This window comes from Oncorhynchus nerka, linkage group LG26, assembly GCF_034236695.1.
Source record: "Oncorhynchus nerka isolate Pitt River linkage group LG26, Oner_Uvic_2.0, whole genome shotgun sequence".
In the NCBI taxonomy this organism is placed as follows: domain Eukaryota; kingdom Metazoa; phylum Chordata; class Actinopteri; order Salmoniformes; family Salmonidae; genus Oncorhynchus; species Oncorhynchus nerka.
The window spans coordinates 30,672,134-30,743,131 of record NC_088421.1 but is presented as its reverse complement, the minus strand read 5'-3'; the positions used below and the strand labels follow the sequence as shown (position 1 = coordinate 30,743,131).

General features: G+C 45.3%; 3 protein-coding genes across 5 annotated transcripts; 1 reads left to right on the top strand and 2 right to left on the bottom strand.

The window, feature by feature from the left end:
* Nucleotides 1–26,549: 26,549 nt before the first annotated feature.
* Nucleotides 26,550–31,068, bottom strand: wfikkn2a (info WAP, follistatin/kazal, immunoglobulin, kunitz and netrin domain containing 2a). Its single transcript, XM_065010392.1, has 3 exons — nt 30,492–31,068; nt 29,222–29,538; nt 26,550–28,827 (listed from the first exon to the last, which is right to left on the bottom strand). The coding sequence occupies exons 1-3, from the start codon at nt 30,708–30,710 to the stop codon at nt 27,618–27,620; spliced, it is 1,746 nt and encodes a 581-aa protein (XP_064866464.1). The 5' UTR covers nt 30,711–31,068; the 3' UTR covers nt 26,550–27,617.
* A 7,882-nt stretch (nt 31,069–38,950) lies between these two features.
* ankrd40 (ankyrin repeat domain 40) lies at nt 38,951–46,464 on the bottom strand. The gene is made up of 5 exons (XM_065010391.1): nt 45,918–46,464; nt 45,264–45,412; nt 44,340–44,942; nt 43,856–44,037; nt 38,951–42,240 (listed from the first exon to the last, which is right to left on the bottom strand). The coding sequence occupies exons 1-5, from the start codon at nt 46,049–46,051 to the stop codon at nt 42,097–42,099; spliced, it is 1,212 nt and encodes a 403-aa protein (XP_064866463.1). The 5' UTR covers nt 46,052–46,464; the 3' UTR covers nt 38,951–42,096.
* A 1,875-nt stretch (nt 46,465–48,339) lies between these two features.
* On the top strand, nt 48,340–66,234 carry luc7l3 (LUC7-like 3 pre-mRNA splicing factor). 3 transcript variants are annotated; one of them, XM_065010390.1, is made up of 10 exons: nt 48,340–48,597; nt 56,198–56,304; nt 56,774–56,918; nt 57,067–57,144; nt 60,593–60,697; nt 60,858–61,019; nt 61,252–61,589; nt 62,750–62,910; nt 63,681–63,916; nt 65,616–66,234. In XM_065010390.1, exons 1-9 carry the CDS (start codon nt 48,499–48,501, stop codon nt 63,881–63,883), a joined length of 1,398 nt encoding a protein of 465 aa, XP_064866462.1. In that variant the 5' UTR covers nt 48,340–48,498; the 3' UTR covers nt 63,884–63,916; nt 65,616–66,234. The 3 variants fall into 3 exon arrangements, with proteins under 3 accessions (XP_064866462.1, XP_064866460.1, XP_064866461.1); XM_065010388.1 differs by having other exon boundaries at nt 57,064–57,144; XM_065010389.1 differs by having other exon boundaries at nt 48,341–48,597; nt 57,064–57,144; nt 61,255–61,589.
* Nucleotides 66,235–70,998: the final 4,764 nt, after the last annotated feature.

The window sequence follows — 70,998 nt, the reverse complement described above, 5'->3', positions numbered from 1 at the left end:
TGTTATATCGCATTTAACAAACTACTGAAACTATATACTTTGTATGTCTATTTATATGGAGTGAGTGTTTGATTTTGGGCTTTGTTCATTTGATTACAGGAATGTCCTAGGGTTAGGGTTGTTCCTGGTCATGTGACCTGTGTATTTCCTGGTCAGGTCATGTGGTAAAGAAAACCTCTTGTCCCTATTTTCTATTGTGAAATATAGAAATGAAAGGGAAGTGCTGATATGAGTGAGCAACTGAATACATCTAAAACACTTGACTTGTGTGTTGATTGGAGCTCGTTGCCTCACCTTCAGTTGGTGGAATATTACATATCACGTCCTGGAATAATAGAACTGCTGAGTGTTTGACAAAGTTGTCAGAAACTATTTTAATATTGTTGACAGGTTCAGCTCACACAGATGCATGCCTCTCTGCCCAGAGCCATGATGAATATCTATTTCTGCTCTCACTGTTTGTTATATCAAACCTTTTCATCAGAATAAAAAGGGCCAGGGAAAATCAAAAACCTGATCTCCACTGTGCTATATTAAATGTTTTGTCATAAACCTGTTCTCCACTGTGCTATATTAAATGTTTTGTCATAAACCTGTTCCCCACTGTGCTATATTAAATGTTTTGTCATAAACCTGTTCTCCACTGTGCTATATTAAATGTTTTGTCATAAACCTGTTCTCCACTGTGCTATATTAAATGTTTTGTCATAAACCTGTTCTCCACTGTGCTATATTAAATGTTTTGTCATAAACCTGTTCCCCACTGTGCTATATTAAATGTTTTGTCATAAACCTGTTCTCCACTGTGCTATATTAAATGTTTTGTCATAAACCTGTTCTCCACTGTGCTATATTAAATGTTTTGTCATAAACCTGTTCTCCACTGTGCTATATTAAATGTTTTGTCATAAACCTGTTCTCCACTGTGCTATATTAAATGTTTTGTCATAAACCTGTTCCCCACTGTGCTATATTAAATGTTTTGTTATAAACCTGTTCTCCACTGTGCTATATTAAATGTTTTGTCATAAACCTGTTCTCCACTGTGCTATATTAAATGTTTTGTCATAAACCTGTTCTCCACTGTGCTATATTAAATGTTTTGTCATAAACCTGTTCTCCACTGTGCTATATTAAATGTTCCCCACTGTGCTATATTTAATGTTTTGTCATAAACCTGTTCTCCACTGTGCAATATTAAATGTTTTGTCATAAACCTGTTCTCCACTGTGCTATATTAAATGTTTTGTCATAAACCTGTTCTCCACTGTGCTATATTAAATGTTTTGTCATAAACCTGTTCTCCACTGTGCTATATTAAATGTTTTGTCATAAACCTGTTCTCCACTGTGCTATATTAAATGTTTTGTCATAAACCTGTTCTCCACTGTGCTATATTAAATTAAATGTTCCCACTGTGCTATATTAAATGTTTTGTCATAAACCTGTTCTCCACTGTGCTATATTAAATGTTTTGTCATAAACCTGTTCTCCACTGTGCTATATTAAATGTTTTGTCATAAACCTGTTCTCCACTGTGCTATATTAAATGTTTTGTCATAAACCTGTTCTCCACTGTGCTATATTAAATGTTTTGTCATAAACCTGTTCTCCACTGTGCTATATTAAATGTTTTGTCATAAACCTGTTCTCCACTGTGCTATATTAAATGTTTTGTCATAAACCTGTTCTCCACTGTGCTATATTAAATGTTTTGTCATAAACCTGTTCTCCACTGTGCTATATTAAATGTTTTGTCATAAACCTGTTCTCCACTGTGCTATATTAAATGTTTTGTCATAAACCTGTTCTCCACTGTGCTATATTAAATGTTTTGTCATAAACCTGTTCTCCACTGTGCTATATTAAATGTTTTGTCATAAACCTGTTCTCCACTGTGCTATATTAAATGTTTTGTCATAAACCTGTTCTCCACTGTGCTATATTAAATGTTTTGTCATAAACCTGTTCTCCACTGTGCTATATTAAATGTTCCACACTGTGCTATATTAAATGTTTTGTCATAAACCTGTTCTCCACTGTGCTATATTAAATGTTTTGTCATAAACCTGTTCTCCACTGTGCTATATTAAATGTTTTGTCATAAACCTGTTCTCCACTGTGCTATATTAAATGTTTTGTCATAAACCTGTTCTCCACTGTGCTATATTAAATGTTTTGTCATAAACCTGTTCTCCACTGTGCTATATTAAATGTTTTGTCATAAACCTGTTCTCCACTGTGCTATATTAAATGTTTTGTCATAAACCTGTTCTCCACTGTGCTATATTAAATGTTTTGTCATAAACCTGTTCTCCACTGTGCTATATTAAATGTTTTGTCATAAACCTGTTCTCCACTGTGCTATATTAAATGTTTTGTCATAAACCTGTTCTCCACTGTGCTATATTAAATGTTTTGTCATAAACCTGTTCTCCACTGTGCTATATTAAATGTTTTGTCATAAACCTGTTCTCCACTGTGCTATATTAAATGTTTTGTCATAAACCTGTTCTCCACTGTGCTATATTAAATGTTTAATCATAAACCTGTTCTCCACTGTGCTATATTAAATGTTTAATCATAAACCTGTTCTCCACTGTGCTATATTAAATGTTTTGTCATAAACCTGTTCTCCACTGTGCTATATTAAATGTTTTGTCATAAACCTGTTCTCCGGGAGACTTAAATGTTTTTTTGAACACACTCAAGAAGAGAAGTATTAAATGTTGAATACTAAGTCATCAATTTGTCATTTTCAGTTAAGGATTCTAGGTAGCCTTGTGGTTAAGAGAGATAGGTCAATGACCAAAAGGTTACTGGTTTGAATCCCTGAGCCAAAAAAGTGAAAAATCACAGAAACACAGCTTCTATGATGTCATAAACCAGTGTTTCCAACCCTGGTCCTATATTAAAGTTTTTCATAACCCTGGTCCTCCAGTGCTTTCCCAACCCTGTCCTCCAGTGTTTTTCATAAACCTGGTTCTCCACTGTGCTTATTAAACCCTGGTCCTCCAGTGTTTCCCACCCTGTCCTCCAGTGTATTCCCAAACCTGTTCTCCCCCCTATATTAAGTGTTTTGTCATAAACCTGGTCCTCCAGTGCTATATTAAATGTTTTTCATAAACCCTGGTCCTGCTATATTAAAGTGTTTCATAAACCTGTCCTCCAGTGTTTTAAACCCTGGTCCTCCACTGTGCTTATTAACCCTGGTCCTCCACTGCTTCCCAACCCTGGTCCTCCAGTGCTTATTAAATGGTCCTCCAGTGTTCCCAACTGGTCCTATTAAAGTTTTCCCCAAACCTGGTCCTCCAGTGCTATATTAAATGTTTTTCATAAACCTGTCCTCCAGTGCTATATTAAACCCTGGTCCTCCAGTGTTCCCACCCTGCTATCCTAAAGTGTTTCATAAACCTGGTCCTCCAGTGTTATTAACCCTGGTCCTAAACCAGTGTTCTCCACCCTGGCTATATTAAATGTTTTGTCATAACCCTGTTCCTCCAGTGTTTTAAATGTTTTGTCCTAAACCAGTGTTCCCAACCCTGGTATTCCAGTTTTCCCAACCCTGGTCCTCCAGTGTTTTTCATAACCCTGGTCCTCCACTGTGTTATTAACCCTGTTTTGTCCTAAACCAGTGTTCCCACCCTGTCCTCCAGTGTTAAATGTTTTGTCATAAACCAGTGTTCCTAACCCTGGTCCTCCAGTGCTTATTAACCCTGGTCCTCCAGTGTTTCCTAACCCTGGTCCTCCAGTGTTTTGTCATAAACCCTGGTCCTCCAGTGCTTCATAAAACCCTGGTTTTGTCATAAAGTGTTTCACTGTGCTATATTAACCCTGGTCCTCCAGTGTTTCCCAACCCTGGTCCTCCAGTGTTTTTCCCAACCTGGTCCTCCAGTGCTTCCCAACCCTGGTCCTCCAGTGCTTCCTAAACCCTGGTCCTCCAGTGTTCCCAAACCTGGTCCTCCAGTGTTTTTCCCAACCCTGGTCCTCCAGTGTTTCCCAACCCTGGTTCTCCAGTGCTTCCCAATGTTTGGTCCTCCAGTGTTCCCAACCCTGGTCCTCCAGTGTTTCCCAACCCTGGTCCTCCAGTGTTCCCAACCCTGGTCCTCCAGTGTTCATAAACCCTGGTCCTCCAGTGTTCCCAAAGCTGGTCCTCCAGTGTTCCTAACCCTGGTCCTCCAGTGCTATATTAAATGTTTTTCCCAACCCTGGTCCTCCAGTGTTTCCATAACCCTGGTCCTCCAGTGCTTCCCAACCCTGGTCCTCCAGTGCTATATTAAATGTTTTTCCCAACCCTGGTCCTCCAGTGTTTCCCATAACCCTGGTCCTCCAGTGTTTCCCAACCCTGGTCCTCCAGTGTTTCCCAACCCTGGTCCTCCACTGTTTTTCCCAACCCTGGTCCTCCAGTGCTTATTAACCCTGGTCCTCCAGTGTTCCCAACTCTGGTCCTCCAGTGTTCCCCAACCCTGGTCCTCCAGTGTGCTTCCCAACCCTGGTCCTCCAGTGCTATATTAAACCCTGGTCCTCCAGTGTTCCCAACCCTGGTCCTCCAGTGTTTCCCAACCCTGGTCCTCCAGTGTTCCCAACCCTGGTCCTCCAGTGTTCCCAACCCTGGTCCTCCAGTTTTTCCCAACCCTGGTCCTCCAGTGTTTCCCAACCCTGGTCCTCCAGTGTTCCCCAACCCTGGTCCTCCAGTGTTCCCATAACCCTGGTCCTCCAGTGTTTCCCAACCCTGGTCCTCCAGTGTTCCCAACCCTGGTCCTCCAGTGTTCCCAACCCTGGTCCTCCAGTGTTATTAAAGCTGGTCCTCCAGTGTTCCTAACCCTGGTCCTCCAGTGCTTCCCAACCCTGGTCCTCCAGTGTTTCCTAACCCTGGTCCTCCAGTGTTTCCCAACCCTGGTCCTCCAGTGCTTCCCAACCCTGGTCCTCCAGTGTTTCCTAACCCTGGTCCTCCAGTGTTTCCCAACCCTGGTCCTCCAGTGTTTGTTTTTCAACCCTGGTCCTCCAGTGCTTCCCAACCCTGGTCCTCCAGTGCTTCCTAACCCTGGTCCTCCAGTGTTCCCAACCCTGGTCCTCCAGTTTTTCCCAACCCTGGTCCTCCAGTGTTTCCCAACCCTGGTCCTCCAGTGCTTATTAACCCTGGTCCTCCAGTGTTCCCAACCCTGGTCCTCCAGTGTTTCCCAACCCTGGTCCTCCAGTGTTCCCAACCCTGGTCCTCCAGTGTTCCCAACCCTGGTCCTCCAGTGTTCCCAAAGCTGGTCCTCCAGTGTTCCTAACCCTGGTCCTCCAGTGCTTCCCAACCCTGGTCCTCCAGTGTTTCCTAACCCTGGTCCTCCAGTGTTTCCCAACCCTGGTCCTCCAGTGCTTCCCAACCCTGGTCCTCCAGTGTTTCCTAACCCTGGTCCTCCAGTGTTTCCCAACCCTGGTCCTCCAGTGTTTCCTAACCCTGGTCCTCCAGTGTTTCCTAACCCTGGTCCTCCAGTGTTTCCCAACCCTGTTTTCCAACCCTGGTCCTCCAGTGTTTTTCCTAACCCTGGTCCTCCAGTGTTTCCCAACCCTGGTCCTCCAGTGTTTCCCAACCCTGGTCCTCCAGTGTTTCCTAACCCTGGTCCTCCAGTGTTTCCCAACCCTGGTCCTCCAGTGTTTCCTAACCCTGGTCCTCCAGTGTTTCCCAACCCTGGTCCTCCAGTGTTTCCTAACCCTGGTCCTCCAGTGTTTCCCAACCCTGGTCCTCCAGTGCTTCCTAACCCTGGTCGTCCAGTGTTTCCTAACCCTGGTCCTCCAGTGTTTCCCAACCCTGGTCCTCCAGTGCTTCCTAACCCTGGTCCTCCAGTGTTTCCTAACCCTGGTCCTCCAGTGCTTCCTAACCCTGGTCCTCCAGTGTTTCCTAACCCTGGTCCTCCAGTGCTTCCTAACCCTGGTCCTCCAGTGTTTCCTAACCCTGGTCCTCCAGTGTTTCCTAACCCTGGTCCTCCAGTGCTTCCTAACCCTGGTCCTCCAGTGTTTCCTAACCCTGGTCCTCCAGTGCTTCCTAACCCTGGTCCTCCAGTGTTCCCAACTCTGGTCCTCCAGTGTTTCCCAACCCTGGTCCTCCAGTGTTTCCCAACCCTGGTCCTCCAGTGCTTCCCAACCCTGGTCCTCCAGTGTTCCCAACCCTGGTCCTCCAGTGTTTCCCAACCCTGGTCCTCCAGTGTTCCCAACCCTGGTCCTCCAGTGTTCCCAACCCTGGTCCTCCAGTGCTTCCCAACCCTGGTCCTCCAGTGTTTCCCAACCCTGGTCCTCCAGTGTTCCCCAACCCTGGTCCTCCAGTGTTCCCAACCCTGGTCCTCCAGTGTTTCCCAACCCTGGTCCTCCAGTGTTCCCAACCCTGGTCCTCCAGTGTTCCCAACCCTGGTCCTCCAGTGTTTCCCAACCCTGGTCCTCCAGTGTTCCTAACCCTGGTCCTCTAGTGCTTCCCAACCCTGGTCCTCCAGTGTTTCCTAACCCTGGTCCTCCAGTGTTTCCCAACCCTGGTCCTCCAGTGCTTCCCAACCCTGGTCCTCCAGTGTTTCCTAACCCTGGTCCTCCAGTGTTTCCCAACCCTGGTCCTCCAGTGTTTCCCAACCCTGGTCCTCCAGTGTTTCCCAACCCTGGTCCTCCAGTGTTTCCCAACCCTGGTCCTCCAGTGCTTCCCAACCCTGGTCCTCCAGTGCTTCCTAACCCTGGTCCTCCAGTGTTCCCAACTCTGGTCCTCCAGTGTTTCCCAACCCTGGTCCTCCAGTGTTTCCCAACCCTGGTCCTCCAGTGCTTCCCAACCCTGGTCCTCCAGTGTTCCCAACCCTGGTCCTCCAGTGTTTCCCAACCCTGGTCCTCCAGTGTTCCCAACCCTGGTCCTCCAGTGTTCCCAACCCTGGTCCTCCAGTGCTTCCCAACCCTGGTCCTCCAGTGTTTCCCAACCCTGGTCCTCCAGTGTTCCCAACCCTGGTCCTCCAGTGTTCCCAACCCTGGTCCTCCAGTGTTTCCCAACCCTGGTCCTCCAGTGTTCCCAACCCTGGTCCTCCAGTGTTCCCAACCCTGGTCCTCCAGTGCTGGTCCTCCAGTGTTCCTAACCCTGGTCCTCCAGTGTTTCCCAACCCTGGTCCTCCAGTGTTTCCTAACCCTGGTCCTCCAGTGTTTCCCAACCCTGGTCCTCCAGTGTTTCCTAACCCTGGTCCTCCAGTGTTTCCTAACCCTGGTCCTCCCAACCCTGGTCCTCCAGTGTTTCCTAACCCTGGTCCTCCAGTGTTTCCTAACCCTGGTCCTCCAGTGTTTCCCAACCCTGGTCCTCCAGTGTTTCCTAACCCTGGTCCTCCAGTGTTTCCTAACCCTGGTCCTCCAGTGTTTCCCAACCCTGGTCCTCCAGTGTTTCCTAACCCTGGTCCTCCAGTGTTTCCTAACCCTGGTCCTCCAGTGTTTCCTAACCCTGGTCCTCCAGTGTTTCCTAACCCTGGTCCTCCAGTGTTTCCTAACCCTGGTCCTCCAGTGTTTCCTAACCCTGGTCCTCCAGTGTTTCCTAACCCTGGTCCTCCAGTGTTTCCTAACCCTGGTCCTCCAGTGTTTCCTAACCCTGGTCCTCCAGTGTTTCCTAACCCTGGTCCTCCAGTGTTTCCCAACCCTGGTCCTCCAGTGCTTCCTAACCCTGGTCCTCCAGTGTTTCCTAACCCTGGTCCTCCAGTGTTTCCTAACCCTGGTCCTCCAGTGCTTCCTAACCCTGGTCCTCCAGTGTTTCCTAACCCTGGTCCTCCAGTGCTTCCTAACCCTGGTCCTCCAGTGTTTCCTAACCCTGGTCCTCCAGTGCTTCCTAACCCTGGTCCTCCAGTGCTTCCTAACCCTGGTCCTCCAGTGTTTCCTAACCCTGGTCCTCCAGTGTTTCCTAACCCTGGTCCTCCAGTGCTTCCTAACCCTGGTCCTCCAGTGCTTCCTAACCCTGGTCCTCCAGTGTTCCCAACTCTGGTCCTCCAGTGTTTCCCAACCCTGGTCCTCCAGTGTTTCCCAACCCTGGTCCTCCAGTGCTTCCCAACCCTGGTCCTCCAGTGTTCCCAACCCTGGTCCTCCAGTGTTTCCCAACCCTGGTCCTCCAGTGTTCCCAACCCTGGTCCTCCAGTGTTCCCAACCCTGGTCCTCCAGTGCTTCCCAACCCTGGTCCTCCAGTGTTTCCCAACCCTGGTCCTCCAGTGTTCCCCAACCCTGGTCCTCCAGTGTTCCCAACCCTGGTCCTCCAGTGTTTCCCAACCCTGGTCCTCCAGTGTTCCCAACCCTGGTCCTCCAGTGTTCCCAACCCTGGTCCTCCAGTGTTCCCAAAGCTGGTCCTCCAGTGTTCCTAACCCTGGTCCTCCAGTGCTTCCCAACCCTGGTCCTCCAGTGTTTCCTAACCCTGGTCCTCCAGTGTTTCCCAACCCTGGTCCTCCAGTGCTTCCCAACCCTGGTCCTCCAGTGTTTCCTAACCCTGGTCCTCCAGTGTTTCCCAACCCTGGTCCTCCAGTGTTTCCCAACCCTGGTCCTCCAGTGTTTCCCAACCCTGGTCCTCCAGTGCTTCCCAACCCTGGTCCTCCAGTGCTTCCTAACCCTGGTCCTCCAGTGTTCCCAACTCTGGTCCTCCAGTGTTTCCCAACCCTGGTCCTCCAGTGTTTCCCAACCCTGGTCCTCCAGTGCTTCCCAACCCTGGTCCTCCAGTGTTCCCAACCCTGGTCCTCCAGTGTTTCCCAACCCTGGTCCTCCAGTGTTCCCAACCCTGGTCCTCCAGTGTTCCCAACCCTGGTCCTCCAGTGCTTCCCAACCCTGGTCCTCCAGTGTTTCCCAACCCTGGTCCTCCAGTGTTCCCCAACCCTGGTCCTCCAGTGTTCCCAACCCTGGTCCTCCAGTGTTTCCCAACCCTGGTCCTCCAGTGTTCCCAACCCTGGTCCTCCAGTGTTCCCAACCCTGGTCCTCCAGTGTTCCCATAGCTGGTCCTCCAGTGTTCCTAACCCTGGTCCTCCAGTGCTTCCCAACCCTGGTCCTCCAGTGTTTCCTAACCCTGGTCCTCCAGTGTTTCCCAACCCTGGTCCTCCAGTGCTTCCCAACCCTGGTCCTCCAGTGTTTCCTAACCCTGGTCCTCCAGTGTTTCCCAACCCTGGTCCTCCAGTGTTTCCTAACCCTGGTCCTCCAGTGTTTCCTAACCCTGGTCCTCCAGTGTTTCCCAACCCTGGTCCTCCAGTGTTTCCTAACCCTGGTCCTCCAGTGTTTCCCAACCCTGGTCCTCCAGTGTTTCCCAACCCTGGTCCTCCAGTGTTTCCTAACCCTGGTCCTCCAGTGTTTCCCAACCCTGGTCCTCCAGTGTTTCCTAACCCTGGTCCTCCAGTGTTTCCTAACCCTGGTCCTCCAGTGTTTCCCAACCCTGGTCCTCCAGTGCTTCCTAACCCTGGTCGTCCAGTGTTTCCTAACCCTGGTCCTCCAGTGTTTCCTAACCCTGGTCCTCCAGTGTTTCCTAACCCTGGTCCTCCAGTGCTTCCTAACCCTGGTCCTCCAGTGTTTCCTAACCCTGGTCCTCCAGTGCTTCCTAACCCTGGTCCTCCAGTGCTTCCTAACCCTGGTCCTCCAGTGTTTCCTAACCCTGGTCCTCCAGTGTTTCCTAACCCTGGTCCTCCAGTGTTTCCTAACCCTGGTCCTCCAGTGTTTCCTAACCCTGGTCCTCCAGTGCTTCCTTCCTAACCCTGGTCCTCCAGTGCTTCCTAACCCTGGTTCTCCAGTGTTTCCTAACCCTGGTCCTCCAGTGCTTCCTAACCCTGGTCCTCCAGTGCTTCCTAACCCTGGTCCTCCAGTGTTTCCTAACCCTGGTCCTCCAGTGCTTCCTAACCCTGGTCCTCCAGTGCTTCCTAACCCTGGTTCTCCAGTGTTTCCTAACCCTGGTCCTCCAGTGCTTCCTAACCCTGGTCCTCCAGTGCTTCCTAACCCTGGTCCTCCAGTGTTTCCCAACCCTGGTCCTCCAGTGCTTCCTAACCCTGGTCCTCCAGTGCTTCCTAACCCTGGTCCTCCAGTGCTTCCTAACCCTGGTCCTCCAGTGCTTCCTAACCCTGGTCCTCCAGTGTTTCCCAACCCTGGTCCTCCAGTAACCACAACATTATACTTTTTTGCTCTAGAAAAGAGTATCTGCTAAATGACAAAAACTATTAAATGTTAGCTTGTTGTTATTGCACAGGTGTGTGTGTGTGTGTGTGTGTGTGTGTGTGTGTGTGTGTGTGTGTGTGTGTGTGTGTGTGTGTGTGTGTGTGTGTGTGTGTGTGTGTGTGTGTAATAACATGATCTTGTGACCTATTGATTGGGTCCTGCTGCTCAGGGAGAGTGTCAGTGTGTGTTAAACATTGTGGGTCACATGACAAAAGAGAAAGAGACAGAGAGAGAGAGAGAGAGAGAGAGAGGAGAGAGAGAGAGAGAGAGAGAGAGAGAGAGAGAGAGATGGGGGGGAGAGAGAGGAGAGAGAGAGAGAGAGAGAGAGAGAGAGAGAGAGAGAGAGAGAGAGAGAAGGGGGGACAGAGAGCGAGAGAGAGACAGAGAGAGACAGAGAGAGAGAGAGAGAGAGAGAGAGAATAAACAAGAAAGAGAAAGGGGGACACCTAGTCAGTGTAATAATGACGTCCGGTGGAGGATTAACCTGCCAAGCAGCAATTCATCTGATGTGTGTATTGACTGGAAGTCAGCTGGAAGGAAACATAACCTATTGTTGGCCTCAGGAAGCTGGCATAACACAGCCACCGTTACTATGGCAACTGAACTTTTGAAAATGGACTCTGAGTGCATAAACGGGACAGTGGATAGGGATGTAGGTTAATGGTGAACCCAGCATTTGAAAACAAAAAGGGGTATCCAGCACTCCCATAAACAATCAGCCACCACCTCAAAAGGGCAAACATTTCCCCATGGAAAACAGCCCTGAAAAATACAGTAAAACTCACGATATGTGCATATGGGCTCTTTGTTTTTTCCCAGTATGTGAACACATAGCCAAAGGCCTGTTTCATTCCAACATCTGATAAATATATCTCTAATAGGCTATACTAATTCCAGGCGTGGTTTAGCTGCTCTTCAGTCCCACCCCTGACTGAGTCACCTCTCTCCAATATTCTCAGGCAATTTACATTGAAATGTCTGAGCGTAACCAGGTAATGTGATGATTTACATGCGTGGTAGATTCTGTGCCATTCTCACATAATGACACGTCTGATCACATGGTTCTTTAATGTATGTTCAGGGACACACTCATCCTTCTGAGTCTCTGTTAATATCCTCCTCCAGCTATCTTTGACTTTGAAATGAACAAATGATGAGAGTCTTAGGCTGTCAGTGTGTGCGTGTGTGTGCGCGTGTGCGTGTGCGCACACACACAAGCATTTCGCTACACTCGCATTAACATCTGCTAACCATGTGTATGAGACAAATAAATCTGATTTGACAAACACACACACACACACATCACCAAAAGTATGTGGACACCTGTTTGTCAAACATCTCGTTATAAAATCATGGGCATTAATATGGAGTTGGTCCCCCTTTGCCGACTATAACAGTCTCTGCTCTTCTTGGAAAGTATTCCACTAGATATTGGAACATTGCTGTGGGGACTTGCTTCCATTCAGCCTCAAGAGCATTAGTGAGGTCGGGCACTGATGTTGGGCGATTAGGCCTGGTTCGCAGTTGGTGTTCCAATTCATCCCAAAGGTGTTCGATGGAGTTGAGGTCAGGGCTCTGTGCAGGCCAGTCAAGTTCTTCTGCACCGATCTTAATAAACCATTTCTGTATGGACCTCACTTTGTGCACGGGGGCAGTGTCATGCTGAAACAGGAAAGGGCCTTCCCCAAACTGTTGCCACAAAGTTGGAAGCCCAAAACCGTCTAGAATGTCATAGTATGCTGTAGCATTAAGATTTACCTTCACTGGAACTAAGGGACCTAGCCCAAACCATGAAAAACAGCCCCAGACCATTATTCCTCCTCCACCAAACTTTACAGTTGGCACTATGCATTCAGGCAGGTAGAGTTCTCCTGGTTTTCGCCAAACCCACATTGGTCCCTCGGACTGCCAGATGGTAAAGCGTGATTCATCAGTCCAGAGAACGTGTTTCCACTGCTCCAGAGAACGTGTTTCCACTGCTCCAGAGAACGTGTTTCCACTGCTCCAGAGAATGTGTTTCCACTGCTCCAGAGAACGTGTTTCCACTGCTCCAGAGAACGTGTTTCCACTGCTCCAGAGAACGTGTTTCCACTGCTGCAGAGAACGTGTTTCCACTGCTCCAGAGAACGTGTTTCCACTGCTCCAGAGAACGTGTTTCCACTGCTCCAGAGAACGTGTTTCCACTGCTCCAGAGAATGTGTTTCCACTGCTCCAGAGAATGTGTTTCCACTGCTCCAGAGAATGTGTTTCCACTGCTGCAGAGAACGTGTTTCCACTGCTCCAGAGAACGTGTTTCCACTGCTCCAGAGAACGTGTTTCCACTGCTGCAGAGAACGTGTTTCCACTGCTGCAGAGAACGTGTTTCCACTGCTCCAGAGAACGTGTTTCCACTGCTGCAGAGAACGTGTTTCCACTGCTGCAGAGAACGTGTTTCCACTGCTCCAGAGAACGTGTTTCCACTGCTCCAGAGAACGTGTTTCCACTGCTCCAGAGAACGTGTTTCCACTGCTCCAGAGAACGTGTTTCCACTGCTCCAGAGAACGTGTTTCCACTGCTGCAGAGAACGTGTTTCGACTGCTGCAGAGAACGTGTTTCCACTGCTGCAGAGAACGTGTTTCCACTGCTCCAGAGAACGTGTTTCCACTGCTCCAGAGAATGTGTTTCCACTGCTGCAGAGAACGTGTTTCCACTGCTCCAGAGAATGTGTTTCCACTGCTGCAGAGAACGTGTTTCCACTGCTGCAGAGAACGTGTTTCCACTGCTGCAGAGAACGTGTTTCCACTGCTCCAGAGAATGTGTTTCCACTGCTGCAGAGAACGTGTTTCCACTGCTCCAGAGAACGTGTTTCCACTGCTCCAGAGAATGTGTTTCCACTGCTCCAGAGAACGTGTTTCCACTGCTCCAGAGAACGTGTTTCCACTGCTGCAGAGAACGTGTTTCCACTGCTGCAGAGTGATCTTTGCTTTCCACCACCCCAGCCGACGGCTGGCATTGCACATGGTGATCTTAGGCTTGTGTGTGGCTGCTCGGCTTCACAAGAACAGTACTCACAGTTGACATGAGCAGCTCTAGCAGGGCAGAAAATTGACGAACTGATTCGTCAGAAAGGTGGCACGTTGAAAGTCACTGAGTCACTGAGCTCTTTAGTACAGGCCATTCTACTGACAATTTTTGTCTATGGAGATTGCATGGCTGTGTGCTCGATTTTATACACCCGTCAGCAACGGGTGTGGCTGAAATAGCTAAATCCACTCATTTGAAGGGGTGTCCACATACTTTTGTATATATAGTGTCAATACACACACACACACACACACACACGGCTACGATTATCCTGCTCAGACTAATCTGCTCAGGATATTGTCCTGGGATGCGTTCAGGAGCTCAAAGCGTAGCTGCTGAGATGGTTTGTTTATCCCCAGACTGGGAGCAGCACAGAGAACAGTGTTTATCTTTACAAACAGAGAGACAGCAGGGAGCCCAACCCTCCAGTTAGCCCCCTCTACTCCTAATAACTGATCCCAGGACGGTTCTAATATTGTTTAGGCCATACAGTAATCGACCTACAGCAACTTACAATAAATACAGTAAATGCATTCAAGTAATGCATTCCCTACTCTACTGCTCTTTTGCACACCAACATCTCTACTTGCACATCACCTTCTGCCCATCTATCACTCCAGTGTTAATTTGATAAATTGTTGTTTTGCACACACTGTATGTAGACTTTCTTTTTCTATTGTGTTATTGACTGTACGCTTGTTTATTCCATGTGTAACTCTGTGTTGTTGTTTGTGTCGCACTGCTTTGCTTTATCTTGGCCAGGTCGGATTTGTAAATGAGAACTTGTCCTCAACTAGGTTACCTGGTTAAATACATTTTCTTTCCAAAAGTTGCAGAACATCATGCAATGTAGTTACTTTAACTCAGCCTGGTTAAACCGGACTGAACACTGATACGTGGTTTAACCAGGCTGAGTTCAAATGGCAGGAAAAGCAGATCTATCTTTCTAGCCCTCCAAATAGCTGAGGTGAATGTGTAACATGGGTGGACTGTCCTTCTCTGACCACTGTGAGATGGAAGTCGCCAGGTAGGCTGACGTCACTAACTCAGTGAGCTAATACTCCCCCTAGTGGCCATTCACAGAGCACCTCACAGCATCATTGGCCCCACTAGTGCCACGCCAATGTGATGTCATCACGACCATCAGCAAACAGAGGCCTGTATTTCCAATAGAATGCTCTGCCCATGAGGTTTATGCCACTGGCTATGTCCCAAATGACACCCTATTCCCTATACAGTGCACTTATTTTGTTCAGAGAGCTATGGGCCCCAGTCAAAAGTAGCGCACTATAAAGAGAATAGGGTGCCATTTGGGACGTAAACATTGTCAAGCCAGGAATATAACAAGACCCAGGGCCACATTCTAAGTGATCATAATAACAACTTAACTGACGACAGTGCTGAGTCCTCTGTATGTGACTCAGACTGGTGAGTCAATAATCATATTATTTGTTTGTGCATTGATAGGATGAAATGACATAATCATGTTATAGCTTAGTCATGGGTTCTGCTCATGTCAGTCATGATCTCTTGAGGAATCCCTTACACGTCATAGGATTTAGTTTACATCCCAAATGGCACCCTATTCCCTAAATAGTGCACTACTGCTGACCAGAGCCATATAGGGAATATATAAGGAGTAGGGCTCCGTTTGGGACTTAAATAGATTCCCAACAACGCTACAGTCTAGAGTTTATCATTGGGGAAGTAACGGTTGGCTTTTAGATATCAGAGATGTCAGAGACAATAATGTAGCCATTCTATCAGGAATCAAGGTAAGACCCAGTTGCAGACTGTCGAAGTAACAATGTTTATTATAGCAACAGGGGCAGTTAACGACAGGTCAATGCAGGCAGTGGTTGATAATCCAGAGGTGGGGCAAAGGTACAGGACGGCAGGTGAGCTCAGGGTCAGGACAGGCAGGGGGGTGAAAGGAGTGACTGGGAAAAAGCCAGAGCTGAGAAAAACGCTGGTTGACCCGACAAACATGACGAACTGGCAATGGACAAACAGAGAACACAAGTATAAATACACAGGGGATAATGAGGAAGATGGGCGACACCTGGAGGGGGGTGGAGACAATCACAAGGACAGGTGGAACAGATCAGGGTGTGACACATTCTCTCTACACTGATCTCTCATGCTGATGTCTTCAAGCTGGGAAGACCCATTTCCCCAAGGAAAAAAACAGGACAAACCAGACTTTACTGTAGCAAGGTTTCCATCCACTTGGCGACAGATTTCCATGTGAATATATTACAATCGGCTTAAAAACACATTTTCCCACCAGAGATGTGTTTCCATCGAATTGCCATGTTGTGAATAAAAGTCTGTGCGTGATGATTTAGTTCACATAAAAATACATTTTGTGGTTACATTCCCATGTGCCAAATAAAAAACACAAGTTAAATGGGTTTCCATGGCATTTTCAACGCTACTGGTTGATTTACCTTCCATAGCGAACGTGCCACCTCGGGTCGTGACACGTTCGCTCTAGCCAACGGTAGCAGAAACAGTGTGAGTAGGCTACATATGAGATTATTTGTATTTGTCAAACAGCAGCCAAGCATCGATCATCATGTCACCAGAATCAGACCCTCAACATTTATAGGAGCATCAAGCTTCACTCCCCTGTGAAGTTCCTTTATTTCATCCGTAGCCTAATAAACTGCATGCTTTCCAGAGTTGTAGTGGGAGGATCACACAACATATCGTTGCGTGACTCCAACTTTACTTCGATATGATGGTTATTATATCAATATTTGCGCCAAAGCCGTTTCCACCACCCTTTCTCGCATAATTAATTTTACAAAAAGATCCCACCATGTCTAGCATATTTTGTTTTGTCGACGTTTGGAAAGTTTACCGAGAAATTTGCATCAGGCCTGTCGTGACATTTTTTATCCGACATGTAATTAATTGACTTACATAAAAAGGTTGGATGGAAACCTTGTTAGTGTCACGTAGACGGGCCCAGGGCTTACTGTGCTGATGGAGAGGAAGAGAGGTAGGCAGGGTGCTGACGACATGGTACACAGACGCAGTCACGCCTGGCAATAGAGGGGGCTTGGCTCTCTCACACACACACACACACACACATACAAATGCAGTGACGCAGTGAAGCATGCTCAAACACTCAAGCATTCACTCAGGTATATACACCAGAGCTGTATGAGATAACCAAACAATGAAAAACATTTCAGTATTCTAGGCTGTCACCTCCATGGTGCAGTGTTCCTGATAAGACTAGCCAGGTAGTGGTGGATAAACACTGCCACACTGCCACTCTGACTTCATACAGATATCAATTCCCTCTGTCTGTCTGTCTCTGTGTGTGTGTGTGTGTGTGTGTGTGTGTGTGTGTGTGTGTGTGTGTGTGTGTGTGTGTGTGTGTGTGTGTGTGTGTGTGTGTGTGTGTGTGTGTGTGTGTGAGTCATAAAGAGCGATACGTATATGTACGTCACAGTGCTGTGGTTCCATGAGATCGTGAGCTGGGCTGATTATGGATTCATTGGCAGGGAGCTATGACAGAGAGCCAGTCACACAGAATAACACACAGCACTTATTTAAATGTTAATTCCCCTCTCTTGTGCTCTCTCTCTCTCTTCTCTCTCTCTCTCTCTCTCTCTCTCTCTCTCTCTCTCTCTCTCTCTCTCAATTTCAATTCAATTCAATTCAAGGGCTTTATTGGCATGAGAAACATGTGTTAACATTGCCAAAGTGAGGTAGATAATATTTAAAGTGAATATATAAAGTGAAATAAACAATAAAAATTAACAGTAAACATTGCACATACAGAAGTTTCGATAAAGACATTACAAATGTCATATTATATATATACAGTGTTTTAACAATGTACAAATGGTTAAGGTATACAAGGGAAAATAAATTAGCATAAATATGGGTTGTTTTCTCATGGCAACAGGTCACAAATCTTGCTGCTGTGATGGCACACTGTGGAATTTCAATAGATATGGGAGTTTATCAAAATTGGATTTGTTTTCGAATTCTTTGTGGATGTGTGTAATCTGAGGGAAATATGTCTCTCGTATGTCATACATTGGGCAGGAGGTTAGGAAGTGCAGCTCAGTTTCCACCTCATTTTGTGGGCAGTGAGCACATAGCCTGTCTTCTCTTGAGAGCCATGTCTGCATACGGCGGCCTTTCTCAATAGCAAGGCTATGCTCACTGAGTCTGTACATAGTCAAAGCTTTCCTTAATTTTGGGTCAGTTACAGTGGTCAGGTATTCTGCCGCTGTGTACTCTCTGTGTAGGGCCAAATAGCATTCTAGTTTGCTCTGTTTTTTTGTTAATTCTTTCCAATGTGTCAAGTAATTATCTTTTTGTTTTCTCATGATTTGGTTGGGTCTAATTGTGCTGCTGTCCTGAGGCTCTGTAGGGTGTGTTTGTGTTTGTGAACAGAGCCCCAGGACCAGCTTGCTTAGCGGACTCTTCTCCAGGTTCATCTCTCTGTAGGTGATGGCTTTGTTATGGAAGGTTTGGGAATCGCTTCCTTTTAGGTGGTTATAGAATTTAATGGCTCTTTTCTGGATTTTGATCATTAGTGGGTATCGGCCTAATTCTGCTCTGCATGCATTATTTGGTGTTCTATGTTGTACACGGAGGATATTTTTGCAGAATTCTGCGTGCAGAGTCTCAATTTGGTGTTTGTCCCATTTTGTGAATTCTTGGTTGGTGAGCGGACCCCAGACCTCACAACCATAGAGGGCAATGGGCTCTATGACTGATTCAAGTATTTTTAATCAAATCCTAATTGGTATGTTGAAATGTATGTTTCTTTTGATGGCATAGAATGCCCTTCTTGCCTTGTCTCTCAGATCGTTCACAGCTTTGTGGAAGTTACCTGTGGCGCTGATGTTTAGGCCAAGGTATGTATAGTTTTTTGTGTGCTCTAGGGCAACAGTGTCTAGATGGAATTTGTATTTGTGGTCCTGGTGACTGGACCTTTTTTGGAACACCATTATTTTGGTCTTACTGAGATTTACTGTCAGGGCCCAGGTCTGACAGAATCTGTGCATAAGGTCTAGGTGCTGCTGTAGGCCCTCCTTGGTTGGTGACAGAAGCACCAGATCATCAGCAAACAGCAGACATTTGACTTCGGATTCTAGTAGGGTGAGGCCGGGTGCTGCAGACTTTTCTAGTGCCCGCGCCAATTCGTTAATATATATGTTGAAGAGGGTGGGGCTTAAGATGCATCCCTGTCTCACCCCACGACCCTGTGTGAAGAAATGTGTGTGTTTTTTGCCCATTTTAACCGCACACTTGTTGTTTGTGTACATGGATTTTATAATGTCGTATGTTTTACCCCCAACACCACTTTCCATCAGTGTGTATAGCAGACCCTCTCTCTCTCTTTCTCCCTCTCTCTCTCTCCCTCTCTCTCTCTCTCTTTCTCTCTCTCTCTTTCTCTCTCTCCCTCTCTCTCTCTCTCTCTCTCTCTCTCTCTCTCTCTCTCTCTCTCTCTCTCTCTCTCTCTCTCTCTCTCTCTATATATATATATATATATCTCTTGCTCTGTTTCTCTCTCAATTCAATTCCAATTTAAGGGCTTAATGGCATGGGAAACATATGTTAACATTGCCAAAAATTAACAGTAAACATCTCTCTCTTTCTTTCTGAATCTCTTTTTCTTAGAAATTATTTCTTCCTCTCTCTCTCTCACCGACTCTCTGATCTCTCTCTCCCCCTTTCTACTTTTATCTGCTAAGAGAATGTACAGCTACATCAATGTCCTACAGTCTAGTCATGAATAGAAACCAATTTCACTGGGCACTAGAAGGCTATCTGAAGATTCCTCTTCCGAAACGGAAAAGATTTGGGATTTAAACAAATTATTCCCTGAAATTGGTTTGTGGGGGATTAGAATAATGTGTTCTAAAGATATCTTCTATCTCTCTCCTGTGGGATGGCTGAGTTGTTTCACTGTTCTATCTCTCTCCTGTGGGATGACTGAGTTGTTTCACTGTTCTATCTCTCTCCTGTGGGATGGTTGAGTTGTTTCACTGTTCTATCTCTCTCCTGTGGGATGACTGAGTTGTTTCACTGTTCTATCTCTCTCCTGTGGGATAACTGAGTTGTTTCACTGTTCTATCTCTCTCCTGTGGGATGACTGAGTTGTTTCACTGTTCTATCTCTCTCCTGTGGATGGTTGAGTTGTTTCACTGTTCTATCTCTCTCCTGTGGGATGGCTGAGTTGTTTCACTGTTCTATCTCTCTCCTGTGGATGGTTGAGTTGTTTCACTGTTCGATCTCTCTCCTGTGGGATGACTGAGTTGTTTCACTGTTCTATCTCTCTCCTGTGGGATGACTGAGTTGTTTCACTGTTCTATCTCTCTCCTGTGGGATGACTGAGTTGTTTCACTGTTCTATCTCTCTCCTGTGGGATGACTGAGTTGTTTTACTGTTCTATCTCTCTCCTGTGGGATGACTGAGTCATTTCACTGTTCTATCTCTCTCCTGTGGATGGTTGAGTTGTTTCACTGTTCTATCTCTCTCCTGTGGGATGGCTGAGTTGTTTCACTGTTCTATCTCTCTCCTGTGGATGGTTGAGTTGTTTCACACAGCACATAGAGGCAGTTATATTAGGCCTTCAAGTCAATCTGTCTGTTTCTCATCTTTTGCTTATTCTTATCTCTTTGTCATCTCATCTCTTGCTTAGTAGCCTCTCTATGTGAACGAACTACAAACTCTGACAAGAGGTCTGGATTTATAGTCTCATTATGTTACCATCCTCTTTGTGCCACATCATTCTTCATATTTCCCTCCTTTCACCCCTCCCATCCTCTCCTGCCCTTTCTGATCCACTCCTTTCTTCCACTATTTTCCCTCCATCTTCTTCCTCTCCTCTCCTCTCCTCTCCTCTCCTCTCCTCTCCTCTCCTCTCCTCCTCCTCTCTCTCTCTCTCTCTTTTACTGGGTATTAAATCTTGACCTGGGCTGCATTACTAAGGCTGCCTTCTGTTAGATCTACTGTGTAGGTGTGCATGCGTGTTCATATGAATAGATGAAACATTGACAGTGCTGCGTGTGTAGTTGGCTTCCATCAGACATGAAAGATCTTCACAGATGGGCTGTGACTGGAGTTCTATCTAAATGCAAAATCCCAAATGAATCCCTGCCCAATCTCTGCCAGCAATATCAATCAAACACATGCATATCTATCTGGTGTGGGCGATCTGACACAGTGTATCTGTGTGACAGTGTGTGGGAGAGACAGAGATATTACCTGTATTTATGAATATGAGTATTGAGTATTCCATCTCCCTTTATTATACGTTAACATTCTATATATTACCCCTTCTCCTTTTATACCCCCTCTCTCTTCTCTTGTTACCCTGTAGCTCTTTTCCCAAAACTTCTCTCCATCACCCTCTCAGTGAGTGAGAGAATGGGACAGATGGGTTGTGGAGTGTGATATGCAGAGAGAGAGGAGGGTGGACAGTGGAGGAAGGAGAGGGAGGGAGAAGGGAGAGAGAGGAGGGAGGAGGGAGAGAGAGGAGGGAGGAGGGAGGGAGATGGGAGATGGGAGAGAGAGGAGGGTGGACAGTGGAGGAAGGAGTGGGAGGGAGAAGGGAGAGAGAGGAGGGGAGGAGGGAGGGAGATGGGAGCGAGAGGAGGGTGGAGGGAGGAGGGAGAGAGAGGAGGGAGGAGGGAGAGAGGAGGGTGGAGGGAGGAGGGAGGGAGAGGAGGAGGGTGGAGGGAGGAGGAAGAGAGAGGAGGGAGAGAGATGAGGGTGGAGGGTGGAGGGAGGAGGCAGGAGGGAGATAGAGGAGGGTGAGAGAGGAGGGTGGAGAGCGGAGGGTGGAGGGAGGAGGGAGCGAGAGGAGGGAGGAGGGAGGGAGGAGGGAGGAGGGGAGGGAGGAGGGAGGAGGGGAGGGTGGAGAGAGGAGGGTGGGAGGGAGAGGAGGAGGGAGGAGGGGAGGGTGGAGAGAGGAGGGTGGAGGGAGGTGAGAGGAAGGTAGAGAGAGGAGGGAGGAGGGAGAAAGAGGAGGAAGATGGGAGAGAGAGGAGGGAGAAGGGAGAGAGTGGAGGGCGAGAGAGGAAGGAGGAGGGAGGAGGGAGGAGAGAGGAGGGAGGAGGGTGGAGGGAGGAGAGAGGAAGGTAGAGAGAGGAGGGAGGAGTGAGAGAGAGGAGGAAGATGGGAGAGAGAGGAGGGAGAAGGGAGAGAGGGGAGGGCGAGAGAGGAGGGAGGAGGAAGATGGGAGAGAGAGGATGGAGAAGGGAGAGAGAGGAGGGAGGAGGGTGGAGGGAGGGAGGAGAGAGGAGGGTAGAGAGAGGATGGAGGAGGGGGAGGGTGGAGGGAGGGAGGAGGGTGGAAAGAGGAGGGAGAATGAGGAGGGAGGAGGGTGGAAAGGAGGGAAGAGGGAGGAGAGAGGAAGGAGAGAGGACAGTAGTAACCTGTGAGGGATAAAGTAATCAATGGAATAGTCAAGCAAATAAATCACCCAGCTCATTTGATTTTTGATGTAAGATGTGACTATGTACACACTCTCAGAACTACATAATAATATCTGCCACTCACGTTTCAATCTCCCTTTGTTGAATACCTGACTACAAGCCACCAGCCAGAATATCCTCTATACATGATTAAATGAGCCCCACACCTTCAAAGCAGTTGTATATCTCTGATAGTGACCCCGGGGGACTTTTCACTGTGCCAGTGCCACTCATAAACACACACAGGCACACACACACACATACATGTGTGCACATACACACACACACACAGGCACACACACACACACACACACACACACACACACACACACACACACACACACACACACACACACACACGTGCACACACTCAACGGTCTGTAAGTGTCCATAACCGTTTCTTTCACTGGGTTAGAGTATGATGGAGTGACACCAGATGGAGACAGAGAGAGAGAGGGTGTGTGTGTGTGTGAGAGAGAGAGAGAGAGAGAGAGAGAGAGAGAGAGAGAGAGGCCTATGGCAACAGAGAGAGAGATAAGAGATACAGAGATAAGTTAGAGATAGGCCAATGCCCATGGCAACACAGAGAGACCTAAACAGATTGACATTCAGTATACATTGCAGTTCTCATCCCATCTGACCCTGAATCACATCGGCAGCCTGATGCTCAAACCCACATGTTCCACAGCCATGGACAGTCACAAAGATCCACGTAGAGCTCTAGAAATAGACACATTACTGGCAGATGTGTAATTTTAACCCACAGCCAATCAGAGACAACAATACTCCCTGTTTGGACAGAAACAAAGGACCTGATTGGACGAGGCCGCCTTATGCAGTTTAAGAAAAGAGAGGAGAGGACAGGAAGTTAACGGAAGGGCAGAAGGAGAAAGGATGCTTTTTGGTATTGATGCGAGTGGAGATTTCTGCAATAGCTGTTGCTATAATTCATGCTCATATCAAAAGGTCCAAAATGCTTGATCTAGTTAGTTCATCCTGGCATTACAAGGACTCCTTACAATGCTAAAAGATAGAAAATGTCTGCCTGTGATTTAAATGTGTAAAGAGCCTATCAATATTTATCCTTTCCATCTGAGTCCCCAACATGTTCTGGTTTTCAGCTGAATGGAAAGAGAGCCTGTGACTCAACTTCCTCTTTTGGAAGTTAACAAGGTGACACTCCATCTAAACTCCTCCTCCACATTTACTGGATTGGTTGAACATTGCAGAAGAGAACCTCCCCCGGCAGTTTTTTTTCTTCTCGTCAAGACCAGTATGTATGTAGGGGATGTAATTTCAGCCGATTATTTTACACCTGCTTCATTGGGTAAGCAGCACATAGACAATAAATAAATAAGAGAAACAATTGTGTACAGGACAGTATTCCTAAGCATAGTTCAGGACATGTAAATCAATAACATACTGGTAGTTGGACTGCTTGCATATTGTATGTTGTGATAGTATAGTAAATATCTGAGGAGAACACGATGTTCAGGAAAACTGATGCAGCTGTTTTGACTTTTGGTCCTGTGTGTGAGAACAGTATTTAATAGCCTAAGGATAGATTATATTATACTGCCATCAAGTGGACAAGAGGACTCATTACCAGTTGGCATGGCTGTATCACAGCTCACAATGTCCGATCGCAATGCAAGAAAACAATTTACACTGAAAGAGGCACCGAACCGAAAGGGCATAGATTTCTTCAAAGTCCAACTAGCTATAGAGATGTATTTCTATCGCCACATCCATCAATAAGAGAGCGTGAGAGAGACAGAGATGTCTGATCTCAGTGTTGTGGAGTGCTGCTCTGTTTTGGAGGCCATCTCATTCCTGCTGTGTGCTCAGTGTCAACCAAGATCAAACACCTGCACCGGAAGTGGGTCACACTCTCTCTCCCTCTCGTTTTCTTTTTCTCTCTCTCTCCCTCCCTCTCCCTCTCTGGTTCTGTCTATTGCTTCTCCATCTCTATCTCTATATTTTTCTCGCTCTCTATCACTCTCTCATTCTCTATCCACCCCTTCTCACCCTATGTCTCTCCATCTACCCCTCTCTCTTCTCCGCTCTCTCTCTCTCATCTTGTCTCTCTTATTCTCTATCTACCCTCTCTCTCTCTCTCTCCCTCCCTCCTTCCCTCCCCTCCTCTCTCTCTCTCTCTCTCTCTCTCTCTCTCTCTCTCTCTCTCTCTCAGAACTACCTGGCAACAGAACTCCTCTCATCTTCGACGGATGACTCACGCTATGTCATCAACACTATTCACCAAATGGAACGGTGTGTGTGTTCTGGGCTAACTGCAATGGCTAATAAGTTAAACTGGACTCTGCTAGGGGGATCCAGAGCAGGTTTTCTGCTATCATCGTCATTATTATGATTTTGCCAGGATTTCAGAGATCCATTGCTTCATATCATTGCTATGACATCATTGCATGATACCTCGCAATTTCTTCTGACTGAGCAATTATGACAGAAGGATCCATTTGAATATCCTTTGATAGCATGAGTCATGGTCGAAATATTTTGGTTTAAGAATCATCAGATGATCCAGGTTGGATGTGATTGGTAAAAGATGAGTGAACCACATTGTAACACCTGTAGCAGTTGTGTGTTGTGTCCCTGACATGTAAATCCTCTAAATCATCAACAGAGGTCAGTGTTTCTACCTAGAATAAAGCAGATTTAAAAAACTGCATTACAGTGTTACTGTTTTTAAAACTGTAGCCTATACCCAAACACAATAAATATTATCTGTATATTAAGGAATGAGTCAAATAATGTGTAAAGCATTTTCAGGCTGAAATCAGAGAGGTTCTCATCAGAGCATATAAGACTAGCCTAGTTTGAATGCATCCATCTTGAAAATAATCTATTGCCAGAAATGTGTTTTCAAAGTTGCCATGATTTTGTTTCCATGGCTACCAAGAGATGTGTGTGCCTCTAAGCAGAGCTTGTGTTATTATGGTCTGTTTGGTCTGTGGGTTCAAAGTGAACTTGAGCATGACATCTCTGTCTAGGTCCTGACTAGTTCCGTACGTAACACTTGTCAACAGCCCATAATGAAAGTGGTCTTTTCCTCCTGGCCTCTTTTTCATTAGCAGCTTAGGGGGTCAGGGGTCGGTCCTGTGCTGTGTGTGGGCCCGAGGGGGCAGACGGGTGAGGGGCCCACCCTGGGAAAACCTTCTTGACTCTTTATCGTTTATTTCCCTGTCCCTCTTTCTGATCTAGTCCCAGTCACAGTGTCAGCCTCGGATCAAGCCCCAACACAACTAGTACCTACCTACCCCAGACCCAACCCTAACCCCAACTCCATCCCCCAGCCATAACCCCAACTCCAGCCCCCAGCCGTAACCCCAACTCCAGCCCCCAGCCGTAACCCCAACTCCAGCCCCCAGCTACAACCCCAGCTCCAGACCCTAAGCCCAGACTACTAGCTGTATACCCTAGCCCAGGGACCAGCTCCAGACCCTAACCCCAGACTACTAGCTGTATACCCTAGCCCAGGGACCAGCTCCAGACCCTAACCCCAGACTACTAGCTTTATACCCTAGCCCAGGGACCAGCTCCAGACCCTAACCCCAGACTACTAGCTTTAAACCCTAGCCCAGGGACCAGCTCCAGCCTTTTACCCCAACCTAAGCCTTATCTCCAGCCCTACATCCTAGCTCTAGCCCTTTCCCTTTACCCCAGTCCCAACTCCCAGCCTCCAGCCCTGGCTTCAGCCCAGCCAGCCAAGTCAAAAGTTCAAATTCTGCTTTAAACACAGCCCAGTCTGTGGGCCTACCACCTCCCCCACGTCGGGTCAGAGCGTGGCTGGAGAGGGAGCGCTGAGATGAGAGAGAGACAGACTGCAGGGTGCCCATCTGATGGAGAGAGAGAGAGAGACAGACTGCAGGGTGCCCATCTGATGAGAGAGAGAGAGAGAGAGAGAGAGAGAGACAGACAGACTGCAGGGTGCCCATCTGATGGAGAGAGAGAGAGACAGACTGCAGGGTGCCCATCTGATGGAGAGAGAGAGAGAGAGAGAGAGAGAGAGAGAGAGAGAGAGAGAGAGAGAGAGAGAGAGAGAGAGACAGACTGCAGGGTGCCCATCTGATGGAGAGAGAGAGAGAGCATGCATCACTCCATCCCAACACCACTTTGCTTTCCCGTTACGGCCCCTTCATCTAACCCCTCACTTCCCCCTCTCCCCTCTCCCCCCTCCGCATAGCCCCTTTACACAGATGTGTCCAGCCGAGGGTGAGAGAGAGATGGCCTACATCCTTTCCTCCCCCTCTCCTCCCCCCTTCCGTCAGCCCCTCACACATGAAAGATCTGAGGGCCAGTGGGTGGTGGGGATGGAGGGCCCAGCCAGACCCAGACACAACACAAGGCCAGCCAGGCTGCTCTCTTCTCCGTCCCCCTGGGCTCAGCATCCCTTCACAGCTGGGCTGGAATGTGACCTGCTCCAGATTTAATGCCAAACTTGGCCCTCCATGTGAAGGGGGGGGGATGAGGAAAGGGGGTGGAGGAAGATAGGGGGCTGGTATAAACTAGAAAATTACACGCACACATGCACAATTACGCTTGCCTGTGAACATACAAATACACGCAGACAGACAGACAGACAGACAGACAGGCAGACAGACAAACTGGCAGACAGACAGACAGACAGACAGGCAGACAGACAGACAGACAGACAGACAGACAGACAGACAGACAGACAGACAGACAGACAGACAGACCGAAAGACTGGCAGACAGACAGACAGACAGACAGACAGACAGACAGACAGACAGACAGACAGACAGACAGACAGACAGACAGACACCTGCTGTCAGTCATTTTACAGGTATAGAAGCATAGCGCAACACAGAGATAAGAAGTGGATATTCTTTCAAAGTGTCATTTTTATTTCTTTACCATTGTGTTATGAACATCTTTATCATTTGGATTTACAAAATAACATAACATAAGTCTGTCCATTATTGAATTGGGTGTATCTCTAAAAGGAGGGGATAAAAAATAAATAGGATGTTAAGAACAGAAGTTCATATACTGTATCAGCAATCATGGACTACAAAGTGGTTTCTAGTGGAATCAAATGACTTGTTTGATCCATGAGCTTTACATGACATTATCATGAGCTCAAGCACTCAGAATATATATTACAAAATGTCTCTTTCAGGATACCATAGATACTTTAAGTCAACATAATATAACATTCATATTAACCAAGGCACAGAGTTTAGCTATCTGTCAGGCATTAGTACATTCATACCAAGATAAAATATTTGAAAGATATTCAAAGAGCCATTTTAGTTTAACTAAAATATTTCCAAGGTAAGCGCTTGATATAAGTCACCACTACAGTACTATATACGGACCATTAGCTCTCCTTTCAGAAAGTGAATCCACACAAAGTATAAATCTGTCGTTGTTTTAAATATACAGGTACCTCCAGCCATTTCCATAGTACAGAGGAGCCCCAACACTTAATGTCCAAACTTCAGAGTGAAGGAGAGAGACGAGAATCTGGAATCAGCTAACAGCAGCCGTCATCTGAGAAAGTCATGGATCTTCTAGATATCTACTGTATATGGAGAACATCTGAGTGAAGGAGATAGCCAGTGGAAAATATGACAAAATGCATACAAAATGTGTCTTCTGTGGAAACTAAAGAGAAGGTCATGGGTAGGGAAACAGCTTGTCGGATCAGTGTTAAGGTATTGGTTCAGTCCCCACCTTTAGAAGAAGGAGAAAGCAATAATCAACAAAAGCCATCATCCGGCTGCTGAATGGTAAGAAACTTTGAAAAAGTCCCAGTCTAATCTTCTAGATATCTTCCCTACTGGATAGTGGGGAAATCTCAGACAATAGCTACTACTGGATGCTAGAACCAGTTTGCTTTTCTTGATATAGACAGCTCTTGTACAGGATACTGGGGGATCTCTCAGAGAGTAACTACTGGTTTGTTGGGAACTCTTTGAGAAAATCACAGGTCTTCTTGTGAATGACCTCTCGGAGCTTCCTGACCCTGCGTGCGGTGGAGCTCCCCACGAAGCTGTCGGGCTGCAGCACGGCCATGCCGTTGTGGACGTCTCCCATGATGATGAGCTGCCCATTGGCCATGGTGATGTTGGGGCACGGGCAGTTCCAGTCCATGTTCATCAAGGTCACCTCCAAGGGTTCCTGGCCGAAGAACTTGAGGCCCATTTTCTCGTCCTTTAGGATCTCCTCCACGGTGATCAGGGCGTGGCCCGAGTCCTGTTCTTCAGGCAACTCTGTCACGCGCCCCAGGATGATGAAGTCGCTCTTGCAGAAGCTGGTCACCATCTTGCCCCGCGGTTTACACATCTTACAGTTATGGTTCTTCGGAAAAGGACACATCTCCTCACAGGCCTCTTTGGATTCAAAGTTGTTTTCATTGCCTCCACAGCCGCCCCAGATGAAGGACTGGCACTGTTTGAGGGTGCTGCTGTAGGCCCAGCGGGGCTCGTAGGCCTTACAGGGTCCCTGCAGGCTGGGGAGAGAGCAGGGAGCCGACAGCTCTGCCCCGCATGACAACATGCATGTCTCGTAGCTGTCAAAGTGGTTGCGGTTCTTGTTGCACTGGCTGTAGGTGAAGGTGAAGCAATTGTTTCTCTTTGCTTCGTAGTACCAGCTTATGCTCTCCTCCCCACAGTCGTCACTGTCCGGCCCCTTCAGGCACTCTTCGGCGGGGAATGGGAATGGGTTGGTGGCATTCCCTACCTCACCCTCCTTCCGGCCCGTGTCTCTCTGGATCACCGACAGTGGGTAGTGGGAGGTCACAGCTCCCCCCAGGTTCTTGGCCGTGCAGGTGTAGATGCCGGCGTCCTGTTGCTGGGCATTGTAGATGACCAGCTGGCCGATGTTGGTGACCACTACGTTCCCCTGCACGTGATTGGGCCTCATCACTGTGTTCTCCTTGCCCTCCAGCTGCTTCTCCCAGGTCACCTCCGGACTGGGCTTACCAGACACTTCGCACAGGAAGCTGGCTGTCTCGCCCACGAACACAGCCTGCTGAGTGGGATTGCTGAGCATCATTGGAGGATGGATGTCAGCCGGGGGGGTGGTCTCCAGGAGGGCAGTGGTTGGCCGCAGGGTGGTCTCCATGGGCAACGGGCTGGTGTTTGGCCAGGTGAGGTGGTACCTGCAGAGGTGATGTCAGAGAGAGAAGAATAGATTATTTACCACAGTAATGTAATCCACCTTGAGCTGGGTGTGTGATGGACAAAGGTTGGTACAAGAAACTCAAATGCATAAAACAAAAGCTAAGTGAAACGCTAGATTGAGTGAGCATTACTCCTGTGTAACTACAGAGGAATACAGATCTCATACAAATACAGAAATATAGGGTTATTATGTCTACAGTTATAATTCAGAATCCCATCTATTAATTTTCAGTTCCTGTTACCATAGAGATGGATATCAACATAACAAAGCAGTCATAGCACAACAAAACAGTAAACACCGCAGTCTATTCAGAACTTTTCTATTAACATGTGATTAATATGGGAGTCTATACATAGATGTTTCCTGTTTACCTGCAGGTGACCACAGAGATAGAGATGCCCTTGGAGCAGGCCTCTGCATCCATGTAACACTTGTTGTAGTAGGTCATACCGTCTGAGGCACATGTGAAGTGGGGCTCTCTCTCACAGCGGTCCCGGCACTTACACACGGGCTGGCCCTCCCAGATGTCACACTCGGAGCCCTGCTGCGTACACATGAACTTGTCACACTTGACCCCTTTTGGCATGCCAACCGGCCCCTTCTTGCCCTTAATGTCCATGTAGCGCGCCGCCACACAGCTCTTGTTCCCACACACGTTGTTGCAGCATTTCTCAAAGTTTTCACAGTCCTTGGGGGTGATAGGGGATACATGGGAGGTGTTCTGTTAGGATCAGCATGTTTCAGTTCATTGTGCACTCAGGGAACATATAGGATGTTAAGGAACTTGAGAGTGATGCACTTTCTAATGTAATGAAACAATACTATGCAATGTGAGGTTGGTATTGTAGGCTATACATTTTACATGCTTACTTCTCAATATCTCATAATGCAGAGTAATAAAAGTTATTAGACTCAATAGTCATGGGTGGCAGGTAGCCTAGCGGTTAAGAGTGTTGGGTCAGTAACTGGTATGGTCAGGTAGCCTAGCGGTTAAGAGTGTTGGGTCAGTAACTGGTATGGTCAGGTAGCCTAGCAGTTAAGAGTGTTGGGTCAGTAACTGGTATGGTCAGGTAGCCTAGCGGTTAAGAGTGTTGGGTCAGTAACTGGTATGGTCAGGTAGCCTAGCGGTTAAGAGTGTTGGGTCAGTAACTGGTATGGTCAGGTAGCCTAGCGGTTAAGAGTGTTGGGTCAGTAACTGGTATGGTCAGGTAGCCTAGCGGTTAAGAGTGTTGGGTCAGTAACTGGTATGGTCAGGTAGCCTAGCGGTTAAGAGTGTTGGGTCAGTAACTGAAAGGTTGCTGGTTTCAATTACTGAGCTGTCTAGGTGAACAATCTGTTGACAACAAATGTAATATTGTGGGCATATACACCCGTGTCTGCTATTTCCAAAAACTGTAGTCTATGAACAAGTATCTGATTGAGGAGATATTCAATCTAATTCAAAGAGAAATTCAGAAATAAACAACAGAGGCAATGTGGTCACAATTGAATTTGGCCAAAAACAGTGCGCATGTCCCACTTATCTCCACCTTTCATTCCATGAATTTAATTGCAGAAACTTTATGTAGAGAAACTTTTGACAGAATAAAGTGCCCCCTATTTGTCTCCAGCCCGCGAGGAAAACTGATCCCAGAAACTCACCCGGTCCAACTCGCACTCGCGCATACAGGTGCTCATGGCGTCCACCCACAGGTTGGGGTTCATCTCGTTGGGGCACATGCCCGCGTGAGAGTACACCACTTTGTTGGGCATGGACATTGGCATCGCTTTCACCCTCACACAGCTGTCTATGATCAGGAGCAAGACGTAGCACTGTCCAAAGAGAAACCAGATCCATCGAGGAAACAACATCCACCACATATCCAGCGCGTAACGAGACTTTCACAAGGATCCCGAAGAAATAAAACAAGATCCGAGGAGCGTCGAAGTTAGCAAATTTTCCCGATGAGTGCAAAACTATTAAATGGTCATAAATGACAAAGCCAAAGGGAGAAATTAAGTTGAAATGTAAAGTAAAATGTGATTAAACGGTCAGGAAGACGTGTGGTCAGTGCGGAGTGTTGCTGCAGTGAAGAACTCCGTCAGTCCGCTGGTCAACGTTTAATAGTCTGGAGAGATTAGGTGGTATTTGAACCCTATTACTTCAAATCTAACTACATGAATTACAGTGGCTAGTCTACCCCGACAGCAAATCCCAGGCGAGTTACAGTTCTGATGAACATATTAAAAAGTCCGTAGCAGCAGCAGGCTCGAGCAGGGACCTCCTGTAAAATACCTGTGCTGTGCGCGTGTGGTGCGCAAGGCGCGTGTTGACACCTTTCCCCCCTTTGTGTAAATAGTTGGACCACCTTCATTGTAGCCCACTATGCAGTACTGTAAATGTGGAAAACATACTGTGGTAACATAAAAACAAATTATATTCATACTGATACAAGTATTTTTATATTAACACAATATTTCCTCTTGTGTTGATACACATTTAGATATTTGGATGATAATATCTAAACAGTTAACTATCTGGATCAATATGGCCTTATTGAACACGTTGCATAGTGCTTTGTTCAACCTCAACCAGGAGTGGGTTTACATCTTCAGAGATGAATCAGTAAAACCATGTGGAATGAGCTTAATACATCCATAATACGGCAAGGGTCGAATTATTGGAGATCTTTGCTCTGAGACTTCTCTCCTGCTACTGTAGGTTATATGATACTCGGTGGAATGTAGCCTAGCAGTTAGCGCATTGGGCCACTAACCGAAAGGTCGCTAGTTCAAATCCCAGAGCCGACAAGGGACGTGCTCTTGAACAAGGGACTTAACCCTAAAATGCTCCAGGGTCGCCATAGACAATGGTTTTCCCCACTCTCCAAGGGTGTCTCAGGGAGAGTTGCGATATGCAAAACACATTTCCTATTCACAGTGTTGTGATATGCAAAACACATTTCTTATTCACACATGCATATAAAACACTTGTACATGTGTGAAATAGGACAAATATAAGCAAGCACTGACTAAATTATGATGACTATTGTAGGTCGTACTATACTGTATGTACAGTGTGAATGGGTCTCCTGGGATGGCACCATACCCAGTGATATTCTTCACAGACACAGTATTTTGTCACCAAGCTTGGGTAAGTTACTTTCTAAATGTAATCAGTTACAGTTACTAGTTACCTGTCCAACATTTTAATCAGTAACTTAACTTTTGGACTACCCAAACTCAGTAACATAATCTGATTACTTTCAGCTACTTTTTGATTACTTTACCTTTAAGAGGCATTAGAAGAAGACAAAAATGATCCATCAAATGCATTTGGTGTGTCATCATAGTCGTCTCTGACGTGTGGCCAGACTCCCTCAGCTGCAACAAACTTAAACTTGCTCCTTTTTCAATGCTGAATTGAATATCATTGAGAAAACAGATAGATGGCATAATGTATTTGTTTTCACAAACATCCTCTCTGAATTTTAAAGTAATCCAAGAAGCAATCATCTATTTTTTTCTAAAGTATCTGCAATCTGATTACAATATTTTCGCTTGTAACATAATTGATTACATTTTTTTTTATTTTATGTAATCAGATTACATGTAATTTACATGTAACCAGTTACTCCCCAACTCTGCTTGTCATCCTGGGGTCAAAGGTTTGTATTGAACTCTGGAGAACGCTCACACATCTCCCTACTCGGCCACTGATGAATATGCCTCATGATTATGGAAACATCAGCAACACCTTGATCCTCTGTCATAAGACCTGTATAACCCTGACAGAACATTGGCATGACACGTTATAAACAGTCAACAGAGGACTCAATGAAGAAATGAGTACACAATGTTTTGAAGTGTCGCAAAGGAACAGCCTACCTTAAGAACTACTCCCTTTCTGCCTAATTTCCATTTTCCGAGACCTCTCAGCCCATCTACTATCACTGTTCTGAACATTAGTTCCACGGGAGGCTGCTGAGGGGAGGACGCCACATAACAATGGCTGGAATGGAGTAAATGGGATGGTATCAAACACATGGAAGCCATATGTTTGATGTGTTCAATACCATTCCATGTATTCCTTTCCAGCCATTACTATGAGCCGTCCTGTGGTTAGTTCTGAAAGAGAGAGGGTCCATGATGTTCACACACAGAGGTACAACAGGATCTTTCCCATAGCTGTCAACCCAACATTCTATGGGACATGGATTGAGTGGTCTGTATGCATGTGTAAATCTACATCAGTCTCTCTGCATCCAGTCTCCTTCCAAGTGGAGTGCCTGCTGTGTCTAAGAGGCCCAGGCCCCTGCAGCTCTAACTTCAGTCAGAGCCCTCACTGACCCACTGACCAGGCACACTGGCAGACTAGCAACCTGCTGCTCACACACATAAACACACACATATAGATTCCACACATGTATGCACACACATTCATATATTCCACAAACACACCATACATGTGCATATACAAAGTGTGTGAACGCTTGCGCGCACACACACACTAAAACACAAGCTAACACACTAACGCTCGCAAGTGCACACACACTTATAGACACACACACACACACACTACCATAATCTGAGCAACAGTACAAAGTGATCCCTTTTCTCACAACATGCATTCAGACGGTTTGATTCCTCCTCACCCCCAGCCTCCCCCTCCAGCCTCCCCCTCCAGCCCTCACCCCTGGGAGGTTGAGACCCCAACATTCACACCAATGCTGACACACGAAGGCTTGAAAACATGTCACATATTGAATAACGATTTCCAGAGAACCCCCTCCAAGCACTCTGACACCCTCCTTGCATTCAGCCTATATGTCTTGTCTGCAAACAGTCCTTTTGACCTTCTGTGAGGACTTTGCAGCCTCTCTGAACCTTGTCCAAAACAAGCACAATGTTTTTTTGATCACTTATACAATCTTATCCAAACCCACGCAATTTCACAGTATGGAGACATGATAATAAAACAGTCACATAAATATTCTATAAGTTCCTGTGTGTTTTGGTGTTCTTACAAAGGATTTTATTTCCTGTTAAAATAAACAGGGGTGTGAGGTGTTTTCTCGTACTGTCTTTCCCTTGTTTCTGGCAGTACTCCATCAATCTACAAGTAAAAAAGCTGAAAGCCATAAACATAATGAAATGTAGCTCACTGAAAACCAGCTAAGTAAACTAGACAATATTTTAAAATTCCCCAAATTGCGTTATTTCACAGGTTGACATAGTGTGATTTGTAACCAGCAATACAATCATAACCACCACACAAATTCCTCTTGCCTTGGTCAACTCAAGCCAATAAGGTCCAGATGGGGTGATGTGTGATGTGACCTGTCATTCTGAGAAAACACCTAAATCTGATACTGAATCTGTTCTTAATCTGTTCCTACCTAGATTCCCTTCTCGCCACCCTGCCCTCTCAAATACGGGAACATTTTACACATTTGCCAGGACAATATTAGATAGTGAATAGAATTTATAGAATACTGAGTCACAGGACAAAAGATAGATTAGCATACAATCAAGAACAATTAGTTCAGTTCAACCAAACCTCCAATAATTGGCATCTTTGAGTTGCAGTCTAACAGATGGGGATATGGGGATGTGTTGTTAATCAAAATGAAGCTGGTCAAGGACTGCCTCGATCAAGGGCTGGTCAAAGACTGCCTCGGTCAAGGGCTGGTCAAAGACTGCCTCGGTCAAGGGCTGGTCAAAGACTACCTCGGTCAAGGGCTGGTCAAAGCCTGCCTCGGTCAAGGGCTGGTCAACGCCTGCCTCGGTCAAGGGCTTCACTGCCTACACTGACTTTTGAATCAGCATCTAATTCTATGATTTTTATCCACCAGAAAATGACCTGTGACCAAGCTATACAAAAGGGTTCTTCGGCTGTCCCCATAGGAGAACCCTTTTTGGTTCCAGGTAGAACTCTTTTGGGTTCCATGTAGAACCCTCTGTGTAAAGGGTTCTACCTGGAACCAAAATGGTTCTTCAAAGGGTTCTCCTATGGGTAAAGCCAAAGAACCCTTTAAGGTTCTAGTTAGCACATTTATTTCTAAGAGTTTAGCGATGCAGTAATACCTGATTATGTCCTTGAAGCTGTGACCAGTACAGCACCTGTTTCCCACTGTGATGTCCCAGCCCTCAGAAATACACAGCGGGCTTAGAATGTGCCTGAAATGTTTTTACATTCCTGACTTTTTTTCTTTTTACAGTGGGTTTACAATGTTGTATGTGCATTTGTGCAACAGCTAAGTAGCGCTGTGCTTTATCCCCCGGTGAATGGCACGAATTGCACGAAAACCATGGTGCAGGGCCACAGTCCAAACCCATCGCTTTAGGTACCTGTGAGTAACGTCACCCTTTGTCTCCGTTCCTGCGGGGAACATATCCAAAGTTTCTGACCCTAAAAGCACTTAGGAGCCTTGGCCATGGAAGAGCCAGCCACTGGCTTTGCAGATGGTTCTGTCTGGGTAGGGACTGAGGGCTGTTAAAAAAACAATGAAGGTGTTATTGCTGGTTCTAATCTTATTAAAGTGTCTGACACCAAGACAAAGGAGAGGAACGCGTCCAGCCTCAGCAGCAGCCTAAGCTGATTCCTAGACCCTGACCCAGGGAGGAGGCCAGACACATGATGGCTAGACATGGCACACGTGTGCAGACACACACGCACGCACGCACACACACACGCGCACACACACACACACGCACGCACACACACACACACACACACACACACACACACACACACACACACACAGAACATGTATGAAGGTCAAACACCCAGGTACATAGACTTAACTACATGCGGACACACACACTCCCACACATATCCGCCCGCCCTGACCAAACAGACAGCGGCTAGACATGTAGCAAACAAACAAACATACAGACCTACTTACCTACGCACATACACACACCTACGAGCACGTCAGCACACAAATATCACTCCGTTAAGTGTCACTTTCCAGCCGGTTGGTATTACGCAACTAGTGCCTTGCTCTTGTGTCAGTTGAGCAGGCCTTAAAACATCTGCTGACCACATGAGGAATATTTTCATTCCTTTTCCAACCAGCTTGTGCACTTCGCACATATTTGGGGGCAGTGTGGCGATAGCTTACTCACTGTTTGTGTTCTTTAAATTAGGAAGAGAACATAATAACATTCCTGCACTCTTGAACATGGGCTTTTATAGTACATGTCAACACTTTTACAGACATTGTGTGCAGGGTCAAGTGTGTGTGGACCGGCTGAAAACAAAGCCGTACACAACTAACTATCAGGAACAGCCACTAAAGACATCTGACATCTGCTCCTGTCACCTAAAGGATTTCTGCTCCTGTCACCTAAAGATTTATGCTCCTGTCACCTAAAGGAGTTCTGCTCCTGTCACCTAAAGGATTTCTGCTCCTGTCACCTAAAGGAGTTCTGCTCCTGTCACCTAAAGGATTCCTGCTCCTGTCACCTAAAGGATTCCTGCTCCTGTCACCTAAAGGATTTCTGCTCCTGTCACCTGTAGGATTTCTGCTCCTGTCACCTAAAGGATTTCTGCTCCTGTCACCTAAAGGATTCCTGCTCCTGTCACCTAAAGGATTTCTGCTCCTGTCACCTAAAGGAGTTCTGCTCCTGTCACCTAAAGGATTCCTGCTCCTGTCACCTAAAGGATTCCTGCTCCTGTCACCTAAAGGATTTCTGCTCCTGTCACCTGTAGGATTTCTGCTCCTATCACCTAAAGGATTTCTGCTCCTGTTACCTAAAGGAGTTCTGCTCCTGTCACCTAAAGGAGTTCTGCTCCTGTCACCTAAAGGATTTCTGCTCCTGTCACCTAAAGGATTTCTGCTCCTGTCACCTAAAGGATTTCTGCTCCTATCACCTAAAGGAGTTCTGCTCCTGTCACCTAAAGGATTTCTGCTCCTGTCACCTAAAGGATTCCTGCTCCTGTCACCTAAAGGATTTCTGCTCCTGTCACCTAAAGGATTTCTGCTCCTGTCACCTGTAGGATTTCTGCTCCTGTCACCTGTAGGATTTCTGCTCCTGTCACCTAAAGGATATCTGCTCCTGTCACCTAAAGGATTTCTGCTCCTGTCACCTAAAGGATTTCTGCTCCTGTCACCTGTAGGATTTCTGCTCCTGTCACCTGTAGGATTTCTGCTCCTGTCACCTAAAGGATATCTGCTCCTGTCACCTAAAGGATTTCTGCTCCTGTCACCTAAAGGATTTCTGCTCCTGTCACCTAAAGGATTTCTGCTCCTGTCACCTGTAGGATTTCTGCTCCTGTCACCTAAAGGATTTCTGCTCCTGTCACCTAAAGGATTTCTGCTCCTGTCACCTAAAGGATTTCTGCTCCTGTCACCTGTAGGATTTCTGCTCCTGTCACCTAAAGGATTTCTGCTCCTGTCACCTAAAGGATTTCTGCCCCATTCACCTAGGGCTGTTCAGTTCTAGCTTTTGTTATGAGATTCCACTCCGACTAAAGCAGCTGTGTTATTTTGAGACCCCACTCCCACCTGTACTTGGGGAAGCAGCTATGTTGTGTCAAAGTCCCTGAGGTCAATCTACACATCAATCTACACATCCAATCATTCACTTGGAGCTTCACCAGTGAAATTGGAGAGAGGAATAAGGTCTGCCTGCCACTGAGCCACAGTAGGAAGGAAAACAATTCCCATGCTTGTTTCTGGTTACCAAGGTCACCAAAAGCCACGTTTCTAGATAAAGGGACCATGAAAAAACTTTCATCACCGTTAGTGAAGCATCAATTTGATTATGCATGCACTAACTGGTACAGTAGCTCCCCCAACTTCACCAAGAACAAGTTAGACAGCTCCAAATAACATGTCAAGGGTCATTCTGAATCTTAGTCATCAGGCTCATGTTGTGGCTATCAGTTGATAAAAGGGTCCCGCAGCGTAAGCTGGCATTGGCCCATAACATTGTGTACCCCAGTATCTAAAAAACTATTTTACTGATGTTATGTATTATTAAATTGTTAAATAAAATTGTATTTTTTTGTTGTTCACCAAACTGCCACTGTCAATGGACTGGAATAAATAAAGAGATTTGGAGTGGTTGATGACTAGGCTGTTTAAAGTTGAACAAATTAATGACTTTTCCACTCCTAAATTGTGTGTGAACTAAAGTGATGTGCTTCTGTAGGTTTTCTACCTTTGTCTGACACTACACTGAACAAGTCTTCTTCTTTAGCCATCTGCATAAAATCTTAAACCAGGCAGAATCATGTTTTCAGAGGTATCTAGACTATGTACTGAGTGTACACAACATTAGAAACACCTGCTATTTCCATGACATAGACTGACCAGGTAAATCCAGTTGAAAGCTATGATCCCTTATTGATGTCACATGTTATTAAATCCACTACAGTCAGTGGAGATGAATGGGGTGGAGACAGGTTAAGAAGGATTGTTAAGACTTAAAACAAGTGAGACATGGATTGTGTATGTGTGCCATTCAGAGGGTGAACAGGCAAGACAAAAGATTTAAGTGCCTTTGAACAGGATATGGTAGTAGGTGCCAGGCTCACCGGTTTGAGTGTGTCAAGAACTGTAACCTTGCTGGGCTTTTCACAGACAACAGTTTCCCGTGTATCAAGAATGATCTACCACCCAAAGGACATCCAGCCAACTTGACACAACTGTGGGAAGCACTGGAGTCAACATGTGTGGAAAGCTTTTCACGTTGTAGAGTCCATGTCCCGATGAATTGAGGCTGTCCTGAGCACAAAAGGGGGTGCAACTCTACAGTATATTAGGGCGGTGTTCCTAATGGTTTGTACACTGTGTATCCTATTGTAATAACACCCCCCCGACTCTCAAATCAATCTAGTTAAACAATTTTAAAGCTCCATATAATCATGCTTTTTGGATGAAATTTAAGCATTTTTCATTTGAAATGATTTACTTTGGGAGGAGAGCAAGGCAGTGAACAGTTACACCACTGCATTGGCATGGTTGATTCATGTCAACACTGACCCATCTACACCCTCTAGTGGATCTTAGCAGAAACAGATGAGGCTTCAATTCAGTTCTCTGCCATATTCATAATTACCATCTGATCCTTTGATATAACCACCAATTTCCGACAAAAGGACAGATTGATCAAGTTACCCACCATGCTTTATCAAAGAACAGGTACAGGTCTTCACAATCAAACACAAGTTAAACAGTGCCTATAAGGAATTTATCAAAGGTACACAGGACATATAAAAATATCAGACTCTGAATGCATAGGTAAAGTTACTGTATTCTTCCTCTAGAACATGAGCAATCAATCAGTACAATGTTAGTCATCCATTTCACAGAACTAGTATTCATTCTGGAACATTCTAGAACACTGGTGGTCCTTCACTGGGCACAAAATGGCCGTAGGCATTTCAAACATCATCATTCAGCTTCTTCAACCAGGTACTTCTCGGTCTCGTGGCACAAGTTAGGAATACAAAATTCTCTGGAGAGCCCATTTGACATGTTCAAGTCAGTCTTGTATTTCTTCAACATTTACACTCAACCCATTCAACACAGTAGATACTGTGGCTTTACACTTGGTTTCATCCTAGCTGCAACCTACCTTCCCTTTCACCCCCATTGATAAACATGGTCCATACTTGTAGGCATCGACACAAACTAAAGACATTTCTCGTTAAAAAAGGAAATGACAAATGAATAAAAATATATAATCATTAAACATACTAAGACAGCCAGAGCTTAAGGTATACATCTGAACGGTAAACAATTAACGCCTTTGTTAGTAACTGACTGTTGATTGTTTATAAACTTCTGTAGTGGGCCACTGACTGTACCATTGAACTGAATGTTAACCAGCATAAAGGACTGATAGGACATGTTAGGGTCTTAGTCTTCCTCTATGAGCACATGTGTTTGTCATAAAGCATTTTAAGCAGTAATCTTCTCAATCAATGCACTCTCATTCAGCTTCAAAACTAACGTTTGCGTTCTTGTGTATGAATCGTCATTTATACTCAAACAAAGAAGTAGCAAACACCACAACTTGACAAAAGTCAAATGTCAGTAGGTTAAACTCGGGGACCCCTCAAGAGCTAACATTTGATCTCTAGCTAGCTTACATGTTAATGTAGGTTATGTGTTTAAAAGGTTCTCACAGAGCAGTGTGAACTTGAGTATTATGACAAATGCACTGTATGATAGAAGCAACAGGGAGAATTGCTGGGAAACGTGTTATGGAAGCACTCAAACAGAACAGCCGTGTCAAACTTATGAAACGGAAACAATTCAAACTTTCAAACTGTCCTTTGCCCACGTCATTCAGTTCACTCCGAAAAAACTAAAAACATTTCATACAGCAATTCAAAAATAGGACATTTATGATAGATAATCTATTGTGGAGAACCATACTATTTTTCTGGCTAGGTTTGTATTTGGTTTTGATCTAATCACAGTAAATGGAAGTATCTTAAGTGAAGCGATCCAGAAACAGTTTAAAATGCTCCTTTTAGGGGAACCCCTACTTGAGCTGGGAATATACTTCCCCTAAAGTGAACCTAGCAGATTCTGCTTCAATCAATAATACCTGAACTCTATAGGAACGGTCTACCATTCAATTCATTCACAGCTGAAAGTGTCAGTTGAATATTAGACCCAATAACTGTTACATTGAAAAGAACCCCTCACACACAAACATTCAACCAAACTGTAGAACATTTCAATATTGCCCCTGCACCCAATACATGTTCATCTAAATGAGTTTTGTTTCAGCAAGTAAACATTGTAAAATAAAACTAAATTCATAGAGCAGGAGCAATGAAGAATTGTTCCACATTGGGTGTTTGATTGAAATCCAGACGGTGTCTGTGGAGCTAGTTAACCATAGCATCTGTTAGAAGGCTGTTATCTTCCAACTGACGAAGTTCTTTAAGAAACAGACACACTGTCTTAGCAATACGGATGAAACTTGAAGCATCTGTTTGCTTACTAAGCACATAAACAGTTCTACCAAACTAACTAAAACTTCTCAAGTGGCAAGAGACAACACTCACACCCACTCCCTCTTAGATGATCAAACCTCAGCAGCACAAAGCAACATCTCTGTTAATAGCTCCATCAGGCATCCACCTAACAACAAATAAACAGGGTAGTGTGATAACATGGGCAACCACTGAAGGAAAAACTGGAAATATCACTGAAGTGTGGGAATATGACTGAGTGTGTGTGTGTGTGTGTGCAGTCTGCAGCATGGGTGTGAATGCCAGTTGGAACGTCGGCAGCCACCTGCTATGCCCACTAAGCAAGTGGCAATACTGCATGTTGCTGTGTGCAAGTCAGCTGTGTCGCAACATTGTACTAAGCCGCCCATGTTGGACTAATAAGAGCCATGGCTGTATATCAGAAGAGCTGTTCAAATGGCCTCTACTCTTCTCAAACCCCTCATTCCCAGGAGCCAAGTCCCCAGTACATGTATGACTAATGCCCAGTACAAAGGGATCCATGTACAGTACATAAGTTAAGCCATCTAGGAAGACTGTCACTGTCCCTCAACACCAATGTTCCACTGTAGCCCGACAACACAAACTAGAGGGAGGAGAGAGTGAGGGACAGAGGGAAGAGAAGAGGGGACAGAGAGGGAAGGAGGCCCAAATTCTTCACTATATAACTGAGGACATGATGCATGAGCAATCGGTTAGCGAGCGCTGCATGGGGACAGACTGGCAGGGAGCAAGGCAAGGACAGGCAGGGCGACCACGTTACCTAGCTAACACAACAGGATTTTTAAACAAACCCCCAATAACGCTGGCTGAACGACACCGGATCATAATGCAATGAAATTGCCTAATAACGATAGTGGCTATTACGGTCAATAGAGATAGTAGGGTCCACATGGACATCAGGGTCTGTCTGTCCGTCCTGTTGGTCTCTAGTAGGTGAGTCTGGAGGCCTTCATGTTGTAGTAGTGTCTGTCTGTGTGTCTGTCCATCCTGTTGGTCTCTAGTAGGTGAGTCTGGAGGCCTTCATGTTGTAGTAGTGTCTGTCTGTGTGTCTGTCCATCCTGTTAGTCTCTAGTAGGTGAGTCTGGAGGCCTTCATGTTGTAGTAGTGTCCGTCTGTGTGTCTGTCAATCCTGTTGGTCTCTAGTAGGTGAGTCTGGAGGCCTTCATGTTGTAGTAGTGTCTGTCTGTGTGTCTGTCCATCCTGTTAGTCTCTAGTAGGTGAGTCTGGAGGCCTTCATGTTGTAGTAGTGTCTGTCTGTGTGTCTGTCAATCCTGTTGGTCTCTAGTAGGTGAGTCTGGAGGCCTTCATGTTGTAGCAGGGTCTGTCGGTGAGGCCTCCCGCCCCAGAGAGGAGTGCCAGGCCCTCAGCCTTCTCCAGCACCACCTCTAACTCCTGGAAGTCCTGCAGCCGAGCCACGTCTTTGTCCTGGGAATAATAAAGTTACATTCAATAAAACATCTTTATTGTCCACAAAAGGTCCAATTGTTTGTAGTGATTACGGTACAAAATCGAGTACATACATGGTTCATCACACACAGGACTTACAGACATTAAGTGGGAGGATAGAAGAGACGTGTGTGTGTGTGTGTGTGTGTGTGTGTGTGTGTGTGTGTGTGTGTGTGTGTGTGTGTGTGTGTGTGTGTGTGTGTGTTTCAGTCTTAGTCAGCAGTTGTTCTGGGATTACATAATGTGACAACAGCTCCCTTCATAACTGGATGGGTGACATTGTTTTCATATCAAATCCACCCATGCAGTGCAAGATGGGACTACCGTGTGCCATGGAACACAATGTAGCTCAAATCAATTAACTTGCAAACATTAACATTTTCTGTGGCCCTAACTCATAAGAAAGAGTAAGAATAGAGTTGTAGAGTTGTACACACACTCTCGCTCTCATGCAAATTATTTATTAAAATGGTAATAATGGGTGACCATCAGACCATCATCAAGCAGCCGTCATGATCAGTGTTTCCAACCTAACGGAACAGCGTGGTGCTCCAACCTAACGGAACAGCGTGGTGCTCCAACCTAACGGAACAGCGTGGTGCTCCAACCTAACGGAACAGCGTGGTGCTCCAACCTAACGGAACAGCGTGGTGCTCCAACCTAACGGAACAGCGTGGTGCTCCAACCTAACGGAACAGCGTGGTGCTCCAACCTAACGGAACAGCGTGGTGCTCCAACCTAACGGAACAGCGTGGTGCTCCAACCTAACGGAACAGCGTGGTGCTCCAACCTAACGGAACAGCGTGGTGCTCCAACCTAACGGAACAGCGTGGTGCTCCAACCTAACGGAACAGCGTGGTGCTCCAACCTAACGGAACAGCGTGGTGCTCCAACCTAACGGAACAGCGAGGTGCTCCAACCTAACGGAACAGCGTGGTGCTCCAACCTAACGGAACAGCGTGGTGCTCCAACCTAACAGAACAGCGTGGTGCTCCAACCTAACAGAACAGCGTGGTGCTCCAACCTAACAGAACAGCGTGGTGCTCCAACCTAACGGAACAGCGTGGTGCTCCAACCTAACAGAACAGCGTGGTGCTCCAACCTAACAGAACAGCGTGGTGCTCCAACCTAACAGAACAGCGTGGTGCTCCAACCTAACAGAACAGCGTGGTGCTCCAAACTAACAGAACAGCGTTGCGCTCCAACCTAACAGAACAGCGTTGCGCTCCAACCTAACAGAACAGCATGGTGCTCCAACCTAACAGAACAGCGTTGCGCTCCAACCTAACAGAACAGCATGGTGCTCCAACCTAACAGAGCAGTGAACTGTCATCGAGGTGTGTCTAGGAGTGTTCCTGCCTGCCCTGCATCTTTTATTAGTGGTGTCTGGCCCTGCCCTGCCCCGGCCTGCTCGCTCCATTGAGCTGGTTAGTGGAGTGGAACGGTAGCTGCAGCCTCAGGGTTCACAGTGCTAGTGCTCAGCCACTAGTGTTATAACCAGCCAGTTTGAGTACCAGAGCCACCCGAAACATCACCCTTCTGATGCATGTGTGTGTTTTTGTGCCTGCGTGTGCGTGCCTCTGCCATTCCATACCTTTCGCAGCATGGTGTTGGGCAGCTTGCGGATCTTCTCCACGTGTTCGGTGCTGATGTCCAGCTCGCGACAGCACACCCGGAGCAGCGAGCGGTAGGTCAGCTCCTGTCTGTCCAGCTCCACCTCGATGAAGTCGTTCTCCCGCGCGTTGGGGTTCTGGATGCGCACCTTTAGGACCAGCTCTGGGAGAGACACACAAATACACCAATGAGATTACGCTAGCTACTTCGGTGTGTAAGATGCAGTAGAGAGAACACTCAGCACCTGGGGCACATTCAGGCACACACATGGGGAGAAAGCATTGGATAATGGGTCTGAAAGTGCAGAGCAGTGATAAAACAGGCTCAACATGCAATGGGATTGGCTCCAAAAAAGCTCTGCTGTTGACTCAAATCAATGCTTGATCGAACACCACAACATTAGAGACAAACAGACATCAACAGCACAACATCAGCAGCAAGTGCAGTGTGGCGACCGTCCTTACCTTGCACATTGACAGGGAATGTACTGGTAAAGAAGAAAGGCTGGAAGGCAGGCATGTTACCCCCAGCACCCTGGCCACAGTTGAGCTGCTGAGGGAGGGACTGCTGCCGGGTCATAGATGGGTTAGCGTTAGCCACCTGGGCTTGGCTGCTACTGCTGTTGGTGCTGGGGCTGGGGGAGGGCAGGGGAGGAGAGCACACAGCCCCATTATGGGCCACCGAGTGTGGGTACTCCCCATGGTTGACCAGGTGGGGCTCCATGGAGATGTCCATAGGCAGGCCTCCGTTGACGGTGAGAGACGAGGCGGGGCTCGGCGACACTCCGTTCTGCTGCGCCAATGGGATGAAGGCCCCCTCCCTCGGGCTGTCAGAGAGTAGGCTCTGCGGTTGCTGAGGCAGCTGTTGCTCGTGGGTGGGCGACAGGGAAGCTGAGTCACTGTGTGGGTCATCTGATGAGTGGTCTCCATTGCCATTTTGGGTCAACTGTGCCAATATGAGCTCAGCCTTGTTGTCCATTTTACTGTACATGAATGGCGGGTTGGACAGGTAGTTTGGGATGATTGGCAACTCAGGCTCCTTGATTTCAGGCACTTCCTCCTCCTCAACTGTGAAAAAATATATAAGACACCACATTGAATTGGGGGAGCCTTGAACATTGACATGCCCAGAGCATGCTGTGAAAAACAAAACATAGCAGGTCCTGGCAGGAGTCTCCATCTATGATCATTACCCAAATTACCCCTAACTATGAGCAGGTAAAACAATTCACTGGCAATAAACTAGTGCTTAGGGGTGGCATTAGTGCTTCTAATAGTCATTAAATCCAAAATACAGCTATTATACAGATATTTCATGAACATGTTTAAGAGAATTTGAACACAAAAACAGTAATAACTGGGAGAGTGGTGATGTGATGGGACATTTACCTCCTAACAGTCTTCTGATTTCAGGCTTAGAGGTCAGCTGGACAGCCAGCTCATCTTTAGCAGTGAGGATCTCTTGGTCAGCGCCAGAGTTCAGCAGGTACGACACAACCGGTTTGTGGTTTCTCTTGCATGCCCAATGCAAACATGTCCTGAATAGGAGACAATGAAAAAAGTAAGTCTCTGATCTGCTCTGGGATGATTCATAATGTTGATGAAAGACTGACATTGCATGATGACGACTCAAACAGCCAATGTTGGAACAGTCATTGTGAATGATAAAGTAGCTACTGGAGGTAGATCCAGATGAGGTACAGTGTTCACCGACTTTACCTACGCAAATATTTGCACCCTGCAGCCAACATTTACTAGTTCATTTTCATTGTCATCATAGTCAAACTTGAGAACCCACGCGGGGGTATATTTGCATCACTTGCAGTTAAAGGAGATTGCCATCTAGGCATAATTGGATAACACACTATTCTTTTTAGGCCAGCATGAAATGGTGACATTTGACATGCCATTGCATAGAGCACGTTGCCAACATTGCGCCGGCAGCATTTTAACAATCAATCGATAAATAACATGTACGGGTGATTATTGATCAACTTGTGTTTAAGTTTGATTAATATATATATATATATATGACACACTTACCATCCGTTTATTTCGTTTTGAGAGTTGACATTTACTCCGCTTTCCACTAAAATCCGCACCTCGTCGATGTCTCCAATCGCAGACGCCTCTCTCAAGCGCTCTTGCAATTCCTTATCCAACGATGTCGTTGACATTTTGTACAAATGATTAGCTAACTTAACGAGATCATGGGAGACAATAATGACTTTACAGGTCGTAAGAGGGTGACGCCTTGGTCTGGAAATAGCTGCTTAATTGCACTAAAAATAGCCGGGGAGAAGCTAACGTTAACTGACTAACGTTAGATAGCTAGCTTTACAGCTACTAGGCTCGCGCAAGATTGTTGATGTCCGTAACGTTAAGCTTGACAAGAACAATGTTTATAAAAGGACACCATCAATGGTCAGCGGTTAGTTTAATGTAATATGTTGTTGCTGCACCGGCTTGTCAACTCTTTTAAATGAGTTTTTAAATTAAAAGTCCATTACATTGTAGCTGTGTTGCGTAAAGGCTCCGACGTGCGCTGTCAACTATTCCTCCCATATCGGGGACAGGTTTGAGTGTAACAACAGTGGGAAGAAAGTTGTATGTTCCTCCTTGCAAAATACGATTTATTTTAATTATCTCTCGTAATAATGAATGTTACAGTAACCCATGTGTTCTGTTGACATGTATTTACCCTGCACATACATATTTGAATGTTCAACGTACACTGTTTTGTGCAATATGTCCATGTATGCTCCGTTTGGAGTCAACGAGTTAGTTGTCCAACAGGTCTAGTTACAGATTTTCTGGACGATATTCAGAAAATATCTGGTGTGTGTGTGTGTGTGTTTAAAAGTACACGAACTGAGGACAGTACTTACTGAGAGCACCTACAGCACCCTTGTTTTGTTCATTCCCAAGACATGATGAGGAATAAAATTCCAGATAGAAGTGGGTCTTCTTAGGAATTGTTTTATCCAATTGATCTTGAAATTATTATTTAAGGTAGTAAAGTCCAGAAAATTCAGCTCACCATACTCAGAAGTGTTAATTACAACAGTTTTCCTAAAGTAATGGGTACGGTTTCTCCAAAGAAAGTTGAAAAGCATCTGGTCTATCTCCTTGCTTATTTTACTGTCAAGATATAAAGATAGAGCGCCATATGTTAGTCTAGAGAAACCTTCAGCCTTGGTTATTAGGACTCTACCTTTTAAAGATAAGTCCCTCTGTAGCCATTGATTTAGCATCTTCTGGCTTTTTTTAATAAGAGGGTTAAAGTTTAGTAAGCCTCTAGACTTCTGATCCTTTGTAATGGTTCTGCCTAAATATGTAAGTTCTTATTTTACTGCAATACCATAATATGAAGGTGTCACACATTCTTTGACAGCTATGAGTTCACATTTATTAATGTTAAGATTTAGACCAGAGATTTTGGAAAAGGATTGTATATCATTATATTTTCCAGTTTATTTAATCTATATATATCATCCAGTTTATTTAATCTCGATATATTATCCACTTTATTTAATCTCTATATATTATCCAGTTTATTGGATCTATATACATCATCCAGTTTATTTAATCTCGATATATTATCCAGTTTATTGGATCTATATATATTATCCAGTTTATTTTGTAACTCAATCAGTTCTATCTTCTCCTCCCCTGGCTGGAGACCTCTGAAAAAGGCAAGTTATCTTAATGATCACCTTTTCCTCATCAGCTCTTGTGGCCTTAGCAAGATTACTACCATATTTTCTAAGGGATTTGGACACCTCAAATGAAAGAGCTCCCAGATTTTGCAATAAGATTTTTCTTCAAAAGCCCTTCCCAAAAGTGTGAAAGCAGATCTTTAACCTCAAACTTAACTATATAATTATTTAATAACGAGCTATTTAGCTTCCAGTATGAAGCTCTACCAAGGTTAGTATAGGGGGTAAATATTTTGATATCAATGTGCGAGGTGATTTGTAGATCAGTCAGTCGGCAGTCGCCTGCAGTCATTTTGATGCTCTCCAACACGGCCTCTGTCTTCCATCTGCTCTTGTAAACAATCACTGAAACATGTATATATATATATATATATATATATATATATATATATATATATATATATATATACAAAAGTTAAATTGATACACACCTTTAATAGGGTTAGGGTTAAGGTTCCCACACAGCCATGTTAAGGTTCCCACACAGCCATATTTCAGTATATATCATATATCGGTGATATGAAAGATAAGATCCCTAGGCTTCTAAAACCTTACTGCAAGTGATGCTAGTTCATTTTCAGACCAAGCGTCAGGGCTCTTAATAAACCCCCATACAGAATACGCCTTCGCCCAATAACTCGTATGTGAGAGTCATGATGATCAAGGGTTATTGGGGGAACAAGAGTGGATGCTACAGGACATCCTAGCAGAGGGTGGCGTAATTTCTCACACAGCGGCGGGTTCAGGTTTTTCGCACACGGATGCACAGTGGGTAGCGACTGTTGCTGAATGCGAACGGCTGCCATTTTGATCTGAAATAACTAGGATCTGTGTTTCTTTGGCGCAATAATAAATGGTTTAACTTAGTAGATACAATAGCTTTTTGCTTTCAGTTTTGACGCAAAATGCTTTCCGCAGCCCAGTTACTCGATGAGTTGATGGGTCGAGACAGAAACTTGGCCCCCGACGAGAAACGATGCAACGTACGCTGGGACCACGAGACCGTAAGTTAGCCACTTTGTTAGCTTTAGCCAGCTCGCTGGAAACAATTTCGTCCGGTTCTTGTTTTCAGTGAGTCGTTTTATAGGTAGGTAGCTAGCAAACTGACGTTGATATTGATGTGTTTGCTTAAACGTAATAGCTGGCTACATACATGATGCTCGCTAGCTAACAGCATCCTAACTAGCTATGAACTAACGACCGCCATGGTCGGGTGTTAACTAGCTAGGTAGTAAGTTAACGCGTTAGCTACAATTGAGGACAACATGTTCCTCTCAGGCCCAACCCCCTGACCCAGGAATCCGCATTCAACATTTAAACTAACGAGCAACACTGGCCCTGTACTATATATAGCTCGCTAGATCATGTTATATAGTAGTTAATGAGTAACTTCGCCAAAGACAACATACGCGTTTACTAACGACGGCTAGCTACAGGTCCACTGACAACTGGGCTAGCTGGCTTGCTTAAATAAAAACAAGTGGGTACTTTTAACGTTATTTGCAGACATCAGCCGAATGTGAAACCGTAATGGAGACACACTAACGTTAGGTAGCTGCGAATTTCAGTCAACATTGACATTTGTATTGGCTCAAAGTTAGACATTAGCTAGCTTAGTAACCTTACGCTATGTCGTTGTCAATGTAACGTTAGCTAGTTAATCAAGTTGCATGAGTCTAATCAAATCAAATCAAATTGTATTTGTCACATACACATGGTTAGCAGATGTTAATGCGAGTGTAGCGAAATGCTTGTGCTTCTAGTTCCGACAATGCAGTGATAACCAACAAGTAATCTAACTAACAATTCCAAAACTACTGTCTTGTACACAGTGTAAGGGGATAAGGAATATGTACATAAGGATATATGAATGAGTGATGGTACAGAGCAGCATACAGTAGATGGTATCGAGTACAGTATATACATATGAGATGAGTATGTAGACAAAGTAAACAAAGTGGCATAGTTAAAGTGGCTAGTGACATAAGAATGCAGTCGATGATCTAGAGTACAGTATATACATATGCATATGAGATGAATAATGTAGGTTAAGTAACATTATATAAGGTAGCATTGTTTAAAGTGGCTAGTGATATATTTACATTTCCCATCAATTCCCATTATTAAAGTGGCTGGAGTTGGGTCAGTGTCAATGACAGTGTGTTGGCAGCAGCCACTCAATGTTAGTGGTGGCTGTTTAACAGTCTGATGGCCTTGAGATAGAAGCTGTTTTTCAGTCTCTCGGTCCCAGCTTTGATGCACCTGTACTGACCTCGCCTTCTGGATGATAGCGGGGTGAACAGGCAGTGGTTCGGGTGGTTGATGTCCTTGATGCTCTTTATGGCCTTCCTGTAATATCGGGTGGTGTAGGTGTCCTGGAGGGCAGGTAGTTTGCCCCCGGTGATGCGTTGTGCAGACCTCACTACCCTCTGGAGAGCCTTACGGTTGAGGGCGGAGCAGTTGCCGTACCAGGCGGTGATACAGCCCGCCAGGATGCTCTCGATTGTGCATCTGTAGAAGTTTGTGAGTGCTTTTGGTGACAAGCCGAATTTCTTCAGCCTCCTGAGGTTGAAGAGGCGCTGCTGCGCCTTCTTCACGACGCTGTCAGTGTGAGTGGACCAATTCAGTTTGTCTGTGATGTGTATGCCGAGGAACTTAAAACTTGCTACCCTCTCCACTACTGATCCATCGATGTGGATAGGGGGTGTTCCCTCTGCTGTTTCCTGAAGTCCACAATCATCTCCTTAGTTTTGTTGACGTTGAGTGTGAGGTTATTTTCCTGACACCACACTCCGAGGGCCCTCACCTCCTCCCTGTAGGCCGTCTCGTCGTTGTTGGTAATCAAGCCTACCACTGTTGTGTCGTCCGCAAACTTGATGATTGAGTTGGAGGCGTGCGTGGCCACGCAGTCGTGGGTGAACAGGGAGTACAGGAGAGGGCTCAGAACGCACCCTTGTGGGGCCCCGTGTTGAGGATCAGCGGGAGGAGATGTTGTTGCCTACCCTCACCACCTGGGGGCGGCCCGTCAGGAAGTCCAGTACCCAGTTGCACAGGGCGGGGTCGAGACCCAGGGTCTCGAGCTTGATGACGAGCTTGGAGGGTACTATGGTATTGAATGCCGAGCTGTAGTCGATGAACAGCATTCTCACATAGGTATTCCTCTTGTTCAGGTGGGTTAGGGCAGTGTGCAGTGTGGTTGAGATTGCATCGTCTGTGGACCTATTTGGGCGGTAAGCAAATTGGAGTGGGTCTAGGGTGTCAGGTAGGGTGGAGGTGATATGGTCCTTGACTAGTCTCTCAAAGCACTTCATGATGACGGAAGTGAGTGCTACGGGCGGTAGTCGTTTAGCTCAGTTACCTTAGCTTTCTTGGGAACAGGAACAATGGTGGCCCTCTTGAAGCATGTGGGAACAGCAGACTGGTATAGGGATTGATTGAATATGTCCGTAAACACACCGGCCAGCTGGTCTGCGCATGCTCTGAGGGCGCGGCTGGGGATGCCGTCTGGGCCTGCAGCCTTGCGAGGGTTAACACGTTTAAATGTCTTACTCACCTCGGCTGCAGTGAAGGAGAGACCGCATGTTTTCGTTGCAGGCCGTGTCAGTGGCACTGTATTGTCCTCAAAGCGGGCAAAAAAGTTATTTAGTCTGCCTGGGAGCAAGACATCCTGGTCCGTGACTGGGCTGGGTTTCTTCTTGTAGTCCGTGATTGACTGTAGACCCTGCCACATGCCTCTTGTGTCTGAGCCATTGAATTGAGATTCCACTTTGTCTCTGTACTGACACTTAGCTTGTTTAATAGCCTTGCGGAGGGAATAGCTGCATTGTTTATATTCGGACATGTTACCAGACACCTTGCCCTGATTAAAAGCAGTGGTTCGCGCTTTCAGTTTCACGCGAATGCTGCCATCAATCCACGGTTTCTGGTTTGGGAATGTTTTTATCGTTGCTATGGGAACGACATCTTCGACGCACGTTCTAATGAACTCGCACACCGAATCAGCGTATTCGTCAATATTTCCATCTGACGCAATACGAAACATGTCCCAGTCCACGTGATGGAAGCAGTCTTGGAGTGTGGAGTCAGCTTGGTCTGACCAGAGTTGGACAGACCTCAGCGTGGGAGCCTCTTGTTTTAGTTTCTGCCTGAAGGCAGGGATCAGCAAAATGGAGTCGTGGTCAGCTTTTCCGAAAGGGGGGCGGGGCAGGGCCTTATATGCGTCGCGGAAGTTAGAGTAACAATGATCCAAGGTTTTACCACCCCTGGTTGCGCAATCGATATGCTGGTAAAATTTAGGGAGTCTTGTTTTCAGATTAGCTTTGTTAAAATCCCCAGCTACAATGAATGCAGCCTCCGGATAAATGGTTTCCAGTTTGCAAAGAGTTAAATAAAGTTCGTTCAGAGCCAACGATGTGTCTGCTTGGGGGGGGATATATACGGCTGTGATTATAATCGAGGAGAATTCTCTTGGAAGATAATGCGGTCTACATTTGATTGTGAGGAATTCTAAATCAGGTGAACAGAAGGATTTGAGTTCCTGTATGTTTCCTTCATCACACCATGTCTTGTTAGTCATGAGGCATACGCCCCCGCCACTCTTCTTACCAGAAAGATGTTTGTTTCTGTCGGCGCCGATGCGTGGAGAAACCCGTTGGCTGCACCGCAACGGATAGCGTCTTCCCAGTAAGCCATGTTTCTGTGAAGCAGAGAACGTTGCAGTCTCTGATGTCCCTCTGGAATGCTACCCTTGCTCGGATTTCGTCAACCTTGTTGTCAAGAGACTGGACATTGGCAAGAAGAATGCTGGGGAGTGGTGCGTGATGTGCCCTTTTTCGGAGTCTGACCAGAACACCGCCTCGTTTCCCTCTTTTTCGGAGTCGTTTCCTTGGGTCGCTGCATGCGATCCATTCCGTTGTCCTGTTTGTAAGGCAGAACACCGGATCCGCGTCGCGGAAAACATATTCTTGGTCGTACTGATGGTGAGTTGGCGCTGATCTTATATTCAGTAGTTCTTCTCGACTGTATGTAATGAAACCTAAGATGACCTGGGGTACTAATGTAAGAAATAACACGTAAAAAAACAAAAAACTGCATAGTTTCCTAGGAACGCGAAGCGAGGCGGCCATCTCAGTCGGCGCCGGAAGTAGAACAGTCTTGAGTCAAATCACATTTTATTGGTCGCATACACATATTTAGTATTTGTTATTGCGGGTGTAGCCAAATGCTTGTGTTCCTCCTAGCTCCAACAGTGGAGTAATATCTAACAATATACACATCTAAAAAGTAATGTAACATGCATTGCATTCGGAAAGTATTCAGACCCCTTGACTTTTCCCACATGGTTACTTAACAGCATTATTCTAAAATTGATTAAATTGTTGTCCCCTCAATCTACACACAATACCCCATAATTACAAAAAGTTATTTTTTTTGCAAATGTATTAATAATTTAAAAAACGAACATTTACACAAGATTTCAGGGCTCCTGAGTGGCGCAGCGGTCTAAGGCACTGCATCTCAGTCCCTGGTTTGAATCCAGGCTGTATTACATCCGGCTGTGATTGGGAGTCCCATAGGGTGGCGCACAATTGGCCCAGCGTTTTCCTAGGCCGTCATTGAAAATAAGAATTTGTTCTTAACTCACTTGCCTAGTTAAATAAATAAAATAAGTATTGTGACCCTTTTCCCAGTACTTTGTTGAAGAACCCTTGGCAGCGATTACAGCCTCAAGTCTTCTTGGGTATGATGTTACAACCTGTATTTGGGGAGTTAATCCCTTCAATGCAGATCCTCTCAAGCTCTGTCAGGTTGGATGGAGAGCTTCACTGCACAGCTATTTTCAGGTCTCTCCAGAGATGTTCGATCGGGTTCAAGTCCGGGCTTTGGCTGGGCCACTCAAGGACATTGAGGCTTGTCACGAAGCCACCCCTGCGTCTTCTTGGCTCTGTGCTTAGGGTCGTTGTCCTGTTGGAAGGTGAACCTTTGCCCCAGTTTGAGGTCCTGAGCACTCTGGAGTTGAGCGGTGCCTGCTTTCCCCCAGACGTGACGCTTGACATTCAGGCCAAAGATTTCATCAGACCAGAGTAGCTTATTTCTCATGGTCTGAGTTAGGGATGCGCAATATATCGGTGAACATATCGGAATCAGCCGATATTAGCTAAAAATGCCAATATCGGTATCGGCCCGATATCTAGTTTCACACCGATGTCAAAGCTGTCGTGTATATCTATATAATGTAGGTAATGATGTAATGACACCAGCATCCCTAACCGAGCCCACAATGTCAGCTGTGTGGATCGAGCAGTCAACAAGTTGAGCAGTCATTTGAAAGAGTAAGACATTTTCAGTGAGACAACTCAAAGGCAAAAATAAAGCCAAGATAATGGAATTCATTGCTCTTGACAATCAACCGTTCACACCTGCGGGACAGGTACAGGATGGCAACCACAACTGCCCGAGTTACACCAGGAACGCACAATCCCTCCAACAGTTCTCAGACTGTCCGCAGTAGGCTGAGAGAGGCTGGACTGAGGGCTTGTTGGCCTGTTGTAGTAAGACAGGTCCTTACCAGACATCACCGGCAACAATGTCGCCTATGGGCACAAACCCACCGTCGCTGCACCAGACAGGATTGGCAAAAAGTGCTCTTCACTGACAAGTTGCGTTTTGTCTCACCAGGGGTGATGGATGGATTCGCCTTTATCATTACACCAAGGCCTGTACTCTGGATCTAGATCGATTTGGAGGTGGAGGATCCGTCGTGGTCTGGGGCGGTGTGTCACAGCATCATCGGACTGAGGTTGTTGTCATTGCAGGCAATCTCAACGCTGTGCATTACAGGGAAGACATCCTCCTCCCTCATGTGGTACCCTTCTGCAGGCTCATCCTGACATGATCCTCCAGCAATGCCACCAGCCATACTGCTTGTTCTGTGCATGATTCCCAGCAAGACAGCAAAGTCAGTGTTCTGCCATGGCCAGAGAAGAACCTGGATCTCAATCCCATTGAGCACGTCTGGGAACTGTTGGATCGGAGGGTGAGGCCCCCCCCAGAAATGTCCGGGAACTTACTGGTGCCTTGGTGGAAGGGCAGGGTAACATCTCACAGCAAGAACTGGCAAATCTGGTGCAGTCCATGAGGAGGAGATGCACTGCAGTACTTACTGCAGCTGATGGCCACACCAGATACTGATGTTTACTTTTTTAATTCTGGTTAGTGTGTGTGTGTAACCTTTTTTATTGAACTAGGCAAGTTAGTTAAGAACAAATTCTTATTTAATATGACTGCCAAACCCGGACGCCGCTGGGCCAATTGTGCGCTGCCCTATGGGACTCCCAATCACGGCCGGATGTGGTAGAGCCTGGATTCAAACCAGGGACTGTAGTGACGACTCTTCCACTGAGATGCAGTGCCTTAGACCGCTGCATCCGTGTGTGTCTTAACTATTTAACCTAACTAGAATGCTTAAAAGCCTACTAAAATTTAAATATCTTATCGGTATTGTTTTATTTGGCAATGAAAATATTGGATATTGGCATCGGCCAAAAATGTCATATCGTTACATCAGTAGTCTGAGTCCTTTAGGTACCTTTTGGCGAACTCCAAACGGGTTGTCATGCGTCTTTTAATGTTTAGTGGCTTTCGTCTGGCCACTCTATCATAAAGGCCTGATTGGTGGAGTGCTGTAGAGATGGTTGTCCTGGAAGGAGCTCTGTCGGTGACCATCGGGTACTTGGACACCTCCCTGACCAAGGCCCCTCTCCCCCGACTGCTCAGTTTGGCCGGGCGGCCAGCTCTAGGAAGAGTCTTGGTGGTTCCAAACTTCATCCATTTAATAATGGAGGCCACTGTTCTTGGGGACCCTCAATTCTGCAGACATTTTTTGGTACACTTCCCCAGATCTGTGCTTCAACACAATCGACAATTCCTTTGACCTCACGGCTTGGTTTTTTGCTCTGAAATGCACTGTCAACTGTGGGACCTTATATAGACAGCTGTGTACTTATCCAAATCATGTCCAATTAATTTAATTTACCACAGGTGGACTCCAATCACATTGTAGAAACATCTCAAGGATGATCAATGGAAACATGATGCAATTGAGCGCAATTTTGAGTCTCATAGCGAAGGGCCTGAATGCTTATTTAAATAAGGTATTTCTAAAAAAAAAAATGTATTTTTATGCAACATTTTCTAAACCTGTTTTTGCTTTGTCATTGTGGTATTGTGTGTAGATTGAGGGGATTTTCTGTTCATTTAATCAATTTTAGAATAAGGCTGTAACGTTACAAAAAGTGAAGGGGTCTGAGTACTTTCCTAACGCACTGTGTGTATGATGGGCCAAATGGTTACCTAAAAAAAATAATATTAGAATTGGCATTATTACCAAAGCAAAGGTCACTAGCTACTAATTTGGTTCATCAGTGAGATTAGGCTAATCAATGTTTGAAGATGCATGTTTGATAGAAGATCCAGTTTGCAAGCAACATTTTTGGCAGGCCCGGCATTGAAGAGGTTTTGGGTTTTGTGGCTTCTTATTTCCCAAAATCATGCAACTATTGGCTCACTAATGACGTGGCTTATCTTTTCTCCCTTCCCTTGCAGACCTGTAAGTACTATCTCTGTGGATTCTGCCCTGCAGAATTATTCACAAACACCCGGTCTGACTTGGGTCCCTGTGAAAAAATCCACGATGAAAACCTTAGGAAAATGTAAGTTTTACCTTTTTTCCCCATCACTTTTTGTTGTTTGTGTTATAATTAAGCAATAAGGCCCGAGGGGTGTGGTATATGGTCAATATAACATTCATAACCAGTTTATAATAGCAATAAGGCCCAAGGGGGGTGTGGCATATTGCGAATATACCATGTCTTACATCTGTTCTTAGGGACGACACAACGCAGAGTTCCTGGATACAGCCCTTAGCCATGGTATATTGGCCATATAACACACCCATTCAGGCCTTATTGCTATTATAAACTGGTTGCCAATGTAATTAGAAAGGTAAACAAGTAATTTTGTATTATACCTGTGGTATATTTAAGCAATAAAACCTGGGGTGTGTGGTATATGGACAATATACCATGACTAAGGGCTGACCTTAAACTAGTATCACATGTCTATAGCGTATAACATGGAATTACAGGTGTATAACTCCCTTTTCATCCCTATGTGCACCAGGTATGAGAAGAGCTCCCGGTTCATGAAGGAGGGCTATGAGAGGGACTTCCTGCGCTACCTGCAGTCTCTCCTGGCCGAGGTGGAGAGGAGGATCCGCAGGGGCCACGCCCGTCTAGCCCTGTCGCAGGCCCAGCAGGCAGCAGGAGTAAGAATATAATATATACTCAGTCAATATAGGTTTGCCACTATAGAGAACACAGAACTCAACATGGAAACCTAGGCCAACCCTTGTATTTGGTTTGTCATGTTCATCAATGTTGTTAGATTATGCTGACTGGACCTTTCTCCAGCAGGGGCCTGGTGGTCCTGTGGGGAAGAACGAGGAGAAAGCTACAGTCCTGACAGAGAAGATCGAGGACCTAGTCATGCAGGTGAGCTGCCTGGGTTTACTAAAACATTACATTCTTCCATTGAGCACAATTACAGTTGAAGTCAGAAGTTTACATACACTTAGGTTGCAGTCATTAAAACTTGTTTTTCAACCACTCCACAAATGTCTAAATGTTAAATGTTGTTAGCGTCCCACGTACCCTAGAGAGGTTAACGTCCCACCTGACCAACATCCAGTGAAAGTGCAGGGCGCCAAATTCAAACAACAGAAATATCACAATTAAAATTCCTCAAACATACATGTATTATACACCATTTTAAAGATAAACTTGTTGTTAATCCCACCACAGTGTCCGATTTCAAAAAGGCTTTACGACAAAAGCATGCCATGCGATTATGTTAGGTCTGCACCCAGACACAAAAAAACTGCAATTTTTCCAGCCAAAGAGAGGAGTCACAAAAAGCAGAAATGGAGATAAAATTAATCACTAACCTTTGATGATCTTCATCAGATGGAACTTACAGGACTTCATGTTACATAATACATATGTTTTGTTGGATAAAGTTCATATTTATATCCAAAAATCTCTGTTTACATTGGCGCGTTATGTTTTGCTTCCAAAACATCCAGTAAAAGTGCAGAGCCATGTCAATTTACAGAAATGCTCATCATAAATGTTGATGAAAATATAACTTATGCATGGTATTAAAGATATACTTCTCCTTAATGCAACTGCGGTGTCCGATTTCAAAAAAGCTTTACGGAAAAAGCACACCATGGAATAATCTGATTACAGCGCTCAGAGACCAAAACAAGCAATACAGATACCCTCCATGTTATGGAGTCAACAAAAGTCAGAAATAGCATTATAAATATTCACTTACCTTTGATCTTCATCAGAATGCACTCCCAGGAATCTGTTCCACAAATGTTTGTTTTGTTTGATAAAGTCCAATGTTTATGTCCAAAATTTTTGTTCGCATTTAGTACAGTAATCCAAATGCGCAGGCACTAGGTCCAGACAATGTCAAAAAAGTTATATTACAGTTTCTTAGAACATGTCAAACGATGTATATAATCAATCTTTAGGATGTTTTTATCTTAAACCTTCAATAATGTTTCAACCGAAGAATTCCTTTGTCTTTAGAAATGAAAGGGAACGGAGCTAACTCTCACGGGCGTGCGCCTGACTGAGCACATGGCCTTCTGGCAGACCCATGACTCAATCAGCTCTCATTCTCTCCCACCTCACAGTAGAAGCCTGAAACAAGGTTGAAAAGACTGTTGACATCTAGTGGAAGCCTTAGGAAGTGCAATATGACCCCACAGACCCTCTGTATATTGGATAGGCAAAAACTTGAAAACCTACAAACCTCAGATTTCCTGCTTCCTGGTTGGATATTTTTCTCGGGTTTTTGCCTGCAATATGAGTAATGTTATACTCACAGACATCATTAAAACAGTTTTCGACACTTCAGAGTGTTTTCTATCCAAATCTACTAATAATATGCATATCCTAGCATCTGGGCCTGAGTAGTAGACAGTTTACTCTGGGCACACTTTTCATCCGGATGTGAAAATACTGCCCCCTACCCCAAAGTTTCTGGAGAGAACTGAAAATAGCTGTGCAGTGAAGCTCTCCCTCCAACCTGACAGAGCATAGTTTTGGCAAGTCAGTTAGGACATCTACTTTGTGCATGACACAAGTAATATTTCCAACAATTGTTTACAGACAGATTATTCAACTTATAATTCACTGTATCACAATTCCAGTGGGTTTACAGAAGTTTACATGCACTAAATTGACTGTGCCTTTAAACAGCTTGGAAAATTCCAGAAAATTATGTCAGGGCTTTAGAAGCTTCTGATAGGCTAATTGACATAATTTGAGTCAATTGGAGGTGTACCTGTGTATGTATTTCAAGGCCTACCTTCAAACTCAGTGCCTCTTTGCTTGACATCATGGGAAAATCAAAAGAAATCAGCCAAGACCTCAGAAAAATGTAGACCTCCACAAGTCTGGTTCATCATTGGGAGCAATTTCCAAACGCCTAAAGGTACCATGTTCATCTGTACAAACAATAGTATGCAAGTATAAACACCATGGGACCACGCAGCCGTCATACCGCTCAGGAAGGGGACACGTTCTGTCTCCTAGATATGAACCTACTTTGGTGTGAAAAGTGCAAATCAATCCCAGAACAACAGCAATAAACCCTGTGAAGATGCTGGAGGAAACGGGTACAAAAGTATCTATATCCACAGTCAAACAAGTCCTATATCAACACAACCTGAAAGGCTGCTCAGGAAGGAAGAAGCCACTGCTCCAAAACTGCAATAAAAAAGCCAGAGTACGGTTTGCAACTGTACATGGGGACAAGGATCATACTTTTTGGAGAATTGTTCTCTGGTCTGATGAAACGAAAATAGAACTGTTTGGCCATAATGACCATTGTTATGTTTGGAGGAGAAAGGGGATGCTTGCAAGCCAAAGAACACCATCCTAACCATGAAGCACGGGGGTGGCAGCATCATGTTGTGGGGGTGCTTTGTGGCAGGAGGGACTGGTACACTTCACAAAATAGATGGTGCAATGAGGCAGAAAATTGATGTTGCTTCAATATATCCACATCTCAAGACATCAGTCAGGAAGTTAAAGCTCTGTCGTGAATGGGTCTTCCAAATGGACAATGACCCCAAGCATACTTCCAAAGTTGTGGCAAAATGGCGTAAGGACATGGTAAAGGTATTGGGAGTGGCCATCACAATGCCCTGACCTCAATCCTATAGAAAATTTGTGGGCAGAACTGAAAAAGCGTGTGCGAGCAAGGAGGCCTACAAACCTGACTCAGTTACGCCAGCTCTGTCAGGAGGAATGGGCCAAAATTCACTCAACTTATTGTGGGAAGCTTGTGGAAGGCTGCCTGAAACGTTTGACCCAAGTTAAACAATTTAAAGGCAATGCTACCAAATACTAATTGAGTGGATGTAAACTTCTGACCCACTCGGAATGTGATGAAAGAAATGAAAGCTGAAATAAATTATTCTCTACTATTATTCTGACATTTCACATTCTTAAAATAAAGTGGTGATCCTAACTGACCTAAGACAAAGAACTTTTACTAGAATTAAATGTCAGCAATTGTGGAACTGATTTTAAATGTATTTGGCTAAGGTGTATGTAAACTTCCGACTTCAAATGTACATGGACCCTACACTACCGTTAAAAAGTTTGGGGTCACCTAGAAATGTCCTAGTTCTTGGTCCAATAAAATTACATCAAATTGGTCAGAAATACAGTGTAGACATTGTTTGCTTTTATTTTTTCTTTCAAAAACAAGGACATTTCTAAGTGACCACAAACTTTTGAAATGTAGTGTACATGCATCCATCATGTGAAGGCCTACATTCATGCAGGACACACACTCTGGAGTGAGTAAGTTGTTTTCTATGTCAACAAAGTTGCCGTTTGTATGTGCTGTGTTCAGATCGAGGAGTTGGGCTCTGAGGGCAGAGTGGAGGAGGCCCAGGGGATGATGAAACTGGTGGAACAGCTAAAGGATGAGCGAGAGCTGCTCAGCTCCACCCCCTCGGTGAGTTACTCCCGGTTCTTTCTCACTCCATCAGCATTGAGATCAACTCAGTTATCTATTTAGTAAGCCTTTAGTATGAATTAAATACCGTGAACTAAACCCGGGGATGAATGCAATGTACTGTACTTGTAAAACTAAAAGTTATCCTGATTGATTCCAGACGATTGAGACCTTTGCGGCCCAGGAGAAACAGATGGAGGTGTGTGAGGTGTGCGGGGCGTTTCTCATTGTGGGAGACGCCCAGTCCCGGGTGGATGACCACCTGATGGGCAAGCAGCACATGGGCTACGCCAAGATCAAATCCACTGTGGAGGAGCTCAAGGTAAGGTTTGAAGGATTGTTCACTCCCAAGTCGATGTTTGTTTGTCAAGATTCCATATATGCCATTTGTTGTACTGTATGCTTTAATACCCATGAAAAGGAAGTATAATTTAATCATTTTGACTGTTGCTGTTTTGAAAGACCAGTATGTTGATATTGCTGATGCAGAAAAACATTCGGTCATATAATTTAATTGTTCATCGTGAATAATGAATGAATGATTTTCTGTTAAGGAGAAGTTAAATCGGAGATCCGAAGACACCACCGGAGAAGACAAGGGAGAGCTAGAAAGCAAGGACTGGGAGCGTGAGAGGGAGGAGAGGGAGACTAAGCGCAAGTTGGAAGAGGAGGAGAAAGAGAAGGAGAAGGAGAAAGAGCGCGAGAAGGAGAAGGAGAAAGAGAGGGAGCGAGTGAAGGAGCGGGAGAGAGAGAGGGAGCGAGAGAGGGAGAAGAGAGGAAGGAGGAGCCACTCGAACAGCCGCCACTCCAGCCGGGCGTCGGACCGTAAGAGGAGTCGTTCCCGGGAACGCCGGCGGTCCAGGAGCAAGGAGAGGGAGCGCAAACGTAGCAGGTACCGTACTGTATGGCACGTATACTAGTCTTATGGCTGATTCACACTATAGGTCGACCCCCAACTATACTGTGCTGGCTCGTTAATTTTCCTTTCAAATGGTCTTTTCCAGCACGGTCCCAGCAACTATGGTGGATGCTTAACCCATAAGAGTCTAAGCCGGGGGAGGGGGTCTACTAAGCTATAAGGAATTGTGTTAAGGTCATACCAAAGATCATTTTGCTATTTGATTTGGTATTTTAAGACTCCTTGTATCACACTTTTTTAAAATAAATGTTAAACATATTTGATGAAAACATTTTTTGGCCTTACTGCTTTTAGCCTATACAAACATTGAATAACAGATTCACATTGAATAACAGATTCACTACATGGAACAACAAATAGTCCCAAAAAGACATCTGAAGGAAGTTCGTACTGAAGTGTCTGTCCTACATTGAGAGATTATTATTTTATTTTTAAACATGTATTTAACCCCTTATTTTTTCCAATTAACAGTCCATATATACTTCCATAAATGTTTTCAACTGGTACCGGTGGTCCTTCAGACCAGTCTTGAGGCCTTAGAGCAGAACAACAGACATGTTCTTGAGTCTCACCTTTTACATATTAGTGTGTACCCCAAACTGTTTGGACGCTACAGGCAGACGTTGGCAGATTGGCTGTAATGATTCTGACGAGTCCCAAGACGCTTGTGGGGATCGTAGAGCAAAACGGAGAACACCATCGTGTTCATGCCAGTCTCATCTTTCCATAGAGGGGTCATAGTAGTTCGGACGCTACAGACGATTTTGTGAGAAGAGCGATTTTTCGGGATGTCTCATGGTCTGACAAACACCGCATCACTGCAGATGCGGAAGTGTTAACATGGGCGGATGCAGTGGATTGAGACACATCCATTGCAAAAACAACATATCTCTACCTTAATCTGAAATATTTTTATGGAGATATTATTATTATGCTAATTAGTTTTCCGTGGGGTGCGGACATCAACCTTAAGGGGTTAACCAGCCCAGTACAGCTCTGCCTGGCCCTATAATGTTAATTAGGGATCACAGTTCATGTGTTTGTGAAAAACTCTCACTCGTTGAAAGTTCCACTGCTCTGCTCTTGAGTGTGTCGTGGATTAACATGTTCCTGTGTCCTGTGTTTTTCCACAGAAGCCGGGACAGGGACCGGGAGAGGCGACGCAGCCGGGAGCGTTCGGACAGGAAACGGCGCTCCCGTAGCCGGGAGAGGAAGAGGTCCCGCAGCTCGGAGCGCAAGTCTCACCGCCACCGGAGCCGCAGCCGGGACAAGGACAGGACTTCCAGAGACAAAGGTGAGACATGGGACAAGTTGGCACATCAAACACATTTAGAATAATTACAACTCAGATCTAGCAGGTTTCTTGCAGCAATAGCAGGTTTTTTTTTCTGAATCTAAAAGGGGCTTAGGTGGTGGACGTGGCAATGGGTGCGGTGCATCCGTCTGCGCGGCTGAATTTTAGAGAATATTTTAGAGGCGGTGTAGAGAAATTTTTGAATTTAAGTGAATTTCTTAGTTATACAAATTTCCCCATTGAGCTGCGAGAATGTTTGTTTTAAAGCTAATTTCCTGCAATTCTCTTCATTTTGCCATTGCTAATGCGGTGTTCTTTTACTCAAAGATAAAATCAATACTGCTAAATTCATATATTTTTAAATTCTCCTCGACTGTCTAGCTTTTCTTTTGGTGATTGTTAGATCTCAAAGACTACCATTTCTTTCCCTATTATTTATTGTAAATACTCTATCTGGTTTGTCGTTTAAGTTTACACTGAAGCGGTTTCCATCCCTAAAATTGATCAAATAAATATACTTTTTTACAGATTGGACTTGGGTGGCCTGAAAAACACTTAGGCGCCCCGCCTAAAGATTTAAACAGCAGACAAATCCCTGACTAGACCTTTTACCCACGTTTGGTTTAGTGACTCCACACTTGTGATTGAGCTGGTGATGCAACAACATTTGGACCATCATGGTCCCTACCGAATTCACAAGTGTGATCTGAAGTGTGTCCTACTCTAGAAGTCTTTGTCATGACTCTGTTTCATACCTCCATCTCTCCCAGAGCGTAAGGAGCCGGAGGAGAGGAGGAGCAGCTCCAAGAAGGACGAGGTGTTAGAGGATGACAAGCCTTCCTCTGACGTGGCCAAGCCTGGGCCCGTGGAGGCTGAGGCTCCTGCCTCCACTCTGGGCCTGGCCCTTCTGGCCAGGGTCAACGGGGCTGCTCAAGACGAACTCCATTCTGAAGGTGACACTCAGTCCAATTAAAACTGATCTGATAGGACCTCAGATCAGGCTCAGGTAAGTGCGCCCTCCCCCGTCATCCTGGCTCTCAAAACACACACCCCTCCCCCATCTTCCCTCTCAAACCTCCCCCTCCTGTTCTCCTCTCCCCCTGTTTACTTTCAGTTCTATTGCCTTTGATTTGTATGTTGTATCTTTATCCTGTTGTTGTGGATATAGTGCATCGTAAGTATGCACTGAAGATGGAGCTAGACCGATGATGAGAGAAGAAGGTAGAAACAGAGGTCACAAATCCCAGAGGGAAAGACCAGTGTAGTCCTGAAAAACATACCTGGAGGTACCCCTCGTTTTGTATCGGTTATTTACATGCATACATATTATATATCTCTATATTTGGTCTATTGGACAAAAATCTCTTCCAAATTTAAATCCAAGCATTTCTTTCTGCCTGTATTGCCTCTTGTATATATTTTTTCTCTTCAGTGATGGTGGCAGTAACCATGTCTTTTAATTTGTCGATTTTCATAGCCTATAGAACATATTAAAGTGACTGTTTGTCTAGAAATGTGGACATGTATCCACACATAGACACACTGCATTTTACAGATACTTTAAAAGTAAAGTGAAGCTATATATGGACGGATCCGTACTATTTCTTTGACCTACTGAATGCACAGTCTAAAACCATTTTTTCTCCCACTGCCATGGATATTGTGTTCTATATACAGCTCTCTGTTCTCTGATATGTATTGTAACACAGTGTGTTGGTTAGCATTGGGCTGATGATGGAAGGGTAGGGGTTAATGAATGATTGCAGCTGACTTCCATACCTCACACAGCGTTGGTGTTGAGTGAGTGAGCGACCTCATGAAAGAAAAAGGCAAATTAATAAACCCTCAAGGATCAAACTGTCAAACTATTCAGGTACTCACCCAGGTACTCCTTTCTCTACCCACATCCATTTCTACTGAATGCTGTTGCCTGTGAGCTTACTGCTCTTTATCATGACTAAAGCTTGATGTGTATTGTGTTTTGTTTCTCCTTTGCTTTTTTGGTGGATTTTTTTCATCTTTTAAAGGTTGTTTTTGAAGTATTTATTATCAGGAAGTGATGATAATGATGATAAGAGGTACAGGTGAACTTGTTTGATATCCTCCAGCTGTCTAGTTGAATTAGATTTGGTACTTATTAGTGGACCTGCCTTTCAGGACTTCATTGACTTTGAAAGTACCAATTTATATTATTTACATGCTGTTAATTGAAAACACTTAATTTTGGCCCATGTTTGATATCGATGGTTATATCTATCATCCAACTAACATTCCTCAGTTTAGGTTTGTCTACAGTTCATTTTATGGTAAAGGGGATATCAAGCAGGTTCCATAATCTCAAAATAGGATGGTTAAAGCTTTTAAAGTTGAGTTCTATTGCCTTATACTGTGTCCCAAACGGAGTGTGAAGAGCAGGGCGGCCATCGTCAGCTAATGTCCACTAACATTAAAGGGCTGTTGGAGAAACGTCCACAAAATTCCAGGATGTTCCCTGCTCCAAAAATGCAATTTAGTTTTCCCCAATGTTTGCTAGTGTTAGTTTTAGTTTATTTTCCAGTTCGTTAGATTAGTTACCATTCCTCTGTGACATGTCTATAGGGGGATTTCTGTATGTATAGTTGATGATAACAGCTTGTGGCTGCTACAAGCTGTGTTACCAGGATCTTTGCTAATGTGTCACCTCTTTGACCGTTTGTGCACCCCAGGGGACGCTGGGAAATCTGGAGGAGGAAGATCTGAAGACCACCTGTCGCTCCACCCTGAACCTGTCTCTGCGCTGCTTAAAACAAGGTGAACCACAGATGTAGTGGCTTATTAAAACAACCGTGACATCTAAATCACAACAAAAGACACGTGTGTAAAGGTGCCCTCTGTTGTCCTCCTGTTGTTGTTTTTGGAAAATCACATTTTTAGCGCAGGACCAGACATTCTTCATTCAGTTTTCCGTTGTATTTCTTTCCTTCATCGTTTCTGATTATAAAGGACCTTGTCTAGTAGCTGCTGAGGTAGAATGGTACATTAAGGCTTTTATCTATGTTCTGTTTCTCATGCAGTTTTTATGACAAATAAAAACCGTGCTTGTTTTGGTTTGTAATGTCAGGTTTCCACTTTCACGGTTTGACTTTTTTGGGGAAATCAGTTTGGGAAGTGTTTGTACAATGTTAGTCAGGAGCATCTCTTTCTCTCCTCTCCTTCCCACCCACCTTCCCACTGACTGATCTCTCTAGCCTCTTACTGTAAAGATATAGTGAGATTGAATTGATCTTTTTTTGTTCTGATTTTTAAACCTGTTCATCTTGATCAATAAAAAGAGAGCTTGAATGATGTCTGTGGATTTGTTTGACTCCTGTGTTAGGAGTGCTGATTTAGGGTCAGTTTTGCCTTTTAAGTCTTAATAAATAAGAGGTTGGAACTGATCCCGACAAAACAGCATTTCTACTCTGAGATGCTTTGTGAATACAGACCCCGGCTCATTAAAATCTACTTTGAGGATGAGCCCCACTGGCTCTGTATAAAACCCAGACATTTTCATTCATCAACGGTAGCCGACTCTCACTCCATCTTTGTCTCTTTCACTTGCTCTGTCTTTTTGGGGCGGCCGGTAGCCTAGTGGTTAAGCAACTGACTAGGTATTCCCTGTCTACCATCCAGCAGCAAGATGGGAGCCAGATAACTGAGGGAGTTTGGTCTGATTATGGTCCTAATAAGGATCCTTTACTAGCCTCTCGCCCTTCCCTGGATCACACTTTAGGGCCGACCTGAACCCCACTGTGCTGGCTCAGCAACTATAGTGAATGTGTAACGAGGCCCCAGTAGCCTAGTTTGGCTTAGTCGCGCCTTTTTATTAGTGTGATTTCGGCTTTTCAGTCTCAGAACTGACCTTGTCAACCCAGCAGGCAATTAGACAACGCAGCGGGCGTTTCTAGACATGATCAGAGCATTGTAATTAGTAATTAAGGGTGGTGGGGTCAGTGTACAGGCTGGGTTTGTGCCTGCCTCCTGTGGCTGGTCTGAGTGACCACTGGAGCCCAGCCAACTGCTTAAGGATTAGTGCCAAGGTCTAAGTGATTGTACTGGGTGTAGACTGCACCTGCCTCTTACAGAGGGGAATTGGGTCTAGGGCTTGGAGCTTGTAGCCCGGTTGATGATAAATCGTGATTAGGGCCAAAAGGTTTCCCTAACCAAGTGACCTGCAGGCCATAAAGTACCGTACTAGCAATTGAGAATATTTGATTTAACAATTCAAAACCATACCTAATAACACTCATTAAACACTGATAGCAATGGTTTTATCACAGAGACAAGGGCCGGAATCATAAACTCAGCGAAAAAGGGAAGGTCCCTTTTTCAGGACCCTGTCTTTCAAAGATAATTAGTAAAAATCCAAATAACTTCACATATCTTCATTGTAAAGGGTTTAAACACTGTTTCCCATGCTTGTTCATTTAACCATAAACAATTAATGAACATGCACCTGTGGAACGGTTGAAGACACTAACAGCTTACAGATATGAAAACTTAGGACACTATAAAGGCCTTTCTACTGATTCTGAAAAACACCAAAAGGAAGATGCCCAGGGTCCCTGCTCATCTGTGTGAACGTGCCTTAGGCATGCTGCAAGGAGGCATGAGGACTGCAGATGTGTCTAGGGCAATGAATTGCAATGTCCGTACTGTGAGACGCCTAAGACATCGCTATAGGGAGACAGGACGGACAGCTGATCTTCCTCGCAGTGGAAGACCACGTGTAACAACACCTGCACAGGAACGGTACATCCGAACATCACACCTGTGGGACAGGTACAAGATGGCAACAACAACTGCCCGAGTTACACCCGGAACGCACAATCCCTCCATCAGTGCTCAGACTGTCCGCAATAGGCTGAGAGAGGCTGGACTGAGGGCTTGTAGGCCTGTTGGAAGGCAGGTCCTCACCAGACATCACCGGCAACAATGTCGCCTATGGGCACAAACCCACTGTCGCTGGACCAGACAGGACTGGCAAAAAGTGCTCTTCACTGACGAGTCGCGGTTTTGTCTCACCAGGGGGGCTGTTTGGATTCGTGTTTATCGTCAAAAGAATGAGCGTTACAGCGAGGCCTGTACTCTTGAGCGGGATCAATTTGGAGGTGGAGGATCAGGCAATCTCAACGCTGGGCATTACAGGGAAGACATCCTCCTCCCTCATGTGGTACCCTTCCTGCAGGCTCATCCTGACATGACCCTCCAGCATGACAATGCCATACTAGCCATACTGCTCGTGCTGTTTGTGATTTCCTGCAAGACAGTAATGTCAGTGTTCTGCCATGGCCAGCGAAGAGCCTGGATCTCAATCCCATTGAGCACATTCCCCCCAGAAATGTTTGGGAACTTGCAGGTGCCTTGGTGGAAGAGTGGGGTAACATCTCACAGCAAGTACTAGCAAATCTGGTGCAGTTCATGAGGAGGAGATGCACTGCAGTACTTAATGCAGCTGGTCACCACTTTTGATTTTGACCCCCCCCTCCCCTTTGTTCAGGGACATTAATCCATTTCTGTGGAACATGTCTGTGGAACTTGTTCAGTTATGTAAATACAAATATTTACATGTTAAGTTTGCTGAAAATATATGCAGTTGACACTGAGAGGATATTTCTATATAGTCTATATACAGTACCAGTCAAGTTGACACACCTACTCATTTTCTTAATTTGTACTATTTTATACATTGTAGAATAATAGTGAAGACATCAAAACTATTAAATAACACATGGAATCTTGTAGTAACCAAAAAAAGCATTAAACATATTTGAGATTTGTGATTTTTCAAAGTAGGCACTCTTTGCCTTGATAACAGCTTTGCACAGTCCTGGCGTTCTCTCAATCAGCTTCACCTGGAATGCTTTTCCCACAGCTGAGCACTTGTTGGCTGCCTTTCCTACACTCTGCGGTCCTACTCAAACCATCTCAATTGGGTTGAGGTCGGGGGATTGTGGAGGCCAGGTCATCTGATGCAGCACTCCATCACTCTCCTTAATGGTTAAATAGCCCTTACACAGCCTGGAGGTGTGTTGGGTCATTGTCCTGTTGAAGAACAAATGATAGTCCCACTAAGTGCAAACCAGTGGTAGCCATGCTGGTTAAGTGTACCTTGAATTCTTAATAAACCACTGACAGTGTCACTGGCGAAAGACCGTCACACCTCCATGCTTCACGGTGGGAACCACACATGTGGAGATCGTCCGTTCACCTCCATGCTTCACGGTGGGAACCACACATGTGGAGATCGTCCGTTCACCTCCATGCTTCACGGTGGGAACCACACATGTGGAGATCGTCCGTTCACCTCCATGCTTCACGGTGGGAACCACACATGTGGAGATCGTCCGTCACACCTCCATGCTTCACGGTGGGAACCACACATGTGGAGATCGTCCGTTCACCTACTCTACGTCTCACAAAGACGGAACCAAAAATCTCACATTTGGGCTCATCAGACCAAAGGACAGATTTCCACTGGTCTAATGTCCATTGCACGTGTTTCTTGGCACAAGCAAGTCTCCTCTTATTGGTGTCCTTTAGTAGTGGTTTCTTTGCAGCAATTCGACCATGAAGGCCTGATTCACGCAATCTCCTCTGAACAGTTGATGTTGAGATGTGTCTGTTACTTGAAATCTGTGAAGCATTTATTTGGACTGCAATTTCTGAGGCTGGTAACTTTAATGAACTTATCCTCTGCAGCAGTGGTAACTCTGGGTCTTCCTTTCCTGTGGCGGTCCTCATGAGAGACAGTTAACTCTCATGCATTTATCCTCTGCAGCAGTGGTAACTCTGGGTCTTCCTTTCCTGTGGTGGTCCTCATGAGAGACAGTTTCATCATGATGGTTTTTGTGACTGCACATGAAGAAACATTCCAGATTGACTGACCTTCATGTCTTAAAATAATGATGGACTGTAATTTCTCTTTGCTTATTTGAGCTGTTCTTGCCATAACATGGACTTGGTCTTTTACCAAATAGGGCTATCTTCTGTATACCACCCTTGTCACAAAACAACTGATTTGCTCAAATGCATTAAGAAGGGAAGAAATTCCACAAATTAACTTTTAACAAGGCAAACCTTTTAATTGAAATGCATTCCAGGTGACTACCTCATGAAGCTGGTTGAGAGAATGCCAAGAGTGGCTACTTTGATGCATCTCAAATATAAAATACTGTTTTGCTTTCTACATGATTCCATGTGTTATTTCATAGTTTTGATGTCTTCACTATTATTCTACAATGTAGTAAAGGGTAGTAAAAAATAAAGAAAACCCTTGAATGAGTGTGTCAACTTTTGACCTGTACGGTATATATTGATTTGTATTATTATTACCTCCCCCTAAGGAGGACACATCTTTTTTTGTTTTTTACAGCTTTTCTGCTACATATACATACATTTTGCAAACACATTTTACATACAGTGGGGCAATTGTGCAAGTTCTCCCACTTAAAAAGATCAGAGGCCTGTAATTTTCATCATAGGTACACTTCAACTATGACAGACAAAATGAGAAAAAAAATCCAGAAAATCACATTGTAGGATTGTTTATGAATTTATTTGCAAATTATGGTGGAAAATAAGTATTTGGTCAATAACAAAAGTTTATCTCAATACTTTGTTATATACCCTTTGTTGGCAATGACAGAGGTCAAACATTTTCTGTAAGTCTTCACAAGGTTTTCACACACTGTTGCTGGTATTTTGGCCCATTCCTCCATGCAGATCTCCTCTGGAGCAGTGATGTTTTGGGGCTGTTGCTGGGCAACACGGACTTTCAACTCCCTCCAAAGATTTTCTATGGGGTTGAGATCTGGAGACTGGCTAGGCCACTCCAGGACCTTGAAATGCTTCTTACGAAGACACTCCTTCGTTGCCCGGGCGGTGTGTTTGGGATCATTGTCATGCTGAAAGACCCAGCCACGTTTCATCTTCAATGCCCTTGCTGATTGAAGGAGGTTTTCACTCAAAATCTCACGATACATGGCTCCATTCATTATTTTCTTTACACAGATCAGTTGTCCTGGTCCCTTTGCAGAAAAACAGCAGAAAAACAGCCCCAAAGCATGA

Coding starts and splice junctions, on each gene's coding strand:
- ankrd40 (XM_065010391.1), bottom strand. CDS start 46,051: ATGTCAACGACATCGTTGGATAAGGAATTGCAAGAGCGCTTGAGAGAG. Junction 45,413..45,917: donor CAAAACGAAATAAACGGATG/GTAAGTGTGTCA, acceptor TCTCCTATTCAG/GACATGTTTGCATTGGGCAT. Junction 44,943..45,263: donor AATCAGAAGACTGTTAGGAG/GTAAATGTCCCA, acceptor ATTTTTTCACAG/TTGAGGAGGAGGAAGTGCCT.
- wfikkn2a (XM_065010392.1), bottom strand. CDS start 30,710: ATGTGGTGGATGTTGTTTCCTCGATGGATCTGGTTTCTCTTTGGACAG. Junction 29,539..30,491: donor GCGAGTGCGAGTTGGACCGG/GTGAGTTTCTGG, acceptor ATCACCCCCAAG/GACTGTGAAAACTTTGAGAA. Junction 28,828..29,221: donor ATCTCTGTGGTCACCTGCAG/GTAAACAGGAAA, acceptor TCACCTCTGCAG/GTACCACCTCACCTGGCCAA.
- luc7l3 (XM_065010388.1), top strand. CDS start 48,499: ATGCTTTCCGCAGCCCAGTTACTCGATGAGTTGATGGGTCGAGACAGA. Junction 57,145..60,592: donor TCGAGGACCTAGTCATGCAG/GTGAGCTGCCTG, acceptor TGCTGTGTTCAG/ATCGAGGAGTTGGGCTCTGA. Junction 61,020..61,251: donor CCACTGTGGAGGAGCTCAAG/GTAAGGTTTGAA, acceptor TTTTCTGTTAAG/GAGAAGTTAAATCGGAGATC.